The 71653-nt window shown below is 34.6% G+C and overlaps 7 protein-coding genes across 13 annotated transcripts in view; 4 read left to right on the forward strand and 3 right to left on the reverse strand.

The window, feature by feature from the left end:
* Nucleotides 1-5193: 5193 nt before the first annotated feature.
* Nucleotides 5194-10731, forward strand: LOC141721472 (uncharacterized). Its single transcript, XM_074524408.1, has 8 exons — nucleotides 5194-5705; nucleotides 6439-6534; nucleotides 7298-7408; nucleotides 7484-7793; nucleotides 8448-8538; nucleotides 8881-9211; nucleotides 9549-9697; nucleotides 10030-10731. Exons 1-8 carry the CDS (start codon nucleotides 5394-5396, stop codon nucleotides 10532-10534), a joined length of 1905 nt encoding a protein of 634 aa, XP_074380509.1. The 5' UTR covers nucleotides 5194-5393; the 3' UTR covers nucleotides 10535-10731.
* Nucleotides 10732-15019: 4288 nt separating this feature from the next.
* On the reverse strand, nucleotides 15020-17149 carry LOC141721473 (NADH dehydrogenase [ubiquinone] iron-sulfur protein 6, mitochondrial). Its single transcript, XM_074524409.1, has 3 exons — nucleotides 16893-17149; nucleotides 15580-15664; nucleotides 15020-15420 (listed from the first exon to the last, which is right to left on the reverse strand). Exons 1-3 carry the CDS (start codon nucleotides 17067-17069, stop codon nucleotides 15311-15313), a joined length of 372 nt encoding a protein of 123 aa, XP_074380510.1. The 5' UTR covers nucleotides 17070-17149; the 3' UTR covers nucleotides 15020-15310.
* Nucleotides 17150-26945: 9796 nt separating this feature from the next.
* Nucleotides 26946-34369, forward strand: LOC141721474 (uncharacterized). Its single transcript, XM_074524410.1, has 8 exons — nucleotides 26946-27333; nucleotides 29924-30032; nucleotides 30213-30328; nucleotides 30764-30883; nucleotides 31069-31158; nucleotides 32520-32674; nucleotides 33334-33598; nucleotides 34011-34369. Exons 1-8 carry the CDS (start codon nucleotides 27097-27099, stop codon nucleotides 34161-34163), a joined length of 1245 nt encoding a protein of 414 aa, XP_074380511.1. The 5' UTR covers nucleotides 26946-27096; the 3' UTR covers nucleotides 34164-34369.
* A 1602-nt stretch (nucleotides 34370-35971) lies between these two features.
* Nucleotides 35972-41216, forward strand: LOC141721475 (uncharacterized). Its single transcript, XM_074524411.1, has 7 exons — nucleotides 35972-36267; nucleotides 36962-37052; nucleotides 38053-38168; nucleotides 39645-39704; nucleotides 39785-39850; nucleotides 40627-40823; nucleotides 40915-41216. Exons 1-6 carry the CDS (start codon nucleotides 36211-36213, stop codon nucleotides 40813-40815), a joined length of 579 nt encoding a protein of 192 aa, XP_074380512.1. The 5' UTR covers nucleotides 35972-36210; the 3' UTR covers nucleotides 40816-40823; nucleotides 40915-41216.
* A 2546-nt stretch (nucleotides 41217-43762) lies between these two features.
* Nucleotides 43763-51811, reverse strand: LOC141721476 (uncharacterized). 5 transcript variants are annotated; one of them, XM_074524413.1, is made up of 24 exons: nucleotides 51647-51811; nucleotides 50963-51332; nucleotides 50633-50698; nucleotides 50447-50524; nucleotides 50241-50357; nucleotides 49975-50109; nucleotides 49758-49847; nucleotides 49566-49649; nucleotides 49390-49485; nucleotides 49145-49279; nucleotides 48255-48398; nucleotides 48024-48113; nucleotides 47830-47913; nucleotides 47618-47707; nucleotides 47451-47516; nucleotides 47234-47311; nucleotides 47022-47144; nucleotides 46766-46900; nucleotides 46584-46637; nucleotides 46438-46503; nucleotides 46218-46295; nucleotides 46006-46128; nucleotides 45039-45872; nucleotides 43763-44953 (listed from the first exon to the last, which is right to left on the reverse strand). In XM_074524413.1, exons 1-24 carry the CDS (start codon nucleotides 51758-51760, stop codon nucleotides 43983-43985), a joined length of 4221 nt encoding a protein of 1406 aa, XP_074380514.1. In that variant the 5' UTR covers nucleotides 51761-51811; the 3' UTR covers nucleotides 43763-43982. The 5 variants fall into 5 exon arrangements, with proteins under 5 accessions (XP_074380514.1, XP_074380517.1, XP_074380515.1 ...); XM_074524416.1 differs by having other exon boundaries at nucleotides 49566-49631; nucleotides 50241-50369; XM_074524414.1 differs by having other exon boundaries at nucleotides 48255-48383; nucleotides 50241-50369.
* A 16078-nt stretch (nucleotides 51812-67889) lies between these two features.
* On the forward strand, nucleotides 67890-68369 carry LOC141719989 (uncharacterized). The gene has a single exon (XM_074522350.1). It carries the CDS (start codon nucleotides 67890-67892, stop codon nucleotides 68367-68369), a length of 480 nt encoding a protein of 159 aa, XP_074378451.1.
* Nucleotides 68370-70884: 2515 nt separating this feature from the next.
* LOC141721478 (phospholipid scramblase family protein C343.06c) overlaps nucleotides 70885-71653 on the reverse strand; it is a 7935-nt gene continuing 7166 nt past the window's right edge. For all 3 annotated transcript variants that reach the window (XM_074524418.1, XM_074524417.1, XM_074524419.1), the window contains exon 12: nucleotides 70885-71310. In XM_074524418.1, the coding sequence (XP_074380519.1) occupies nucleotides 71280-71310 (31 nt within the window). In that variant the 3' untranslated portion in view covers nucleotides 70885-71279. The remainder of the gene's footprint in view (nucleotides 71311-71653) is intronic.

The following is a 71653-nucleotide window of genomic DNA, read 5'->3' on the forward strand; positions in this document are numbered from 1 at the left end:
GACATCTGATGTTGTGGTAGTTCAAACTAGAACTGGAGTTCAAACTCAAACACAAACTACACAGTCAACTCAAGTCTTAAGGGATGGATCTAAAACTTTGAATACAAAGACAGTTACTCACTGTCAAATCCCGATGGAAAAGCACCAGTCAGGATCTGCAATTCCTGTAAGAGGAGAGGTGATAATTGACAATCCTGAAGATGCACAGAGATTCTACAAGACATTCAGAACTCCATCTGGAGCAAGCATCACTCTGTATCATAAAGACAAGAGAGTGGAAAATATGTTTGAAAGAAGAGCTCTTACTCACCTGGCTGAAAAATTTCTTGTTTTGACACAAGATGAAATGCACAAACAGCAAAAGGAAATTCTTAGTCAACTACAAAATCAAAGTGCTTCTAGAGGAAGAGGCAAAGCAAGAGGTGGTAAGGGTGGAAGAAAAGGTACTAAAAGGAAAGATGTTCAAGCTATTCAAGTGGTTGTTCCTACTAAGAGGAGAACAAGGTCAAGTGGTGTTATAATTGAGGAATTACCTGAGACATCTCAGTCTTAAGGTCCAATAATGATTGTTGATTCTTCATTTCTTCATCCTGTACCAAGGCCTGTTTCTAGTCAAAATCTATTCACTCCTAAAAGTGAAGAAGAACCAAAAGCTCAGCTTGTTCGAAGATCAAGACAACTGCAATTAGAAGTTGCTCATGTTATTACAAGATCAACTCATGACAACAAAGATGCAAATCCTGATTCAGTTCCTGACAGGGTAAATCCTGACACTGTCAATCATGACAGTTCAGTTCCTGATATTGACAGAGTATTAATTATTCCTGATTCTGTTAAAAATGAAGAAGAAGAAATTCTATTTCGGGTAAATCTTCAGATTTTATATGCATATGTTGAAGCTTTTAATGCTAAAAACTTCAAGGAATAAGAAATGATTTTTGGCAGAGAAGAAAGGGCTCAGGTTGGCAAAATCAGGATTGCTGTTGACAGAGCAAATCAAGCATACAGAAACATGCTTAGGAGGTCAGAAAGAAATAGATGGAGGTGTAATGATATGAAGTTGTTACATGAAATATCAGAAAGGAGAGCTCAAAATTTTCACAAGATCAAGAACAAGTACAAGTGGAAGAAAGTTGTTGATCTCAATTACAATGATGAGATGAATTTTGTTCCTGGAGGTATAAGGGTGGATGGTTTACCTAGTTCTAGCAGTATGGGTGATAAAAAGTCTTGGTTGGTATAAGCCAAGAATCTCAAGTTGAACAAACCTTATAAAAGAGATGGGATATGACATCATAAAGCTCAACTGGTTAATCTAAAGCTATTGAACTTCACTCTTACTGATAGTCATGGTCAGGAAGTTTCTGCTGATCACTTAGACAGGCTTGAAGCTGTGAAGATTATGCTTGATAAACATGATGGTTCTGAACCCAAGCGGAAAATCTTACTCTTATTGCAAAATGATCAAGTCCAAGTTCTCTCACTTGATGAACTATTGATCATGTCAACAAAGGAACTGAAATACATTCATTATTTGCTATGAGTCGAAGATGAAATTTCTAAGGAATGGTCAAATATGATTCTTGCAACTATCAGGAAAATGATACTCGATAATGGTTCACAATACTTTGGATCATACATTTCTACTTACATAAATTTCAAGGGTGGATGGTTTACCTAGTTCTAGCAGTATGGGTGATAAAAAGTCTTGGTTGGTATAAGCCAAGAATCTTAAGTTGAATGAACCTTATAAAAGAGATGGGATTGGACATCATAAAGCTCAACTAGTTAATCTAAAGCTATTGAACTTCACTCTTACTGATAGTCATGGTCAGGAAGTTTCTGCTGATCACTTAGACAGGCTTGAAGCTGTGAAGATTATGCTTGATAAACATGATGGTTCTGAACCCAAGCGGAAAATCTTACTCTTATTATAAAATGATCAAGTCCAAGTTCTCTCACTTGATGAACTATTGATCATGTCAACAAAGGAACTGAAATACATTCATTATTTGCTAAGAGTTGAAGATGAAATTTCTAGGGAATGGTCAAATATGATTCTTGCAACTATCAGGAAAATGATACTCGATAATGGTTCACAATACTTTGGATCATACATTTCTACTTACATAAATTTCAAGGTTCAAGAAGTCAACATGAAGAAGGGAGAAACTGTAATTGAGAATGTTCTTACACAGAGGCATATAACCATGAATCATGATGGTCCTAAAGCTTGTTATGTGTCACTGGAGGAACTGATGATTGAAAGAACTCCTATCAGAAACTTAAGAGCTACAATATACCAGCTATCTAATGGAACTGAGTATGAGAAGAACTTGAAGATCATATTAGAGGAGATAATATTGAAGAAGATTGATGACAGGGTTAAAGACTTTGTTCAGAGATATTGCAGAGTTTATCAAGAAGTATAAGGATCAAATTCTGAAAGAAAGTATGCTTTACATTCTACATTTTGTCTCTCTGGTTTTTGGCACTAGACAACACATTAGAATTTATGCTTATTCTGCAAAGCATAAATTGGGGGAGATTGTTGGAAATTGTTTGTCAGGAATCATGATATGTCAAGAGTCATCAGGATGTGTAGCCAATCAGGATCTATCTAACAGTCATGATGTGTTAAGCCGTCAGGATGTGAAGACTGTCAGGATCTGATTAGAAAAGTCAAAGTTGCGGGATAAATTAAAATCTGCTGATTTATAGGATCGTAATTGTTGATTTAGATATTTATAAAAAGTAGATATAATATACTGTAACATATCTTGTGATTGATAGAGATTGATTGTAGTTGTGTGATATATAAACACAGATTAGGTTATCACTTTCTGGTGGGCACAACTCGAGTTTTCTATAACCCAGCAGCTCTTAAGAATATTATTTTTGACAGAGTTTTGTAACAGTTTATTAAAGTTCAATATAAACTGTTATTTGATTGAACTGTTTATTGTTATTTCTACTTTACTTCTTTGATCAATCGATTAGTTTGATAATTGTATCCAACCCCCTTAAACAATTATCATTACTGGACAACCTTGGGCTATTATATATAGAAGAGATAGTATTTTGACTTTTTCACTCCTATTTTAATTCTTTTTATCAAATATTTGAAAATATAATTTATTTATTTTATTCAAATAAAAATACAATTAAACTACAATTTGATGGTTTATAGTATAATATTTTTGCATATTAATAACTACAATATCACATTCAGCAATTTGATAACCAAATCAAATATATAAAGAATTTAAAGGCATTTCGTCAAATTTTATACAATTAAAGTAGCATCTATAAATATTTTAAAAATCAAGGTTAAATGTCTTTAAACAGTATTTCCAACAAAATGATGTACAGACGTGTATTCACTGTAGACCGCTTAAATTTTAAATAACCTAGATATGAATTTGAGACTCCATATGTAACATCCCGATATGTTTATAATTATTTTTAGTTAGATTAATTAATTAAAATTATTTATAAATTTGTTGTCTTTGGGGTTTGCTGAATAATCATGTATGTTACACATAGATTAGCTCTAGCAACTTATATTTCTATTCAATTTTTCCTTTGTCAATTTCATTTAAAGTCTTATTTCAATTAAAGAAAAGCCTCAATAGTATAGAAACTGATCTAGTGATTGATATAATAAAATTCAAGGCATAAGTCTGGTAACATTTGAACCCATGATAAATGGATATTCCAATATGAAGTCAAGTAAAATAAAAATGTCATTGTACCGAAATGGCTCGTTCTTAGTGAAACTGATCAATCATGTTACAGATATAACTTTCTCTCTCTGCATATTTGTAAGTTCTTCAAGATCCTATAAAATAAACATGTACCATGGTTAGTAAATTTTCTCTTATAATATGTCAAATATCAATGTAGATATGACCTCCAAACTCATTAAGATGTTAATTTTGTCATAATCAATATGAGAATGCTAAAATACATAGGGGCGACCACCATAAATCCTTTGGCGATCTCCGAGTTTGTAATGTTTCTCTCGTTCTATCTCGTCGAGGCGAGCTGCCATCATTCTCATGGTGTTCCCTATAGTAGAGATCTGGTTTAGAAGTTCCGTGTTGTTCATCATTACAGGTGCCTCCCCCGATCTGAGGGGGTGATGTCTCTCATTTTCTGAGTAAAGGTCTCCCTTGGTGTCATTCGGAGGCGACGGGGGCAGATTGATCACACGAGCATCAGGGCTTATTATTCTTTGGTCGTTATGGCCGTTATTAACAAATTGAGTATGATGCGACATCCTTCCTTCAAAGATGTTAGATCCCCTCCTAGCGCCAATTATTAACGGAGGAATTTGGTGAAAATAAATTCGGAGAGAGTTACTGGAATTGTGGTGCTGGTTGACGACGGCGAGCGGCGTAAGATGATTATGGTTAGGGTTTGGTATGTTTGGAGATGACTGAGATCGTATGGGTGTCGAATTACAATCAAGAGTATATTAAATTCTCTCTATTTCAAAAGGATTGTTTCGTTCCATACAATGTGCCTATATACCCCTATTTTTTGGGGATCAAGTCAAATATAGTTCTTTTCTCAATCATGATGAGGCCTATTCCTTTTCCGTGAATGTAGTCTTCATTGCTTGAATAAAAAAGGGCGAAGCTCAGTCGGAGAAGAGGGCGATGCCCAATCTTAATAAAAGGTGATGCCTTTTTTAGGCAAAACCGGTTTTTGCCATTAATGAAGATTTTTCAAAATCTAAATTAAATACCTCCATATTTTTAAAAATAATTACAATCCTCGAATAACACAAGAATTTAAAGAAATTTTTAGAATCCTAGCATGTTATTTTAAAAATTTTTTAAAAATCAAAATTCAAATTAAATACACCCCTTTAGGTGCTTATACTATATAGAAAAAAATATTCCTTTAAAATATTTTTTTCGTAAATTTTAGTATAAGTTATATATGTTTATTAATAAGAAATATATATTTTTTTAATTTTAACTATCCTGTCAAAACATGTGCAAGAAAAGGTAAAACATGTAATATATATTTTCGGAATTAAAAAAAAACACAAAATGGTTTGGTTCGTGAACTCTTGTACAAGCAACCCAGCCCAAACCCAAAAAATTCAAGAAACAAAAAATAAAAAAAGATATATTTAATTTATTATTTATTAAAAAATAAATCTCCCAAACCCTACAAAAACCCTGAACCCTTATTCTCAAGCTTCAATGGAACAAAAACTCAACATTTAACCCTTCAATCTATTTTCTTCTTTCCCAAGACTCTCTTTTTTCACATACCCATTTTCACAAATCAATTCTTACATACAAATTGCATATAAAAATCCAATCTTTTCTCTAAAATTAAAATTACCCAATTAGGGTTCTTGAAATTGATAAAGAATGGTGAAGGGTGTGGTTACAGCAGGGCTATTTTCTGCTATAACTTCTGCATTTGGTGGGACTGAGAGGGTTTATGCTGATGGCCCTTCTTTTAATTTTGCTCCTTTTTCGAGTTCTTCGACATCGAATTCTGAGGGTTCTGGAGGTGCTGGTGGAGTTGGGGAAAAGGGGAAGGGGGTGGAGAGTGAGGAGAAGGGTAATCGTGTTCGGAATGAGCATCCGAGGACCACGTCTGCTGGGTTTGATCCCGAAGCGTTGGAGAGAGGTGCTAAGGCTTTGAAAGAGATTAATAAATCTTCTCATGCTAAGCAGGTCTTTTTAATGTTGTTAGTGGATTAAATTATGATTTTTGGATTATGTGTCGTATTTATGTATGTTTATATTGAAATTGAGTTGGTTTCGTTGTTGATTTTGTAAAAGATGAAGACTTTATCACTAGCATTGTAGGTATATTTGTAGTTGTTGTTTACTCGGAAAAAAGAATAACTTTTAGGTTTTAGTAATGGAGTATTTGTTTGCATTGGTTCCTCTTGTTAGTTTCGAGATAGTTTTGATTTTTGTGTAAATATTGCCTAGTGCAAGCTTGATTTTGTTCTAATATGTTTTAATGTATTCATATTTTTTTATGGAATAATAAACTTTATTTCAAAATAAAAAATACAAATTTCTATATATAGAAATTAATGTATATAACACAAAGTAATTATTTGCAAGTTGGTTGTATAGGTACAGGTTTTAAATAGTTATACTTTGATATTATATACATCTGATATCGTTTGAATAACTAAAAGAAGGTGCCTTCACTGTCAGGTTGTATTTTCAGAAGCTTGGTTTGTATAGGTGAATCACTAGTTTGTATATGAGTAGAAAGACGTTAATACAGTATCCCGCATTATAGTTTTGTTAATTCTGTGTCATTTGGACTGTGAGGTAATGATGATGCGGTGATATTCAAGTTGTATAGTCTTGTTACAATTTTGTCTTTGGATGTTATACCGTGTAACTAATTTATTCTGTGTAACTCATTGTTATGTCATGTTTTTAGGTTTTTGAATCAATGAAGAAGCAAGAAGAAACAAGGCAGAAAGAATTAATTGCCAAACAAGCAGAATATAAGGCACTGCAAGCTCAGGCTGAAACTGTAAGCTCAAATTTGTATGCTACCACATCATCATTGGCTTTCTGTGATTGGTTGAAAGGTTTACACAGATATACTGCTTAATTTAATTTACTGACTGCATCTTTGGTTTTTGGGTTTGATAGTCTGTCTTCAAGTTTCTATATATTTTTTATTTAGTTGTAATATATTTTACCTTTTTCAGTGATTATTTACCTATCTGCACAAGGTTTATTACTATTAAATATTACTATTAAATTTAAAGTTTCAAATAAAAGAGAGATGTTTCCGGCTTATTGCAATTCCTGCCCATTTTAATATTTAGTTAGCTAGATGTTTCCAACTTAGGAACTTGCACAACAGGAACACAAGGATGCAATGAATTTGAGTTGCCGTGAAAAAGCAGACTTTTATCGAGTTTATTTAGATTGAAATAAGTCCAGGACTTTCTTATTCAAATATCTATAGTAATGAGTTAGAGACAGGTATAGCTGAATGCATTAGCAAAATTATGATTCGGAATAGGATAGTTAAAACTTTTTCATACTGCTCCTATTACAATAAACCTTCTAAATTGTGTGATATTGTTACAATTTATATGAATTGGTCAAGTAATTAAACCATGACCTGTATTGTTTTTCTCAATATGAGTGACCATTCTAGAAATATTTGTAGGTAGATGATTTGCGATTGTGACTATTTGTCCTACAACTGCATCTTTTAAGTACTACAATTTATTTAAAGCCGCATTATACTGTATTTTTAATGTAATTTTTTTATTTAACAGGAGAAACAAAAGGTATTATATGATGAACAAAAAAAGTTAGCTCAGCAGCAGGCTCAGATCAAGTCCCAGATGGCACGCTATGAGGATGAATTGGCAAGGAAGAGGATGCAGGCATGTTATTTTTCTTGTGTAAATTCCTTGATATTGCAGAGTAACAAATAACTAATTTTGCAATCACATATCCAGGCTGAAAATGAGCATCACAGAACAAGAAATCAAGAGCTTGTAAAAATGCAAGAAGAATCGTCTATCAGGCAAGAACAAGCTAGACGAGCTACAGAAGAACAAATTCAGGCGCAGCGTCGACAAACAGAGAGGGAAAAGGCTGAGATCGAGAGGGAAACAATTAGGGTAAGGTCCATGGCAGAAGCAGAAGGAAGAGCACATGAAGCAAAGCTTGCTGAAGATGTTAACAGGAGAATGCTCGTGGAACGTGCAAGTGCAGAGAGGGAGAAGTGGGTTGCAGCTATTAATACAACATTTGATCATATTGGAGGTACTTCCCTGCACCATGTTTGCAGAGGAATTTATTAATTAAACTGGTTAACATCGGATATACCTAATTAATGTAATTGTGTTTACTTCATACTTCATAGGCACTCTGCTTTACTTTTCCATGTCTTGTAATAGAGATCAGGGTGGCACTTCAATTTGAAGCTCTAAGAACTGGTTGTCTTGCTGTCTTGACTGTGTAAAATATGCTCTTTGTGTATTTGGTTACTGGTCTTTGGTGATAGTAAGAGACACAATTACGTAGTTTGAGTCCCAAATGCATTGATTTTTTGTTGTTTTAGGTGCATCCAGATTAGCACTTTGCAAATCCCCAAATTCCAAAATTTAAAAATGAAAAAATGAAGGACGAGTAGAAATGCAGCTGGACTGTATATACTAGGTTTTAAATGTAATGACATTTCTTCATCGTAATACACATATTAGGTTTTCTTGCTTTGCTTCATTCGCCTGATGTTGTCTATCACTTTTATTCATAATCCCATTATAACATTGACTTGATCAGTCCCTCTTGCTAGTTCCAATCAAGCACAGATACTCATACATTTCCCTTGTTTTTGTCTAAATCTATCAGAGTGTTTTTTTTTGCTAATTTAAATCTATCAGAGTTTTCTGACAATGATTGTCTATTTGCATTTAGGGGGTTTACGAGCAATATTGACTGATCAAAACAAGTTAGTTGTAGCTGTTGGGGGAGTGACAGCCCTTGCAGCAGGGATCTACACAACAAGGTATTAAGTTATGCATATTAAATAATCTTGTATATTTATTCTTTCTATAAATTTTAAGCTCCGACGTGTCTTTGCGGCCCCTTCTCCAACAAGAATCTTTTGCACCTTGTGATTTATTAGAGTGCTTTTATTGCCAGCTAGATTCTTTTCGTTTTGTATATGTATAACATGTTTGACGTCATAGCATTGCGTTTACCTCCAAGGGTGAGTCTGACCCAAAGTATCATAGGGTGTTTGTTTCTGGAAAAATATTTTTTGTAATTATGTTTTTTGAGGTCAATATTCGTACCAGTTATTTGTTTGACCTCAATGGAATTATGGAGTCTCCTCTTTCAATTGCAGAGAAGGGGCAAAGGTTATCTGGAGTTACGTGGATCGAATATTAGGACAGCCATCCCTGGTTAGAGAGTCTACCATTGGGAAGTTCCCTTGGTCAGGTTCCTCACGTCGCTTTAGCACCCTCTTAAGTGGAGGAAAAACTGGCTTTACTTCCAAAAACGGAGATGGCTTCGGGGATGTCATTTTACATCCTTCTCTTCAAAAACGAATTCATCAGTTGGCTAGGTGGACAGCCAATACAAAATCCCATGACGCACCATATCGTAACATGCTCTTCTTTGGTCCTCCAGGAACAGGAAAAACAATGGCTGCAAGAGAGCTAGCTCGCAAATCGGTATAAGATCCTAACCTGTGTATTTGAAATTTGAATTTTTGCGCACTTTACTATCCTTCTCGGAAGTCGTTTTTGATGTTCACAATTAAACTCTACGACCTTCAAATTTCTTTTTCTGTTACTATTCTTGCGTTGCACTGGAGTTCATTAAAAAATTGTACTTCGAGATTGTATGTTTGCTCTGTCCATGCAAACCATACCAGTTCTCTAGTTTTAAATTGTTGTTATAAGATGCAAGCTAAATTGACAAAAGAACGGTCCATTGCTTATGCAAGGGATAGGCATCTAATTTCTGTTCTTTTCTGTTATGTATCTGATGTACCCGGCTTTTCTTCAGGGGCTTGATTATGCATTAATGACAGGTGGAGACGTTGCTCCACTTGGTTCTCAAGCTGTTACCAAGATACACCAGTTGTTTGATTGGGCAAAGAAATCTAACCGAGGATTGTTACTGTTTATAGATGAAGCAGACGCATTTTTATGCGAGTAAGTTATCCACCGCTATTTATATAGAAATTCATTTGTCAAGCGATATGGTAATATTGTTGATGTCTTTAGCTTCCTTCAAAGTTGAAAACCAAGTAGTTTATTATTTTTCTCTTTGGTTGTGGAAGCTTCATTTAATATTTTTTGGAAATGGGCATTAAAGAGTTAAGACTTGCTCTTTACACGATTTTCTACATCAAATATATGAATCTTCAATATAATCTTGTTGTACACCAATGGATCTTTCATCAAGTGCTAATATCTGTGCCTACCATCTCCCGCATGTTATAAGAGAGTATTATATTTCTGAACTTGATTTTGGCTGCTTTCAGGCGGAACAAAACATACATGAGTGAAGCTCAAAGGAGTGCCCTCAATGCCCTCCTTTTCCGCACAGGTGACCAGTCCAGAGACATAGTCCTTGCATTGGCTACAAACCGTCCTGGTGATCTTGATTCAGCAGTAGCAGATCGTATTGACGAAGTCCTAGAATTTCCTTTGCCTGGGGAAGATGAAAGATACAAGCTCCTCAAGCTTTATTTGGACAAGTACATTGCACAAGCTGGGGCAAGAAAAGCCGGATTATTCTCCAATCTTTTCAAGAAAGAACAGCAGAAGATAGAAATTAAGGATTTGACTGACGAAATTTTGAAGGAAGCAGCAGCAAAAACAGATGGATTTTCGGGACGAGAGATAGCAAAACTGATGGCTGGCGTTCAGTCTGCCGTTTATGGAAGTGAGAACTGTGTGCTTGACCCAAATCTCTTCCGCGAAGTCATAGATTACAAAGTTGCAGAGCATCAGCAGAGAAGGATTATGGCATCTAAAAGTGCATGATAGATAATTGTTTCTTTCATTGCATTTTCTTGATTTTGCGCCCAACGATAGAGATTGAGCAGATGAATTCTTCATTTGTATCATAAAACATTGAGCGGCTGACCTATATTCAAGTGAATATGCATAATTATTGAGGTTTAGGTAAAATCCAGTTTTGGCCCAACTATTTATCAATAAATCAGAAGAATTGACAACCATGTTCCAAAAAGTTTATAATTGGAAGTGATGGTATTTGTTATAACTTGAAAGTGATAGTATTTGTTATTGGTGTCATCCAGAATGCAATAAATACACAGATTTGTAATCAAGATCAAATATTGTAAACAGGGGTTTGTTATGATCCTAGCTGCTAGTAAAGAAGACAGTTCACTACAATAACTGAACTAAATAACTTTCACAGGACATGAATATGCCTAACAAAACCTGAGACTTTACTTCCATAGCTTTACAAACCTATCATGGGTAGCTGAAGCAACCAAACCATTCACTGTTGACGCGGCCAAACTGGCAACCAGTCCGGTGTGGGCTGAGAGTGTCAACTTCTTGTTCTCAGACATATTCCAAAGCTCTAACAACTGATAACCAATGATCAGCACGGAAGGATATGTAGACATATTCTAAAAGGAAGTTTATATGCAGACGTTCCTCTGCCACAACATTTGCTGCATCTGCAATTGCTGATGTTGAGGTTGCTGCTCTCTTTCTTTAATGAGCCGAGTCTCAATGTAAGATACGGCTACTTCTGAGTGCTTCTCGTTAGTTCTAGCAACAAATGAATCCCAAAAAACTGACCACCACTCAAAGAGAAACCCCCCAGGAGCATCGATAGTAAGAGAATCAGATGATACATTTCCCTCGGCTTTAAAGGCCTGCGCAGAAGCCTTGAAATCCCTCTTCACTAAATGATCATAGATGTATATCTAGCATTTTATCAGCTTCCCAATTAGTTTGAGACATACTATTATCTAAACCAAAATCCAGCACAGAGCTTCGAAGCCTAAAATTTAGTATCGGGTCCTAAAACAAAAACCCCTTCTACTCATCTTAACACTTTCTTAAACGAAGAAATTTGAAAAAAATCTGCATTAATCTATCTAAACATATTCAAGGGGAGGATGCCTTCTTTATCTTGAAATCTATATCTGTATGTGAAATTTAGCAAGGTCATGATACAAAAACTACAAGTATTTACTATGATTTTAGAGCAAGCCTTGATAAGTAGCCAACTAATGAACATATACTTGAGAAGAAATTGATAAAACTTAAATTTGAACAATAAGATAACCTTAACTTAAATTGTCATAGAAGCTACCTCCTCCTCCATCAAAATAAAAGACCATGAACCATTTTGCTTCTCCTGTTCTTGTTGAAAAAGAAGGACTCACATGTCATCTGCATCTCAGAAAAACTAACCATGTAGCCTTTCTACAACTCCATTCACTTTCTATTATAAAGTGCCACTATGCATGATTATAGGTCAACATGGGAATATGTTCTTCTCTATTGTGGTTTTTTAAATGCATAAAGACTAATCTAGACTCTAGAGGGTGTGTTTAATTATATAAGATTCAGCAGGTTTCTTCATTTGATTTTTTAAGCACAATTTTTCTTTAGATTTTAAACTAAAGAAATCTTCCTTTTTAAGGCTATAAACTTTTTATCATAACTTGTTGGGATTTAATGAAAGTTCTATAACTTTATTAATAATGTTCACAAGAAGTTTAGGACCAGAAAATTAACAGTTTTTATTATATACTTTAAATTTAAAATATGAAAATTATGAAAGAATAGAGTGAAAAATCTGGTAGTATTATAAGCTAATCACTTTTAATGATAACACACATTTTTAGGTTTTGTTAAATTTTAATGATGTCCTGATCTCACTTCTACTTAATCATGTCTGCAATTCTGGCCTTACAAAATATACACAGTTCTACAAAGCATAACTGGCTGCATAATTAGAGCTTTAATACATCCCAGATTGCACCAAACAAATCTAGCATAAGAAAGTTAGAAACAACACAACAAAAGATACATACGCCTTTCAAGACAAATTTTAGCACTGAACTTTCGATGGATTTGCCATTACACGTACTAATTATGATGTCAATAGTGCTGCACTACAATATTAAGTTCAACCGTGGCATTACCCTTAGCAACATCAAAATAATATGCAGAAAACACTGCAACGCCGCTGGCCATCCGGAAAACACCTGTTCCACCCACCACAGCCATTTCGCGGTGCTTAAGACTTGGTGGATTGCTGCCAGAAATGCTTATTGTGCTACCACTGTACTTTATGTTAGTAAAAATCAATGTCAGATCACAAATAAAATTGAAATCTCTCGTTGACGCATAACTATATGAGCCTTGGAGTCTTCCTACTTGCTTCGATAAAAATTCAGGACCAACTGTGACCGGATCATCGCATACTTTAACCATACCAAATAAGGTTGGTGAAGTAGCAGTGTTTTTAGCATTAGCCACCACCTCAGAAGTAACTTTATCTATATCATGAAAATAAAAGTGAAATTTTGTCACCTTTTCTTTTTTTGTTCCCAGTTTTGTAAACCAGTTTTCAACTTCAACAGGCTCTCCTGTACTGATGCCAGAAGTTACTGGTGGCATCGCCATGACTGCCATGAAAACGAGCATAATAATCAACATTAACTTAACCATTTTTTCGCTCAATTAAGGCTAGTCTAAACCTCTTTTAATATTTGAGTGTGAGGCTAACAGACTGTGAACACTATGTATTTATAGCCTCGATCTGTAAGCAAATTAGACAAATAACACTAGTAAATAAATAATTTAGAAACTATTTTATAGTACTTTCAGTAAAGATGCTAAAATTGTCCCAAAACATGAGCAGAAGCGTCTGTTAGTTCCTCTCCCTTGTACTCAAAAATCGAATACATTCCAAGCATAGTTAGCGACTTAATTGGTAAATTTAAGGTCTAAATTTTACTATTATAAGTTCTTAACACAACTCTGATGCTCACATTGTATGCCTTCAATGTTATTATCAAGCATTCCACCTCCCATCGACAAGAGCTTAAAACACTACACCTTTTCTATCAAGAGCAAGAAGGGTGATAGACGAGAGTAGTAGGCTAACATTACATCATCTTGGTGACGAATGTGTGCGTCTGATTCATCAACTGTTAAGATTCCTGGCAACTCAACTTAGTTTAAGCGAGTTGGGGCGCCTCGTTTGCTGTTCTACACTATTTTAAACGTTACAGGTTGCGAGCTCTACCGACTAAGGTTTTGTCCTTAATACAACTACCAAACAATACAGATTTTAAGTTTGTTGCCAATGCTTAATTAATCATGGGGCTAATCTAAGAGTCGTAATGTATATATTTATATAATGCAACTGTTCTGCAGTATAACAAGCACGCCATTTCAATGTGAGACAATATTGTGCAACATGTATATATTTATGTATACATATGCACGTTGATTACAGAGACACAGAGATGTTATGTTACTCTGCTAAGATGTGTGAGGATGCCTGTACATATGAACAGACGGGACTAAATTTGAATCAGGTTTTCGATATTCATCCCTGTTAAGTCAGGTTTTCGATATTCATCCCTGTTAAGTCAGGCTTTCGATATTCATCCCTGTATTTCACGATCTTTTTCTAAGCTGATAGTCTGATTCTACTTCTAAGTACCTAGTGACCGGTAGTCTGGGAGGTGATGGAACACATGTCTCAACTTACATTATCATCACCATTTTCTCGATCATTCATACTTCTGTTAAGAATAACAGCTCCCGAAATGTGCATTGATAATAATTTAAATGTAGATGGCTAGATGCTACTGTGAATCTTTCAACATTTGAAACAGCTCCCGGAATGTGCATTGATAATAATTTAAACGTAGATGGCTAGATGCTACTGTGAATCTTTAAACATTTGAAACCATAAATGCAATCGCACATTTGAAACATTTGAAACCATAGATGCAATCGCACATTATTTTATAACAGTATAACAATACATACCGAGTCCAAATCAAAATTAACAACCAGCTTAATCTCCAGAATCTAAGATGTCCAAGAGATGAAATATCCAAGCTTCTCAGATCCTTATTTGGACATATACTGCACAAGCTAAGGAATGAAAGACAGAATTGCTCTCTAAAATTATCCAGAAAAAAAAACAGCAGAAGGCAGATACCAAGGGCTCGAAGACGATATATTGAAAGAAGCAGCAGCCAAATAGAAGGATCTTCTATTGAGTTGTAAAGCATCAACAGAGAGCGAACTTGGGCACAGATGGACTATACACAGTTATTATACAAGATTGAGAGAGGCTGGTCTAAAATTCAACTGAATATGCATAACTATTTTCTGGGTATAAGGTCATTCAAATTTTGTCTTTAACTAAAGACGATTTGTCACAAGTTAGATAGAAGGTATCCTTAAATAAAAAAGGATACCAGAGGCACATAAATGGTTATTAATTCATGAATAAGTAGATCAAAGACCAATTCCATCCAGTTGGCTCAATTAATAATGACTAATAATAAGGGTACAACAACTATTTCCAAGTAAAACTGGAGGAATGACAACCTTCCTTTGCAAGATAAATATATCTGAATTGCACATCATACAATTAGAGGATGGGACGATCAACTATGAGTCTATGACCATGCAAAATCAGTAACAAGAGTGTAGTTTTATTTGATGCTGGAAGTTACAAATGGCTTACATTTAACAAGTTTGCAATTACACACCCATGCAGCAACAATGTAAAGTGCCGAACTAGTGATGATGATCTTGGACATAGCGTAGACCACAATATTTGCAGATAGCTGGCTCATCCTTGTCAAGGCATATGAACTCTATTGGATGCCCGAGAGCAGGATTGGTGTCTGTAACACATTCACAGCACAGTAAAGGTCATAAAAATAATTGGAATGTTTCTTTTGGGTACATGAACTTGGAAAGGGCTTAAATTAAGAATTGGCTTCTGTATAAATTAGATTGGCTTTAGGAACATTTTAAGTTCAGATTTTAAGAGACAAACTAACCTCCTTCACAAACAGCAATCCTTCCATCAACCTTGATTGGTGGAACCTCGTTAATTAGCTCCATTGGTGATTTTTTGTCAGTAGCCTAGTAATCATATAGTGAATGATAAATGCTCACATGCCTAAATTTTAACAAGTAAAAACCAAGGAGCAGGGATAAAAACATTCAAGCATACATTCTGAATATTCAATTTACAATGATATACATGGCTAATTGGCTATGCAGAGCCTCCACAAAGGTTCTCAGAGGGTCTTATGACTGTTTATACACACAATTCTCATTTAAATCTTGAAAAAGCAGCAACAACCATCCTGCTGATACAAATGTTCTACTGAGGCACTATTAGCAAGACATTGACATTTGAAAAGGTGACTAGAAATGAGGACGATTATTGCAATATTATTCCCTCGCCAGTTTACTCCTTCCACACCAAATATATAGCCCAATTGACAAAAAATCCTTAAATTCAAATAATTAGAGGTTAAGATACTTTTTTCCCTCGAATATACAACGTTATCAGTATATCCACATGAAAGGAAAAGACAATCACAATTCATTGTCAACAAGGACATCCCGATGATGTTTAATCCCGATAGATCTAACCAATATAGAGATATTTTTCACTAATATTAGCACGAGGAGAGAATGATGTTTAGTCCCATTTCCCAATGTCATAAATGGGCTTGACCCTCTTGTTTTATATATTATTAAGTTATAAATAGATTCACCAAGGAGAATCACCACATGCAAGTATGCAACTGGTAATGGAGTAATAAGATGTATCTCTTTCAAATTACACAGATAATGCTACAATTGCCGAGCCCAAGAGACCACTAGCTCCATATAATTTTACATTAGCTACATTTGTCTCAATCTAGTGATTGATGTTAAACACGTACTAACAAGATATATAGAAACAAGATGCTCAATTATGGTAGCCAACCAAAATCCATATTGACCCCTTCTGATGCAAACCAATCTAATAATATACCTAAATAAAGATGTGTTTGATAACCTAACGAACCGTGATTTATTTAATTAAAAGGGCAATGCAATGCCTTACCATTAACCGAGTAATCCATTCATTACACAACCCGCGGGTTTACATTTCATTCCCATTCTCCTTAACAACCCAAACACCCCCTAATTAACACATTTCACAATTCGATTCACCCAAACCCTAAAAATTGGGGATTATACTACAAACAATATCAAAAAGCTGCAAAACAACAGAAATTCAACAATAATATACAGAAAACAGCTTCTAATATGATTAAAGCTATACAAACATGTATGTATTATGTATATATACCTGCATCCATTTGGCGGTGTGAGAAACGGTGACCTCGCTATTGACGACGCCGCCGATGAATCTGAGTTTGTGGAGAGATGATAAAGGAGATGAAACAGGGCGATTTGGAGATCTAATTAGGGTTTTTACCAGATTTGAAGCCATTGCGTAGCCTTGCTTTCTGGCAATCGCTGCCATTTTTTTAGAAGTATGAATACAACAAAGAAATAAATGTAGGATTAAGGAAACAAATTGGAGGTTTTAGTGGGTCTTTGCTCGACGTATTTTTTATTTTTAACAAAAATGAATAAATAATTGTTTGTTTTCTTTTAGTGAAGTGTTAAACCAGAGAGGCCCGGATTTACCCGGGCTTTAAAAATCTCGGTTTTTTAGAAAACGGATTGGACTGGGTTTTTTAAAAACGGGTCGAACTCGGTCGGGTTTCCTAAAAAATATAAGGTCTGTTTTAGGGTCGGAACGGATCTGGTCGAACTATGTTTTATCCGGGCTTTTTATTTATATATTAAAAAAATATTTTAATATTTTATAACATTGATTATGAGTAGTTTAAATACCGGAGAAAATAATATTTTGATATATCAGATAGAATAGTTTTGACACTAAAATAAATAATTATTTTTTTAATATAATATATAAATAATCATATATACCTTAATTGATTTTAATATTATAATATAATATTTTAAAAATCATAAAAAGTATTGTATATTTTCAAATTTTATATAAAAATTTGGTTTTTTAATCGGGCTTTTCAAAAAGCCCGGGATTTTATCTGGGTCGAACCGGATTTTTATTCGGGCTTTTTTAGATCCGGATTTTTATTCGGGCTTTTTTAGATCTGGGTTTTAATCCGATCTTTTCGGGATTCGGGCCGGGACGACTTTTCGAGAAAGAAGGAGGCCCATTTAAGGCCCCGGACCGGGTTTTTTCGGAAAGGGCTTTTCGGGTTTTTTCCGCATCGAATTTTGAATTTTTGAACATCTCTATGTTTAATTCACACCAATTTTCAAATGATAAATTTATAAATTTTTATCATTTTAATTGGTGTTTTTTTGTGTGCAGGGGTCTGTCGGTATTAAAAATAAGAAAATAATTAATATAACTTAAATTTATAAATTTTCGCTTTTACTGTGGCCACATGTTACAATATTCCTTTTTAAAATTTTGAGCAAAAAAATGTCAAAAGATTACATTGCCCTCACATTAATATTTATTAGTATTATTGATATCAAGTAAGGGTATTTTAGTTTTTTCCTTTGCTCTGGATTTTAAAAAAACGATTTTGCATTTAACATTTTCTTTCTTATAAATATTGTGAAGTTATATTAAAAAGATTAATAGAAAATTATATCATAGCAAAGTACATTTAGTGTATTTTAAAATATAATTTTCAAATTTTAAAAAAAAGTTATTGATAATTTTAATGCTGAGTCAAAAATTGTTCAATCCTACTCCTTAAAAAATAAAATGGATATATAATTAGAAACGAAGAAAGCAATATTTTCGGGTTAACGGATACGATATATAACTTATTTTAGGATTTTTTTTTAAAACAATAATAAGATAATAATAAAATAAAACATTAACACATTTATGATAAACTAGTCAAGTTCTTAATATTGTTCAGGGGACATATCTCCAAAATCGAATTAAATGCGACTATTTGTGATTTATTGATAATTTTTGAAAAAATAAATTTACATATTTTTGATTCGCTGATAGTTATTTATCAGGTAAATAATTTTACTTTTTGTAGCCATATGAATAATTGCATGATATGGTAGATGTGTTGTGTTTTGTTTTAGTTTTTTTGGACAGGTTTGTGGTAATTCAAAATATTTAGTTTGAAGAGTGATCTCCAAAGGAAAGATTGAGTTTCGGGTATCAAAAGGAGTGTAAAATGAGAAATAGAAGGGGCACCCAATGAACGAAGATTTTTACGGTATAGGTAAGTCCCATGCGAAGAAAAATTATGGGCAGAGATATTGTATCATTATTTATCATTGTCTGGCTTACTGTTACTTACTTTCATGTATTAGTATTTACCTAAAGCACACGCACACACAAGTCGGGAGTCCTTTGAGTAAACAATCGGGTTAAATATCACTTTGGTCACTGAAGTGAGGGTCCAGTATCAAAATTTTCATTATTTTTATCGGGGTCTCTAATGTACCACTCTAATAGCGGATAATGACAACGCCGCTACATTGACCAGTTGACCTAACAGAAAAATTAATGACGTCAAACTGGAGAGTATGTGGCAATATTGTGGCTAGAGCTGGCCAAATATGCGGGAACCGTAAAAAAATCGAACCGAACGGGGCCGGTTCAAACCCGCCCAGCTCGCTAAATTAGGTGAACCGAATACGAATACTAATTTCAGAATCCGGAACCGCACGAGCCCGCACGAACCGCACGGACCAGGCCACTCGCACAGCCCGCACAGCCCACCCGCGGGTGTGCCTCACGCGTCAACGTCTTCCTACTATGTTTTCTGCCATGTCTGTGAACTGTGATTCTGTGAATTACAACGTTAGCCTGCAAGTTAACGTTACTCTCCACCTCCAAGGCTCCAACGACACTCTGATTTCATTATAAATATATACATACAAACAACACTTTTATTCACAGTTTCTTTGACCTCAATTTCTGTTTCTCTCAATCTCAATTTCTCCGACGTCCAACTTCTTTCTCCGACTTCTTTCTCCTTTCTCCATCTACATTCTACATTCATACATACATCCATAATCATACATTAAAATTTACACTTCACAAACATAACCCCGTCGAATATAAAATTCGAATCCCTATTCGCAATTTTCAATTCAACAACAAAAATTCGAATATAAAATAAAGGTAACAGAAATAGACGAACATAAAAATGGAACAGGGAAGAGGGAGCATTTCTTCTCAAGGTTCAACCCCGTCGGCTTCGATGCTCCCGCCTCAACCCGGATCCACGTTTAATACCGAAGAAGGTGTGTTATTTTCCTGTCGATTTTAACAAAAAATTATGGGTTTCCGCTTCTGTAGTTCTGTGATGTTAGATTTTGTGTGTTTTTGATTGTATATATAAGGCGCCGCGGCGGCTTCTAGAGTTCTAGTTCTGGACTTCTGGCTTCTGTTTCTATTCTATAGATTAGGTTTCTGCTTCTGTTTTTTGGTCAACTGAATTCAACTACTTTTATAAGTTTTGTTCTTTATATATTACGAATTTAGGATAAATGTTATGTACTTGTTTATTCGTTTATTATAATATATTGTTTATTCGTTTTGTAAATTCATTTTTTAATTGATGATTGTAAATTCCTTTACTAATTTTATTCGTTTTTAAATTTCTGTAGGTGCTACGAGTTCGAGACAATCATCACACGTGTGGACATATTTTTCGAAAGAAGCTATGCCGGATAATCCGAATAGATTTAAAGTACATTGTTTGATTTGTGTACAAAATGGTAGACCACAACCACCATTTAGTTATGCTCGAGGGACCGGCACGGGAACACTAAGCCGACATTTGGAGAATATTCACTCTATTACGAAGGCGAGTCACGAAAGCGGAGAAGCACGAAGAGGTCCACAACAATCACAACTCAGTGGTCTTATGACATCAACCGGAGGTGGAGGTATGCCTTTTTCCTATAGTAGAGATAGAATGATAGAAAGTTTTGCTATTTTTGTCACACTAGACGAGTTGCCATTTTCTCACGGTGAGAGTGATAATTTAGAATATATGATGAAAACTACGATAAATCCGGCATTTAGAAAAATTCCTAGAAACACACTAAAACGGCACACAATAACACAATATCATTGCGCTAGAGCACAATTAATTGAATTATTTCAAGAATTTGATGGTATGGTTTCGTTAACTAGTGATTGTTGGAGTTCGAGTCAAGGTGAGCCTTATATATGTGTTACCGTTCATTGGATTGGTGTCGATTACATGTTACAAAAACGAATTATTGCATTTGATGTTATGGACGAATCATACACCGGTTATAATATTATGTCTAGAATTTTAGATACAATTAAAGAATTTAATTTGTTTAACAAGGTATTCACAATTTCCTTAGATAATGCTGCTAATAACAACAAATGTATTAATTATATTAGGACCGAAATTCCTTTAGTTTTAGATGGAGTATTTTTACACATTAGATGTTGTGCTCACATAGTTAACTTAACGGCTCAAGTAGGAATTCAACAAATAACTAATTTATTAGAACCTATTAGGAAGGTAATTAAGTATCTACGTTTGGCGGGTAAATATAGGTCTATGTGCAAGAAATTGTGTAAAGAAAATGGACTAAGGCCGAAAAATGGGGTATCGATTGTCCTACAAGATGGAGTTCGACATATAAATTACTTGTTAAAGCAATTAAATATAAACCCATTATTACCATCTTATATAATGACGATCCAATTCACCAATACGAAGGAGGAATTATTACCGAGGAAGATTGGGAATTAGCATCTACTGTACGTGACATACTTTATTGTTTTGCGCATGCTACTAAAGTTTTTTCTTATGTTTATGAACCAAATGTACACCATTGTATCATTGAATGTGTTAGTATTGTTACTACTTTAAAGGAATACGAAGAAAATGATATGAAAATTAAATAGATTGAATACTTTACCGAATTTCCGTATATTTATGGTATTGCATGTCTTCTTGATCCCGGTGTTGGGAAGGAAGGTTTGGAAAATATGTTATAACATTATTATGCAGTGTTAGGAGTTTCATATAATCATGTTTTATATGTAAATAATTGTTTAAATTTGTTGTTTCGTCTTATAGATATGTATGCTCTAAAAACTCAAAGTACTATACCACCGAAGAGTAGTAATACTTCTAGTAGGTTTAGTAGTACCATTTCATCTATACTAACCAAAAAACAAAAATGTAGAATTTCCGAGTCATCTACCGTACCTTCTTCTGCCACTGGTATGGTTCACCAATTTTTTTCATATAGTTATGAGTTAAATGATGATTTTGATATACTAACATGGTGGAAGAATTATGAGTTACAATTTCCGGTTTTAGCAAAAATTGCAAAGGATATTTTAGTTGTCCCGGCTTCTACAATTGCGTCCGAGTCCGCTTTTAGTGCAGGCAGAAGAGTGTTAGATGAGAAGCGATCCAGTCTTGTGCCAGACGTTGTAAAGATTTTAGTTTGCAAAAAAGATTGGGATCAAGCCGATAAAAGACAACAAGGAAGAAAAGAAGACTCCGACGATGACGACGAGCCATGGATGACAATGGATACTTCATCCGAATCGGGAACCTCAACTAGCGAACAATTTTAGAACAAATATTTAATGTATTTTTTTTAAAGTTTTAATATCATTTGATTTGTATTTTTTAATGTTTGATGCGGTTTATTCCGTTTTTTTAGAGAGGAGTCCTCTCACATCATTTGTAGTTTTTTTAAATTAATAAAATTTATAAGAGGTACCGTCCTCTTTTTAACCAAAAATTTAAAATAATAAAATTAATTGATTACAATTATAATATTTTGAATAAATTATGTGACATAATAGAAAATAATGTTATATTTTATTATTTATTTTTTAATAAACATTGATATACTAATTTCGAATTTTATCTAGTAAAAAATATTTATTATACTTATTCAATACACGAATTTTCTATTAAAAAAATACAAGTGATTAAACTCTATTTATATGCTTTGCTCGAGCAAGTTGTTTTGCTTTGCTGGAAGCCTGGAACACTGACAAGTGACAAGTGACAATCCAAATATATACATTAACAAAGCAAGTTGCAGCCTGTAACTTAATCAAACCCGCACAGGCCCGCACACACAGCCCGGTTCATTCGTTCGGTTCGCCCAGCTCGCAGCTCGCAATTTGTTCTGTTCGGTTACGAGTCTATTTTTAACGGTTCAAACCCGGCCCGAGCCCGGTTCGTTATTAAGCAGGCCGGTTCAGTGTTCATATCTCGAGTGCTGAACCCGTGTGCGGCCCGGCACGCACGGACCGCATAAGTGGCCAGGTCTAATCGTGGCAGATACTTGGCGTCTGACGTGTTCTAAATATATATTAAGAAAATTAAATAATAGTTATATGTATAATATATCCTACAAATTGAACGGTCGTCGATCTTTTAACATAACAGAGATAAAAAAATTGGGGATTAAAAATCCTAATTGCTCAATTGCTCTTGAAGAAAACTCAATTGGCCATCGATTCAACTGCAAATCTGCTTCGATCTTGCTCACAAATCTTCTTCAGTGAGAGAGGTACGTTTAATCGATCTTGAACAAACTCTACGAGCCTGTATATGTATGATGCATGTCCTTGTATATTTGTGTGCTATGTGTTGATAAATGATATATCAGGGTTGTAAACGAAATAATAGTTGTCGTTTTTGTGATTTATATATGTTTATTATTGAAATCGTATCTTTTTTGTTTTTGTTCTTGTGTTTAATTGACAGTATGGATTCGTCGGTTACTATTTACATACATCACCATGGGGATTTTGAACATAAACCTAAACCAAAATATGTAGGTGGTGATGTAGAAGTTATACTTGGCTTTGACTCTGACTTGTTTTCGTTTAGAGACTTGGATAATTTTGCTGTTAAATGTGGTTATACAAAATCTGACTTAGTGTATTTTAAAAATGATGGTCTGACTTTTGAAAGTGGTATGAGACTTCTGTGTGATGATAGTACTGTGAGAGCTATGGTAGACATTCATAAACCAATTGGTAAAATTAATTTGTATATTGATCACTATGATGTGGATGAGGTAATTGATAATTAGGGAGATGAAAATGATAATGAGGGAGGGGAATATGGTAATCAGGGAGGGGAAAATGAAAATCAAGGAGGGGAAAATGGTAACCAGGGAGGGGAAGATGGTAATGAGGGAAGTGAGGATGATAGTGATCCTGATGATCCAGAATATGATTATGAGGGAGATGATGTAGAGACTGAGAGTGATGAATCTGAAGATGAGAAAGACTATGATTCTTTCCGTGACAGTGATGAAGAGTTGAGAGAGTTTAGAGATAAAAAGATAAAATATAAGGATTCCTTAAAATAGAATCATGGTAATCCTCTTGAAGTTAGAGAGAAAGTGATGAGTTTAAGTGATGATTCTGAGTATGCTTCTGATGAGCTAAGGTCAGATTCATCTTCCAGTGAAGATGAAAATCACAAGATTGGCTATATTGGCCCTCCCAACCCCAAGATCTAGAAAAGAAAAAGAAATTGTGTGAAATATGGGCAAAAGAGTGACACAATAAAATGAGAGGTTGGAATGAAATTTGCAAGCATGACAGAGTTTAGAGATGTTGTTAGGCAATATGGAGTTATGGATAGAAGAGGAGTCCAGTTTATAACAAATGATGCACAGAGATGTCAAGTTAGTTGTGAAGCTGAATGCAAGTTCTACATTTGGTGCAATAAAGACAAAGATTCAGACAACTGCACTATCAAGACCTTATTTGATGAGCATAACTGCAATAAGCCATACTCAAATAAGCTTGCTAGTGTGAAATATCTGACAGAGTTGTATGGGGACATGATAAGGAAAAATCCAAAATGGAAAGTAAAGGAAATGACAGAGGCTATTAAGCAGAAGTTGAAGATAGAGGTTCCTAGGATTAAGATTTTAAGGGTGAGAAAAGCTTCACTAGAGGGTGTACATGAGGCATTGAAAGACCATTACTCAAGACTAAGGGACTTTGCACATGAGATTCTTACCAGCAACCCTAAAAATACAGTACAGATTAGGACCACAAGGCTGAATGAGGGTGATTCCAATAAGTTTAAAAGAATCTAACTTTGTTATCATGCTTTAAAGGAAGGCCGGAAGGCTGGATGCAGGCCTGTTATTGGTTTTGATGGATGTTTTTTGAAGACAATTTGTGATGGTCAGTTGCTATCAGATGTGAGGAGGGATGGTAATAGTCAAATGTACCCCATAGCTTATGCTGTTGTGGAAAGTGAGAATACAGAAAGTTGGAAATGGTTTACTGAGTTGCTAAGTGAAGATCCCAGTCTTGGTGATGGTTTTGGTTACACCATAATCTCAGATCAGCAGAAAGGCTTGGATAATGCACTGAAAGAGCTCCTTCCTAGAGTGGAACAACATAACATATGGGATGGTCAGAAGTCATTGAAGGTGCCTAAAAAGAAATTGCCTTTTGTTAATGAGGCAGGTGATGATGTGATGAAGAAAGGCAAAGATCCAACTCATTTCCAAGTGAACCTACTAGGTACAGTTGGGTATAAAACAGTGTTCATGCCTACACCAGGCTTTGTCTCATTCTTGCCCCCAAAAAGCACACCAGAAGCTTCTACACCTCCAGCACTTCACTTGTCTAGCCAACACAGTTCTACTACTAGAGTAACTCCATCCAATCTAGCTCAAATCTCCGATCCAGCTGACATGGGGGCTGAAGAAGAAGTTGGACTTGCAACCATGGAGGCATAAGAAGAAGATGAACTTGCAGACATGGAGGCAGCAGAAGAAGATGAACTTGCAGACATGGAGGCAGAAGATCCACTTCAACCAAGCATGAGGTCAGTAAGACTTCTTGAGAAGAGAGCATTCAAGCGGACTGACATACCAGATGTTCCAGTTAAGCTGGATGATTAGACCTTTGTTATGCATACTTTTGCTTTGCTTCATTAAGTAGATTTAAGACTATGGCCAAACTTTTGAGATGTGATTTGTAGTGCTTTTGTTATGCTTTGGACCGGGAGTATGCTTTTGTTTTAAGACTATTCTGCTTGCTTTTTGTATGGCTACTATAATATTTGGACCTGGCCTTATCCTAGTGGAATGGAATCTTGTGGTTTTATTTTATTCAAGTGTCATCTTTTCTGTAAATATTCATTACTTTGCACATGTTTTACCTTATTTGCGGACAATGACAACTATAAGCACACTCACATACAGAAACTTATAATACACAATGACAATTTTAATTAAAGAAATCATATCAACCAACTGCAATTTCATTAAAAAAAACCAACTACATCAACCAACTACATCTTGTACATACAACCAATTGCATCAATATTACATCTACCTAACAAATAATATTATTAGGGCTGCTGCAACAGCAACAAACACACAGTTTCAAATTACTTCTAAGCCTTTCTATTTCAGCTTATAGGTCCTTGTTTGCCTCTTCTACTTGCATCTTCTCACCCTTCACCATTCTTCTTTTTTCAACAGCTTCCTCCAGATTTTCTTCAACAAATTTCAGTTTTTCCTCCAAATACACCCTTCTGTGATTCAAATGAGTGACTACATCATAAGCCCTCCCATTAAATCCTTCATCAATCCACTCAAAGAAGTGACAACCTTGAACCTCCTGATTTCATAGCAAAAAAATCAAACACAGTGCATATTATCAAAATTTATTTTATAAAACCTTACATAAACGATAATATATACCTTAGGTTTTTGACATGTATAGAACCTTCTCCCTGGATTTTTCAGTGTCCAAGAAGTACTAACCCTTGCTAATCTCCCACAAAAACATTGTTGATAATCAGACTTTTTCATTGATTCAATTGAGGTGCTGCCACACGTTTTTGTGTCAGGGCTTTCACTCCTCATCAACGACAACTGCTTAATCTTCAATGACTTACACTAATTTATCCTTGAACTCCCACTATTAGATTTTTGGTGTAAGAACCCTAATAATGATGTATAGAGGGGATTGTGGTTTCTATCTATTTATTTATAATCATGTGTATATAGCCGTTACAATACACGTTACAATACACGTAACAAGTTGTTTACACTGTGTCCAACAAAACACTGTCACGTAGATTCGTCCGTTACGTCAAATAAATAATTTAACGACATTGTCATTATCCGCTACTAGAGTGGTACATTAGAGACCCCGATAAAAATAATGAAAATTTTGATACTAGGCTCTCACTTCAGTGATCAAAGTGATATTTAACCCGTAAATGATCTCTTTATTTTTTGAAAAGAGGGTAAAACACCCTACTCTAGACTCTCCCCGGACACTGCAATCGATGATCGATTGATTCATGTATCCGGTATTACGTTAAAATTATTTACTTATCTGTTTAACCAAAAAAATTTGCGTTGGTCGAAAGTTAATTACTCCTGGTCTTGAAAAAACTGAAATCAGAGCTTAGAACAGGCGCCGAAAAGGGGCAAAGCTCAAACCGTCAAACGAAATGGCAGGAAGCAGTGGAGTCGCTTCATCTTCTTCAAATACGGCGCCGTCTCTTGCTCCCAAAATACTACTAGCAAAGCCAGCTCTTGTCACTTCTTCCGCCTCTAAATTCAACCGCTCCGGCGCCGACGATGATTCTACTTCTTCACTTTCTCTTCGCTCTCGCAATCCCCCCGTTGGTTCTCTCAATCTCATCTCCGATTCTTCTTGGGATTTTCACTCCGATCGATTTCTCCCTGTATGCTCTCTCTCTCTCTCCCTCCCTCTCCCTTCTCTATACTCTCTCTCTCTCCGTCTCTCTCTCGCTCCCTCTCTCAATATATGTATCTCTCTCCCTCCCTCCCCGTCTTCTCTCTACTCTCTCTCTCTGTACTATATATGCTCTCTCTCTTACTCTCTCCCTATCTCTCCCTCCTCCTCTCTCTCCTCTATCTTTCCCTCTCTCTCTCTCCCCCTCCCTCTCCCTCTTCTCTCTACTCTCTCTCTCTCTCTACTATATACTCAATGCTTATTAAGCTATGCGTGGACACATATTTTCTATTCACTTTAAACTAGTTTGTTGTTAATTTAGAGTGGTCGGGAACGTGTAAAACTTGAAGCCTATAATGGAACTATAATTCATAGTTGATATTGTACATCTTCTGGTAGAAGTACGGAAATTTTTATGACAAGATCAGTAGTGTGTGATGTGTTCCTATTCTCTACAAGTTCATGGAAATATAAAGACACCTATGCTTAGGTGTTACTAAGGCCTATTGACTTACCTTTACTTGCTTAGGAAGAACTAAGGACTAAGTAGCAAGATTTTTACCCACATCTCTAATAACAAACCCTATATCGAAGTGGTGATTGACCCGAAGATCAAAAGTGGAGTCACAAAAGACTGTTACTTATGAGCTATGCCAATATTTAAATTATAAAAGATCACAAAATTTGACCCAAATGTCACGACTCATGAATAGTGTCTTAAAAGAGCACAATTATTACCATGGAAGGACATTCCTTGTAAAACACCAAGAGAAAGAACCAACAACCACTAGCCAAGTTAGAGTAAAATATGACGAAACACGAAGACAAGTGCTTTGTTTACATTATTAGCTTAGTCCACCCCCTATGAATCTTATAGCACAACTCCTTCATAGTTTTGTAGGTATCTAAGAAGTGATTCTCTCCCAAAATATTATGGCTGGCCTCCCATTATGCGCATTAGTTATTGCTTTGTTCTTAAGAAGTTTACTCCAACTATAGCTGAAAGTTTCGTTGATGTCTTCATCTTACAAGTGCAGAAATTTGGTAGAAAGATCTATGATTCCACTTGCATGAGAACATCTTCAACAATTAACCTGTTGTATCAAAATTATTTTACCCAATTGTATCATAATTGTTTCTTTGAACAATTTAATAATTGAGACAAATTTACTGATTGTATTACAATTTGGGTTTTCTTAAAAAGGCGGACCTTAAGATTAAATGTGCGGAATGCCATAACATTAATTGAAGCCCTTATATCAAACCTAGCTCTTTTACGTTACGTTTTAAGAATCACATGATATCTATAGAACTTTTTCGGATCCTTGCATTTGGTGGGTATAGTATGTTGATGATGGAAGAAACAATTTTAATGGCCACAACCTTGTCATCCAATTGTAGTTGTCTTTTGATAGTGTACAATTTCTTGAGAAACATTGCACGTTTAAGAACTCAAAAAAATGAATATCAAGAAAGACTGACCCTCGCTTCAAAGTGTTCCTCGTTAATTAGAAAGACTATGGAAATTAATAAGAAACTCTTTAAAACTTTATGAAGTTTTAGGTCAAAAATTCCTTAACGAAGTCACTCATCTAGTTTGTAAAGCAAGATTTGTTAGGTGTGCACTGATGACTAGCAACTTGAATTGAGAAACAAGGTTGTGGTATGTAAAACTGTTTGTTATCATTTAACACAACTGAGTGCAAGGATCTGGGAATGTTTTGTATGATTGGTGGAATAAAAATAAACTATGCTTGATCTTGGGCTACGATTAATGTTCCATTTATTTAAAGTTTTGATGGTTTGACTTTTTCAAGAAAACTCAATGTAATACAATTACTATACTTGGCTTGTATCGACCAGGTGGTTGAAGATGTCCTTGTGCAAGTGGTACATCTGATATCTCTGATAAGTATTTTCTTTTGTTGTGGCATCTAGGAACCCGCCCTTTTATGAATTAAAATCCGTTTATTTAAAAATTGTCGAAGCAATGATTGATGTGCATAATTAGAAGTCTATAATTTAATGTGTTGAGTATGACATTTCATCGGAGTCAGGGATAAGACATTATTGGTTAAGAGGAAAAATGTTGGGCTAGTGGCATAAAAAAAAACCCGACTGTTGGGAAGTAACTAATTTATACTTCGTGACAGTGTTTTGTTTTCATAGTTGTGCTACTTTCGGTCACCTTTTGTGATATTTGAGTCAAAATTAAGGTTTTCTAGTGGTGAGAGTGAGTGTGTGACAAATTGCGGGGAGAGTGTTGATTCCTGATGCAACATACCGATAGTGTTTCCAGTTTACTGGTGTCAGTATTTTCTAAGATTATGAAGAAGTGATGAAAGAAAATGTAACTTGCTTGAGTGACTTAGAAGTGAAACATTACAACTTTGCGAGGTTTAGTTTAAACGGTGTGCATGTTTTAACTCTTCTCATTACCTTTTTACACTTATCTTGCATATTTTTAATTCATAAAGACAAACATAAGTATATTTTGGTTGATATTTACTATTTTAGTAAACATTTTTTTATCTCATCTGAGGTGTATGCTAACTTGAGAGTGGACTTCTCTTTTGCAGTTTTTGACTGATAATACTGATTTCACGGTGATTGGGGTAATTGGTCCACCTGGGGTAGGCAAGTCTACAATTTTGAATGAGCTGTATGGATTTGACGGAACCTCCCCAGGTATATCTCATATTCATTTTAGTAAACTACCTATGTTACTAGTCAACAACGTCACATCTTATATATCCAAAACCCCGGGATCCATGCTCAGGGTTTTGCTTGTTTCTTATAATAAACAGAATGCGAAGCTAGGATACTCATATGAAGATGTGTTTGGCACTTAAATTTAATTATTTGCAGGAATGCTGCCTCCTTTTGCAATAGAATCTGAAGAAACAAGAGCATCTGCAAGGCATTGTACTGTTGGTATAGAACCCAGAATTTCTAATGAAAGGATCATACTTCTTGATACTCAGGTCAGTTGATATTTATTCTTTAGTATGGTCATTTCCTCTGTAGAGCTATTTGCTATTTACACGATGAGATAATTAATGAATAAGGACAAGCTCAAATAACTTAAAAGTACATATTTTCATGAATATAAAGAATTTTTTTACGGAGTAAAAGAGTAGACAGGTGGTCTGGATAATTTATGGCAGAAATGAGTTTCAGTACACGGAATACAGTATCTCTTATATTTTGCTGAAACTAAAGATATTCTCATAATTCTGTGGGTTTAGACTTAGGGCACAAGGTCATTCTTTTGTCTCGTGTTTCGGTTTCTTTATCGAGGCCTACATATAAAAATACAGAGAGAAACCATCAATTTATTTGTTCAAGTATAACAAATATTATTTTTTTCACCTCCCTTCAATTTTATTATACAATAATACATAATCATTTTTTTGCAGCCTGTATTTTGTCCTTCCGTGCTAGCTGAAATGATTAGACCTGATGGTTCGTCCACAATATCCATATTAGGTGGTGAATCTTTATCTGCCGAATTAGCTCATGAATTGATGGGTATACAGGTGATTCCACACCCACTGCATTATATAAGGTTAACTAGGCTACCCCATATATAACAGTGTATTTTGTAAAGTAGGACAGTTTCGTGAACTTTCTTCTTTGGATAGTAGAGCAATTTTACATTTGTGAAAGCTAGAATGCTTACTCAGTTCATATTTCTCCTGGATGCTGCAAGGAATCCTTTTAGCTTGGCGTATTCCTCACATCCATTTGTCACATAGTAGTGGTGGTTTCAGATGGACTTCATGATATGAACATGTGGAATTTGATGTCAACGGTATATTTTTATCCTCATCATTCATGTACTTTGTCCTTTTTGTATGCCTGATTTGCATTCCTTAAAAGATTTGTATGAAGAATAACCTTCCGCCCGAAGGGTAGCGGCTGCGGGTTACCTACGATAAAAAAAAAAAAAAAAGAATAACCTTCCGTTGTTTTATTGATTGACTTGTCGACCTACTCATATATGACTATATGCTGCTCAGCTATTTGCCTATTCGTGTTTCAATATTGAAAACTTCATCAAATCTTCTGCCAGCGGTTATCTTAATTCTTTCACCACCCATCCTCGTTAGATTTCAAGGTTAAATATTGACGATAACAAGGAAACAGTAGACAACTTATAAGATGCTATAGAGCACATCCCTAATTGACTGTATAAGGCATCAATTTTCATAATATATTCATGCCTTGAGTAAAAGAACTTAACCATGACTTAACCATGACAGGTATTACTAACAGCACTTTAGAGTAAGCTTTAACTACATGTAAATGGTTCATCTTTAGATTTCTGTTATTCTGTACACCTGTCACTTAAGCAGCCATCTGTTCTGGGCCATTCTCTCTGTTCTCTGGCTGATATGATAAAGTGCTCCTCTTGTTCTATTTTTTTTTTAATGACCATAGTTTATTTTTAGTGTAGAGATTAACCCCTAATATCAGCTCAGGGAAAATTAACTATAGAGACAAATTTACACAGAATTTCGTTATGCTCAGATTTTTGAATAAATAGAAATATGTTTTGTTATTTTTAGTGTTATTTTCTGATTATTCTAATATATTTTCTTATATATTTATGAATTCACATTTACTATAAATATAAATAATACTTTAAACACATATATATTTACATATTTGTGATTAATAATATTATTTATATACTTCATTGCATAAATAATGTAAGAAGATATAGTAAATACACTATATATGTTTGGATAACAATGATAAAACATATTATTCTATTAACATGTTTATTTTTTTCCGAACTTAAATGTTTTCAACGAAGTAATGTTTTCATAAAATATTTCATGTAAACTAATACATTTTTACGATGATCTAGTTGCTAACATATGCTGTCTTCAGAATCTCTAATAAAACTCGATCCGATTTAAATTAGAAAAAAGCCCGGCCGGCCCGATCCGGCCCGAAAAAAGCCCGGTTAGGCCCGCCTCGAGGGCCCAAACGGGCTCTGACATTTTTGGAAAGCCCGGCCCGACCCGATCAAAGTCAAAGCCCGAAAAGCCCGGCCCGGTCAAAGCCCGGCCCGATGGGCCTTTTGTGCATCTCTAATTTGCATTAATGTCTACGTCTTACATTGATATCGTAGTTTGTGGCATTGTGGCATGTTTTCCTGAGCAGGTGGACTTGTTAAAGCATGGCATTCCTGACCCCTCTTCCCTAACACTTTCATACCCACAAAGCTCAAATTCGGGGTCTTCAGAAAAGGAGAGCAAAGATAAAACTCAGGAGGGTGGAGAAGAGTACATGGCTACTCCAGTTTTTGTACAGGCAAAGTAAGTATTGCAAATTAATGTTGTCGTGGCTCCTTTTTTCTCCACTACAGATAAATATGGAAGAAATAAAGAGTGCAACTACATTAATGCTCAGTGGTTGCTTTCCCCAATCTGTGCATGTATTATTTTTCTAAATACATGTTTTGGCCGACACTAGTGGAATGCATACAAGATTACAAGTACAACATCAACCATGTTCTTACTGAGTGGAGTCTAAGAACTATTACTTATTAGTACCTAATTTGTATTATCTAAGAGTTATAATTTCAAACATTGTTATGTTCGTTTGCGATGATTATAATTGCTAGGCTGTCTAGAATCTTTTTTCCATATGTCTGATCCTTTGTAATAATCCCATGGTATATTTTCTTATCACTCTCTAATTTATACGGGGAGAGAAGTATCAGTTCCTCCATTTTTGTAATCAATGTTTAGGCAATAGGATACAGTAAAACAGTAAAGCAAATGGTTCAATATTACAGGCATCATTAATTTCAAGAAACAAGGATAGCTTTGGAGTTTGCTTTAATGTGTTGCTTGACATGTGACTGTATCTTATGTTCCATTTTTGATAACCTTATTGTTATACTTTTTTTTACCAGTAATAGTGGGTGAGTTAAATGACATGTTCTAATCTTTATCGCCTATCCGTCTCATAGGTTGCAAGATCAAGATCTTGCTCCTCATAACCTGGTGCACCTAAAGAAAGGGCTTACTCGATATTTTATCTCATCTTCCTTTGTAAGATCAAAAAACCGACATGCCGTGAAGCACCACAACAATAATTCTGGAAATCCTATTAGCCAGATACATGATTCAGATACAGAACTTAATTTATTTCTCCTCCCATATCAAAGGAAAGATGGTTCGACGAAGGCGCAATATAATAGTTATGCTACAATGCTGTGGAAAATACGAGATCAGGTCTCTCTCTCTCTCTCTCTCCCCACATATATATATGTATATATATGTATGTATAAGCAAGTGTCGTATGCATATGTTTATAGTTAGAGCCTTAGTTAGAGGGGTGAAACAGAACTTCAATGGAATTCCTCGATAAGTTATTATGCTGCAGCATACATTATATATAACTGCTTTAGAGTATCCTTTCTTCTGTATCAAAAATAAAAAAAGATGGCTCATCACCAGTACAAATCACAAAGACAACGGGGGTCATCTAATTGGGTGGGAGAAATATTTATTTATATTTCTGGTTTCATATTCATCTTTGGGAATTTGTCATGTTTGTACTCTGTATGATTCTGTAACCATTGCTGGTATACATTTCACCTGAATAATGAAATTTCTTGACAATGGAGTTACTTTTGCGCTCCAGATTTTATCAATGGATACCCCATCTTTTTCAAGGACCCTTTCTGAACGGGACTGGCTTAAGAACTCTGCCAAGGTATGGGATTTAGTAAAGAATTCTCCAATTATTGCAGAGTACAGCAAAACACTTCAAAGTTCAGGAATGTTTAGGAGGTAGCTTGAGATTTTACCCTTATCTAAGCACATTGTTAGCTTCGCGATTTACCATTTATATCAAAAGAAGACGTTTGCTAGTTTAGTTGGATTATTATTATTATTATTTTGTGCATTTGGTGAATATAGAACTTTGAAGTGAGAGTATTCATTCACTTGTTTTCCCAAAGCTTAATGTCAAATCAGTGTCAATTCAGATGTTTTACAGGATGATACGATTTTTGCTTTTACTGATAAACCGGCACGCAACGAGCCGAGTCAAGCGATTATCAGACGAGCCGGTTCACGAACGGTCCGACTCAAACCGGCCGTCTGGCCACCTCTAATCCTAAGCAATTGTGTTTCTTATGTGAATGCCATCCCCCAATTAGAATGGGCAGCTTCGTAACTGAATTATGTTTCGCTTAAACACGGGTTATCAAGGTTCCAGTTTTACAATTTAGGGCGCGTTTGACATTGTTGTTGGAGACGGCAGTTTTTTATTGAAAAACAGTTAAAAAACTGTTTAGTAAAATCTAAAAACTGTTTTTGTGAAAAGTGTTTTTGACGTAAAAGCTCTCGTTAGAGAAAGTAAGGCTCCTCATGTTTTTCGGAAGAACTGTTTTTCAGCTTTTGCGGGAAGTATATGTTAATTTCACTATCAAAATCATTATTTTTTATATTTTTTTACATCAATATATATATATATATATATTAAAAATTTTATCAAATAGTCATCTGATTTTTTTAAAATTACTTTTTTCATTAACACTTTTTGTAATAGTATAACAATTTTTAAAAATAATCTCAAATAGAGTCTCAATCTTTTTTCTAACAATACAAAGTTTACAGAGTCTTAATCTTTTTGCTAAATATTGTTCGTTTATCAATTCGCTAGGAAAAATGAAAAAAGGTAAAGCTTTACTACAAAATCTTTGCTTCAGAAGTTCTACCAGTAATTTACATTACTCTTTAAAATAAGGAATGAACGGAAAGATCGTAAAAAAGTACAAATTATATTTTAAAAATACGAGGGTCGACCCTCAAGCCTCCATATTAACATTTGGTATGAATGTACATATTCATTTTGTTTGGTTCTGCTTCTTCTATGGTTTTGGAAAATATCGTTTCCAAAATTTCTTAATTTTAAAAAAAAACTTAATTACTAAAATAAATTTATACAGCCCGAATTATTTATTAAAAATATCTTAATGAATATATCTATAATTACTTTAACTTAAACATCTATCTAGAATTTAGAGTAAAGTTTTATGTAGACCGAAATTTTCGATAAAATTTCGGAGATAACATATATTCGGCAATCAAAATATTATTTGATAAAATATATTTTACGAATATCACTAATTCATTAAAATTGTTGAAAATTCTTTATATTTAATAAGTAGAATGTGAATGTTCATGTTCTACAAACTAACATGTTTCGTAAAATAAAATATTTTGTAATGTTCTACATGCAACAAACATGTTTGGTAAAATAAAATATTTTATAATTTTCTCCAAGTTCTCCGACAAAAAGGTTATATCCATAAAATTTTACTCATGCAATTTATTTATTTTGCATTATCCATTAACCAGTTTAATTAATTTCAAATTTTTAAAATTAAAAATAAAGATGAATAATAATTGCAAATAATTTAAATAGAATAAAAAAAATTATTAAACCGATAAAATTAGTAACAGTGATTTTAAAATTAAAATCGTAGTTCTAATATATATTCCAGGTTATCTCGAATTTCACGTGTTTTAATGATTTTCGAGGAATATTCTTCACGAGTAACTGAAAAATAAAAAGAATAAAAATATAAAACAAGCTAAACCAAACGCAACCTTGTTCTTGTTTCTCTCTCTTCAACAAACATTCAACACTCTTGCAAACCTTGTTTCTCTCTCTACAATTCCACAGATCATCAATTCAATCATCCTCCTCAACTTTGATCCGAAAATTATCGCGAAATTACTCAAATTAACCTCTTAATTATACTAATTCGTGCGTTTACACAGCTTTAATCGATCAAATTAAACAATTAGGGTTTTAATCTAAGCTATCTGTGATGGGACAGGTCTTTCGCAAGCTTTTCGATACGTTCTTCGGCAACAGTGAGATGCGTGTATGTATATGTTCTCCGTATTTTTTGAGCTTATTTGTGTTTGTGTGTATCGTTTTTAATTGAGTGTTTGATTGTGATAAAAATGCTGATTATGCTTGCGGAATAGTTTGTTTATTTTTGTCGTAATGTTGTTTCCGAAAAGAAACTGCTTATACATTTAGCTAGGTTTCGGAAATTGTTTTTGGAAATATATTTCAGCTGGATACTAGAATTTATGTAGTACTCGATCTCGTGTTCGTGTTGGTAATAAAGAGATAGATTGAGAAAGTACATGATACTGCGGCATTGATTGGAAGTAATTGATGATCAATATTTACGAGCTTACCTTTAAAATCATATTAAGTGTTATTGATTTGATGTGAGCTGAGTATCTGTATAATGTAGGCATCAAATAATTATTATGTTACAACTATTGTAGTTATTACATTCAATGACTGTGTAGTAATGATGTTGTGAAACTTTTGTAGCAAACATTTCCTATTATGTTGTTTGCTATTATGTTTAACATATTAAAATTTTATATTGTGTGTTTTTATTGAAACGATTGTGGATGTGGAAAGTGTTTACGTTGATTTTGAAAATGTCAACAACGATGATCTCTTTAAGGTGTAATAGGATTTCATTAATTGCATCAGTCATATGTTCATGTGAACTGTGCTTACCTTGTTTTTTTATAAATTATTCGGATCGCTAGGTTGTAATGCTTGGGCTTGATGCAGCTGGAAAAACAACTATACTATACAAACTGCACATCGGAGAAGTTCTTTCAACTGTTCCCACAATAGGTAAACTATTAATTGGGAAATTTGTATAGACTCGCGCCTGCTCACGCACTCTCGCACGCATATGCAGACGCTTGCACGTGCATTAGATTATTGTAAGTTTAGTGGTAAAAGCTGTATATGAGGTTTCGCATTGCATACCCTGTGAGGCATAAGTAATAATATTTCCCGAAATACTATTCTTAATTATATATCTATAAAGGACGTATGCTACGGTCTAGGTTCCTTTTTTGTTCTATAGAATTTACTGTACATTGTTTGTTAAATGCATAATGATAAATCCTTACTAGTTTTTGACCAGTAGCAGTTCATTGGTTTTACCATGATCAATCTTTAAATTACCCTTCCAATTTAAAAATAACTGGAGCTAGATCACTTTTTTATCTGTTGAAAACCTAGGGATTATGAAATGTTTGTGGGGTGTCATTCCAGTAAAGCATGAGAGGTATGATTACTAGAAATATGATAAAATGTTTGGCTTACAGTTACCGTAGTCTCCAATTGGAGCCAAAATTATATTGGTATATGTTTCACAAGTCATTATTAAAATTATTTACCCAGCTTATTGGTTATTAAGTGAACTTTTTTTGGTCAGATTTTGTGATTTGCCCTTTTTCTTAGTTTGGCTACAACATATTTAAATGTTCTCAAATAATGTTTTTGAATTATATTACATGCTCACGTGCTGGACCCTCTTTGGGTAGCCTATTTTCTTGCAATATTTTTCTGAGCCAACTAACTTTCAGCCTAAACTTTTCTTCTTCTTTTGTCTGAAATGATCACTTTTTTGGTTGAAGCCATACAGTCGTCATGTATGCCAAACTTTGATGTGGTTTTTTGTGCAATTGTAATTTTTGTTGTTCATGTGCACGATATGTATGCTTTGTGCATTGCAGAATCCATCATTGTTTTATGCCACTGGACTATGTTGCCTTGGGCTTCGCAATGTTGAGGCTGAGTGGAAACTTATGTCATTAATTATTCGTTTCTTGCCCTCGTCTAGGTTTTAATGTGGAGAAAGTTCAGTATAAGAATGTGATGTTCACTGTGTGGGATGTTGGTGGGCAAGAGAAATTAAGGCCATTGTGGAGGCATTACTTCAATAATACAGATGGACTGGTAACGATGCCTTAAAATTTGTATCTGGATATTTCTGTGTTTGAACTAAACCAAGTCATATATGTCTCTATTCATTGTTTTTTTGTGCTCTCATCCTCAATAAACGTTTATTTTGACATTTGGAGGTCAATGTGCCTCGTTTTTATAATAAATAATTTGGAGGTCAACGTGCCTCATTTTTATAATAAATTGACACACAACAAATTTCAAGCACTGTTTATAAGCTACCTTCATGTGCAAGCACTTCTGTTGAAATATCTGTTTTAGAGAGATATAAAACAGTACATAGAGAATAAAAGATCATTTGGTCTAGTGCATATAGTTCAGGGTGGCTTGAGTGGGAGGTCATTTATTTTTTCTGCATTGCCCTTTAAAATGAATGTTGATTCTCGCAATATTTACTATGTGAAACTAATATATTGGTCACGAAAGTCTTTCTAGTTTTTTTGTAAAGTTCATTTGGTCTAGTACATGTAGAGAAGGGTGCTCGAGTGATTATTTATTTATTTCTTGTGTGCTGCCATTTAAAATGCATGTAGATTCTCACAGTATTTACCATAGATGAATTTATAAAAATTCGTCAAACAAACGAGATCTTGGTTTTTGTGTTCAATGGCCCCTTTAATTATTACTAATATGAATTTTATTTAGTAAAATGGTTTATTGTCTCCTATATCTATTAATCAATGGTTTTCCCTAATGACATATTCACTTCATAGGTGTCTATATTTTTGCAAAATGACTAAGTTGTCCATGTAAACATTATGTATGCGTACTCAAGCCTCCCACCTAAGAGAAAGGATACGGTTGTGTGGTACAAGTATATAGGGCTTTAATTATTTAAAATTCTGATGATATGGTGATTCGGTGCAGAAGATATGACGTCATATAAATAGCAAAAATATTTATTTGCCAGATGTATTCAGTTTCATGAATCTGGCATGGTTCAGTACCGATCTATTGTAATGCCGAAACTTTTTTCATCAGCATTTCTTAATATCCACCTACGTTGTGTCCATTTTACGAAGGTTAATTGCCACTAATTTTATTAAGGATCAGACCTTTTTTATCTTCTTGCAGTCAGTTTAAGCATATGTAAGGGAAGTAAAATTATCTTCATTTTCAATTAAAAAATGGGTTGAAATGCAAGTTAAGTACTAAAATAAACTTCTAATTTTTTTTTAATTGCAAATATAACACTTTGTTCTTAATTGATCTTTTCATTTCCATCATATCCCTTCAACTTCCTTATCAAAAAATTGAATTCGTAAGCAGGCTAGTCTCTTTCTTTACTGGGGCTGGACCATCTTTTAATTTAGGTTCAAAAAGTGATGATAAAATTGTTATGTTTTTGGTATAAATACCTTTCTGTTGTACGTTAGAAAATAGTTGAATAAGTTCACTCTACCTGGCCAATAGATTTTGTTCTGGGAAAGCTTGAATAAATTTTGGATTTTAACATCTTTATGTTTGCAGATCTATGTTGTTGATTCTTTGGATCGTGAAAGGATTGATAAAGCTAAGGCAGAGTTCCAGGTTATAGTTCAAGTCATTTGTAGATAAATACTCTAGTTAGGGGAAATCTATCTGTCTTGACCCATCTATTTTTCTTTCAGGCAATTATTAAAGATCCGTTTATGCTTAATAGCATTATCTTGGTATTTGCGAACAAACAGGACATGGTATGCTCTTACTATCAAGGCATCGTATTTATACTAGTGTTGTAAATACGTAAACTATAGAAGTTATATGTGCATTGGGTACTGGGTAGGCAGATCACTCTGAAATACATGAAATATAATCGTTAACTCCTATGCTCAAGTTTATGGATCTTGTAGTTTAAAGTTTGCTTATGAACAGATGTTAAGTCATGTACCCCCTGAATAATATGTTAGGTGATATTAATAATCACCATAAATGAGCCTCTGATGGTAATCAGCCGTTGAATTTTGAAGTTTTCACTTTTGCAAAATCATTATAGGTTATCTAATCTCTTTATTCCTTAATCTGTGTGGAATTGGGCATCTTAAACTTTAATGGCCTCCCTAGGTCTGATCAGGACAATAGAACACGACTGGTGCAGTGGACAGTGGTGCTAGAATCCTGTACATACCCATGTTTCCATGCTTCATGTTTAAAGTGTTATACTTGAATTTAGCGCAACAAAAAGAGGGCATGCAAGCTATTTTTATTGTTTCTTGAGCTTTTTTTGGTGATAATCTTGTTAAAATATTCATGTTAAAAGATCTCACATGCAAAGAAAACTGAAATTGTAAACTATGGTGAAGATTATCTCAATATCTTAAAATCTTTTACAATTGGCCATGTTATTGAATTATCCAGAATCACTTACCCAACGCCCACTGAGCAGATATGTAGAATTGGAATGGCTGCTGCATATGCAGTGTTGCCGCAAAAGTAGGCATTGCACTTATATCTTATATTTTTCCTCATGTAGAAAGGAGCAATGTCACCTATGGAGGTATGTGAAGGCCTGGGTCTTCGTGATCTTAAAAATAGGAAATGGCATATACAAGGGACTTGCGCTCTAAAGGGAGATGGTCTTTATGAAGGGTTGGACTGGTTGGCGAGCACTCTCAAGGAGTTGAAGGCTACTGGTTATTCCTCTATAGGCACCTCCTCCTGATTAAGAAGGTTGGTAAACATGCTTCCTTTGTCCTACTTTCTATTTACGTATGGCCATGGAATTTTTTTCCTTACAATTTCTTTTCATCTTTTTCCACAGGTTCACTCAAACATAAACTTTTTGACCATGCTTAAGGTGCATTATTCAGCACATTATGTGCCGAAACTATGATTACCCTTCAGATGAATTAGAGCAAATGAAATTATATCATAGTTGGTACTTGATATAGCACGAACTCCACTGTATATTGTTATAAGCCCTTGGGTTGGACAAGTGCCTTGCCTTCTCACGTTTTACAATTTGAATGTCAATAGAATTTGGGCAAGGTGATTTACCATTAGTTGGCACCACTCGCGCAAAATATTGGGTTGATGTGATTGGTCTACTATTCTTTCTTTTCACTTGTTTATTGGGTTAAATATCAGTATCATTTTGATCACTAAAGTCATATAAATATCAAATAAATATCTCCAAAAATTCGACGAAAAAGTAATTTTTTTAAGGTATACACATTTTCTTTAATATTACTATAACCAAATGAAAATTTATGAATTCTAGCATCTTAGATAAAATATCTAGATGTTAAAACTTTCATATATTATTTATTTTTAATTAAATAAGATTAAATAACTGTAAAACTTAAAATAAATTGTAACCATTTTTTTAATATCTAGATATCTATACTATTATATTAAACATGAAACATTAAAAGTTTGGTTGTTGTTTCTTGGTAATTTTATTATATTTAAAATAAGACATTTATATTATATTCCTATATTATATTTAAAATAAGAAACCTATATATTATTCCTATATTAAATTTAAAACATGACACATGTAAAAAAAATATTTAGAAGAGAAAATAAATAATTTTCGGACACAAATCAAATAAACAATCATCTATTAATATTATTATATTAAAAACGAAACATTGAAAACGAAACATTGAAAAATTGGTTGTTGATCATTTATCTATCTATCTATACTATTATATTAAATACGAAATATTAAAAATTTGGATGTTGGTCATATGGTCACTCAATCTAGAGCTATCAGATCAAATTGATTAGCACTTTAGGTATATGTTCGAATCCTAACAACATATTAAAATTATAGATTTACAATATATAGTAATGAAAACAATTGTTTATCGTAGTATTATCTAAAATATTAAAATTTATAACATTTTATTGGGTTGTAATTGCGTTGATAGACAAATGTACAGAACTCAACAAAAAATTATATTTTTTTTCTAATCACATATTTTGTGTTATCTATTTGATATTTATATGATTTTAATGATAAAAATGATATTCCGTCATCTCTTCCAGAGACCACAGTACTACAGAACATTCACCTGCCTTATCTGGTGGATGAAGCAGCTATAATTCTGTCACAAGAATATAAAAAAAAATATTAACCTAATATTAACAATTAAAAAAGTAATAATTGACCACTAAATTCAAAATGACAAGATCAGTTATGAAAAAATGATTGAAAGATATCAACATTATTTGTAAGAACTCCCAAGTTTTTGTTATTCGAGTTTGGTGAAATTTCAGTAGGGTTGAGAATACTATGACAGCAGAGCAACAAAAAACTCAAAAGGGAGTTGAATATTTGCATTTGAATGTAATTTTACTACAATTAAATGATTTGCTCCAACGAATTCAGGTTTTTCCATTTTAAAATTCTATACACGGTTGTAAGTGTAACAAAGATTCCAAAAGAGACATAGGAAACGAGGATGTAATTTATTTAATTTTAGAATTTAATTTGTTTAGTGAAATTCAAGAATCTAAGAATTTAGCAATATTCTAATACCATAAGAAAAGGGTTTTATTTTCAAAGGTGCGAATTTCAGAAAACATGACATAATAATTTTTACTTTATTTTTCCGTAGATTATAAAAAACACAGATAAACATTTCATTTTAGCTCCACGGGGAGAACTAAACTGGGGTATTGTAGCCGGTACAAGAATTGAACACAACGCAACAGAGCTCTACAGTTAAATCTCTATATATTAATATACTTTGGACCCGAAAAATTTATTCATTTAATGAGATTATTTTTTTATTAAAATTAAAAATATATTATCTATTAAAAATACATTAACGATATTATTTATTTATTAAAATTAAAAATACATTTATTGAAATTAAAAATACATATTGAGACAATAAAAAATTATTCATTTGACCGAGGTTATTCGAGGCCAGAGATATCAAGGGACACAGTTTGCATGTTTAAAAAACTACTCCCTCTTTGATTGTCACATTTATGTTAGATACCGGTGACTCAATTGGTGAAATAGTATCTTTTCCCAAAAATCATGTTTTTTTTACCGAGGCACAAAGAATTTTTTTTGTTGTGAATGAACAAGATATTGAGGAATTGTCCATACGTAAAATCATAATTATTGATACGGGTCTTTTCCACGTAAAAAAGGAACCTTTTATAACAATAGAAGCATCTAAAAATTTGACCGAAATTTATTAATATTTTATAATTGAATACTCCCTCTGTTTTTTTTATTTGTCGTTTTGACTTTTACACGTATTTCAATGTAGTTTGACCGGCTAGTTAGAAATATGATTTTAAAAATTTTCTTTTTGTGAATTTAAATATAAGTTGTCTACTTTTATTTACAAAAAAAAAAATTTATAAATGATAATTTTAACTAGCCGGTCAAAGAACATTAAAATGTGTGCAAAAGTTAAAACGACAAATAAAAAAAATAGAGGGCGAAAAAAATAAAAATTATATTACCGGAAAGTAGATTTAATCTACTTTAATATTTAATTTTTAGTTTTTTTAAATAATATAAGAGTAATGTTTAATCTTTCTAAAAAAATTGGTCAATTTGACTTTATAAGAGAAAATATGACAAGTAAAAGTAAAATGGGATGGAGGGTAATAGTTAGGCACATTTGATGATTTGAAAGACAATTTTTTTGGAAGCCTTTGAAACCAAGATTTTTTTTGTCAGAACCTTTGAAAACAAGATCATGTCATCCAAACTTGACAACGTAATAGTAATGACTAATGAGCATTCATAAATGGTAGACAAAACAGAACAAAAGACGAGCAATAGATTCTAAAGCAAGCCCAAGTTTTAGTTCCGCACTTGACAATCCTAGGCACGATCAGACTACCTTGGACTTCTCAGCGCCTCCAGTCCTTGCAGACAGGACTTTCATTCTCTTTGTGTGGCTTCTCTTCAATCACCTCCACTTTGTTTTCATTATGCTCCATATTTTCCTTGCCATCTGACACACTGCTGTTTAGCTTAAAAGTAGGTTCCAAAGCTCGTACACCACTTGACATATATTTTTGAGTAAATGGATGATCTGCCACAATCAAGGTTGGCTCACCGCAAGCAATCTTGGCTTTCCGGGGCAGAAGAACTCGAGGCGCCGAGGATGGCCACATCAGGCCACTTTGCTTGAAACAAGATGGAGACTTCGCTTCAGAAGCTTGTCCACTCTCATCAAATCTCAAAGTCTTGATTCCCGAGCAACAATAAGAAACATCACTCTCAACGCGTAATCTGGATTCCTTGGTGACAGAATTACCAGAAACAAGTTGATGGTATCTTGTTACCTTACTAGAGAATCCAACAGATGAATCAAATGAAACCGAGGTATCTGACTGATCAGCAGGTCTCTTATTAGAACTGCCACAAAGAATTTGGGAAGCTATAGATTCTGAGCTTCTTTCTGGATCATCAGCAAGTCTATCTTTATCACCCAATTCATCAACAAATGTCAATCCCCTAAGAAAGTCATTTGAGCCCTCCAATGAGTCAGCCAGTTCTAATCGATCAGCAAATTCAACGACACCGCTGCTGCTGAGAATTTCAGAACCAGGTTCTCTCTTTCTGTCCGACTGCTTGGAATAAACATTATCTTGAAAGAAATCTGTATCAGCAGAATTGTCATCACCAGGACTGTTGAAAGACTTTTTAGTTATTTTGTAACTTTCAGAGCAGATATTCGAATCAGAGGCAATAGCTTTGACACTGTCATCCTCTTGAGATGCAAGTCCTTTATCATTATTATAATCACCACCTGATTCTGTATTGCAGATCATAGACCTTTCTGAGAAGGAAGTTTGAACCCCAACTTCTTCAGACCCTGGAAAATTGTAATTTAAAAAAAGGTTGCAAATACATAAATGAATAGAAAAATAAATGATCAGAATAGGTACAAGGAAGCCTACCCTTATTTTGCGGGGTAAAAACCTGCTCGACAACCGTGGTTTCCTGGATTGGCATCTCTACTCCTGCCTTCTCAGTATCAACTGATAACATACCCTTGAATGGAGACTTCACTTCAGAAGCTTGTTCCCTCTCATCAAATCTTAAATTATTGATTCCCGAGAAACAAAAAGAAACATCACTTTCAACACGTGGTCTGGATTCCTTGGTCAGAGAATTACCAGAAACAAATTGATGGTATCTTGTTACTTTACTAGAGAAGCCAACAGATGAATCAAAGGAATCTGAGGTATCTGACTGATCAGCAGGTTCGTTGGTAGAACTGGCACAGAGAATTTGGGAAGCTAGAGATTCTCTCTTTTTGTCCTTAGTTGCTTCTGAGCTGATTTCAGGAATAACTGGATCATCCACAAGTGTATTTTTATAACCCAATTCATCAACAGATGTTACTTCACCAGAAAAGTCATCAGAGACCTCGACTGAGCCTGGCATTTCTAATTGATCAACAAATTCGCAGGCATCAATGCAGCTGAGAATTTCGGAAACAAGTTTTCTCTTGATGTCCGACTGCTTGTAACTAGCATTATGTTGAAACAAATTTGTTTCAGAAGAATTACAATCACCAATATCAATGTGTTTTAAGCTTTCAGTTCTTCCATAACTTTCTGAGCATTTTTTCAGACCCGAGGCAACAACTTTGCCACTGACCTCGTCTTGAGAGGTCAGTTCTTTCCCATTATCATAGACACAGGCTAATTCTTTATTGCAGCTAATATTTTGTTGATTCATTTTTCCACTGCTCTCCAATTTCAACTGTTCATTTAGAGACTCAGTTTCTACATTAAAATTATCAATAACAAAACATCAGACTTTATAAAACATATTAAATATTAATGTGAAAAGAAAGTTGATTAGCCATGATCTTTAAAAGAAAATGCATGACCAATACAAGAGAAACACTTAACATACCCTTGCCACCTGAAGGAGTAACAGCAGCATCCACATTGTCATCATTTTCCAAGAAGGAAAATTGATTTCCAACATTATCAGAGCCTTCGAAGAAAGTAAAATGAACTCCAATATTGTCAGACCCTGGAAAGTAGTCTATCATAATTACAGAAAGGTTGCAAAGACCTAAATAAATAGACAATTTGTATGATCGGTTGGTAAAGAAAGCTTACCATTCTTTTGCGGGGAGAAAACTTCTTCAACAGCCTTTCTTTCGCAGACTGGCATCTGTACCACAGCCTTCTCAGTATCTATTGTTATCAATTCAACCGAGAAAACACGAGATCTTGTAAGTTATTAATTATCATCACAAATGATTAAATAAAGGACATGATGAACAACGAAATACATGAGCTTGGGATATAGAGTTTGAAGAAAACATATTCAACCTACCCTCTTGGGCTACTACTTCAGGTGTCATGTCTATTTCAGAGAGTGACAAATTAACGACAACATCATCTGACAATACAAGGAAGTCTATCAGTATCAGGTTAGGTCACAGAAATCATAAGCTGCAAATGTGTAAGAGAAATATGTACTTTTTTCTTCACTTGGCATCTCCGAAACAGCTTCTATATTATTCACTTGCAATCCTTCAGATATTAACACACAAGACGGTGTAAGCTACTAAAATCTTATGTGAACATGCATCTTTATATAAAAAATGTTAATAAATGAACAATGACCACATCAAAACACAAATTCAAAAGTCGAAGCCTACCATTGACCTCTTCCTGACAAGCAAGACCTTTCCCATTATCATAGACACAACCTGATTCTTTATTGCAGCTAATATCTTGTTGATTCATTTTTCCACTGCTCTCCGATTTTAACTGTTCTTTTAGAGACTCAGTTTCTACATTGAAATTATCAATAAAAAACATCAGACTTATAAGACATATTAGTGTGAAAAGAAAGTTAGGGCATCATTTTAAAAAGCAAACGCATGACCAATACAAGAGAAACCCTTAACAAACCCTTGCTCCCTGTAGGAGTAACAGCAGCATCCACATTATTATCATTTTCCAAGAAGGAAAATTGATTTCCAACATTATCAGAGCCTTCGAAGAAAGTAAAATGAACTCCAACATTGTCAGACCCTGGAAAGTAGTAAATCATAATTTTAGAAAGGTTGCAAAGACCTAAATAAATAGACAATTTGTATGATCAGTTGGTAAAGAAAGCTTACCATTCTTTTGCGGGGAGAAAACTTCTTCAACAGCCTTTGTTTCGCAGATTGGCATCTGTACCCCAGCCTTCTCAGTATCTATTGTTATCAATTCAACAGAGAAAACACGAGACCTTGTAAGTTATTATCATCACAAATGATTAGAAACCAGGAAATGATGAACAACAAAATACATGAGCTTGGGATATAGAGTTTGAAGAAGACATATTCAACCTACCCTCTTGGGCTACTACTTCAGGTGTCATGTCTATTTCAGAGAGTGAAAAATCAACGACAACATCATCTGACAATACAAGGCAGTCAATTAGTATCGGATTAGGTCACAGAAATCCTAAGCAGCTAATGTGTAAGAGAAATAAATTAATTAAAGAGAAAAAGACAAACCCTCCTTTTCACGATGGAGCATGTCTACTACCGCCTTACTGTCATCACTTTGAGTCTCTGCTTTCGGCTTTAGGGGGGCCACTTGAAAGCCTTCAAGTATGAATACAGAGGATCATATAAAAACTCATTAACATATATGAAGAAGAACAAGGATATGGCACAAATTAAGAATAACAAATATTTAGTTAGAAGAAGAAAAATGTTCAACATACCCTCATTTGCTAGCACTTTAGTTAAAATATCTGTATTGGAGAGATATAAATAGACTCCAGTATCATCTAACCATGCAAGGCAGTCTATCAAATACAGATACAAATACAGCAACTTGAAGCTGCTAATGTGTGTAAGCGAGAAATAGACAAAAAATAATATTCTGCAATGACAATGAAGTATGAAAAAAAATTACCATTCTTATTATCAAGTGTCAGGTCAACCCCCGCCATGTTGTCGTTGCTTTGCATCTCCAAAACAGCCTCTACAGTATCCACTTGAAACCCTTAAATGTTAACAGATAAGACTGTGTTAGGGACAAGCAACATATGTGAACACCGTAGAAAACATAAAAAATGTTAATAAACAACCAATGACCACATCAAAACACAGATTAAAGAGACGGAAGAGAAACATTTCAACTTACCAATGTTTTCTAGAACTTTGGATTTCATGTATGATGTAGTTGGATCCCCCGAATTCAGATCTTTATCAGCATTTTTCCTGTTCAAAGACTCACTTTGTTCTTCAATTTTAGAGACAGACGAATCAACTCCTACATTATAAGAACCTGTAAGACATAACAGTATAGATTTTTAAGTCATCACAAAAATAGAAAAGCTAATCATTGCATTAAGAGCAAGCGATGTGTGACTGTCCAAGATAAGTTTGACGGAAATCTATTTGAAATCAGGATTTACAACTTAAGATTGATTAGTACATTATTAGCCCCCGTAAGATATAGCATTACATATTCAGGTCAAAATTAATATAATTCAGCCAGCAACATATGATTGAATACTACAACAGACAACTGACAACATGAAAGATAGAGAGTGGCATTGAAGTATAAAAAAGTCATATCTAAATATCGATACCCTGCTTTTGTGGACTGCCATCTTTATTAAAGTCCAATCAAAGTTTCCATTCATCAGAAGTTCAAAATTAATTGTAATAACTTGCACATCTTTTATTTATTTTTATCCTACATCATCCAAGAAGAACTAACTTCTGCAGATGCATGAGCAATTTCACTCTAATATACATAAACGTGTGTGAGTGTGTGTGTCATTTTAAAGATTTACTATTACTTATATTAATTGGCCATTTGGCCCCTGATTATCAGGATCAAAACCTGGTAGTCACTAAATATGTATGCATCAGTGTCAACTACAGACATTAACAAAAACATACCAAGAAAACTTTAATAAGAGTTTGTAAGACATGATCATTTATGCGAAAAAAGTTTAGGACATAATCATCAAAATGTGCACCATCTGTACAAAGAAATAGATTGGGTGAAACAATTTAACCTACCCTTGCCATCCAAGACTAGCACTTTCGAATCTGTCAAATCAGTAACCTGAGCATCCAAACTATCGCCATATACCCTCTTTGAAGACTCACTTTGAAATTCATTTTCCAGAAAGGAAAATCCGACATCAATAGACCCTGCAAAGGATTCAATCACAATTCAAAGTAGTTGCAAAAAAATTAAGGGATAAACAATACGAATGATCAGAAATGGTACAAGTAGAAGGAAGTCACTATTTAAAAATTACCTTCTTCTTGCAGGGATATACTTGGGATAGCATCTATCATTTCACTGTTTGGCGTCTCTACTACAGTGTTATCAGTATTCATTTGGAACACTTTAACTGCATAAATACAGTGCCATTTATAACTGCATAAGATTAGGAGATATATAATAGCTTGAGAAGAAACATGTTTGACCTACCCCCATGTGCAAGCACTTCAGTTGAAACATCTGTTTTGGAGACACATAAATCGACACCAACATCATCTGACCATTTAAGGAAGCCTATCAGATTTGGATAAAGTCAAAGCAACTTAAAGATGCTAATATGTACAAGAGACGTAGAAAGTATTGAATATTTGGTGATGCCACTGAAGCACGACTAAAAATTACCGGTATTATCATGTGATGGTTTTTCTATTTCCGCCATTTTGTCTTCACTTGGAATCTCCGAAACAGCTTCTATTTCATCCACTTGCAATCCTTCAAATGTTAACACACAAGACTGTGTAAGCTACTAGCAACTTATGTGAACATGCATCTCTATATAAAAAATGTTAATAAAACAAACAATGACAACATCAAAACACAATCAATAGTCAAAGCCTACCATTGACCTCTTCCTGAGAGGCAAGTCCTTTCCCATTATCATAGACACAGCCTGATTCTTTATTGCAGCTAATCTCTTGTTGATTCATTTTTCCACTGCTCTCCAATTTTAACTGTTCTATTAGACTCTCAGTTTCTACATTGAAATTATCAGTAAAAAACATCAGATTTTATAAGACATATTAGTGTGAAAAGAAAGTTGGGGCATAATCTTAAAAAGCAAATGCATGACCAATACAATAGAAACACTTAACAAACCCTTAATACCTGTAGAAGGAGTCACAGCAGCATCCACATTATCATCATCTTCCAAGAAGAAAAATTGATTTCCAACATTATCAGAGCCTTCGAAGAAAGTAAAATGAACTCCACCATTGTCAGACCCTGGAAAGTAATCTATCATAATTTTAGAAAGGTTGCAAAGACCTAAATAAATAGACAATTTGTACAATCAGTTAGTAAAGAAAGCTTACCATTCTTTTTCTGGGAGAAAACTTCTTCAACAGCCTTTCTTTCGCGGATTGGCATCGGTACCTCAGCCTTTCGAGTATCTATTATTATCATCACAAATGATTAAAACCCAGGAAATGATGAACAACGGAATACATGAGCTTTTGGGATATAGAGTTTGAAGAAGACATATAACATATTCAACCTACCCTCTTGGGCTACTATTTCAGGTGTCATGTCTATTTCAGATAGTGACAAATCAACGACAACATCATCTGACAATACAAGGCAGTCTATTAGTATCGGGTTAGGTCACATAAATCCTAAGCTGCTAATGTGTAAGAGAAATAAATTAATTAAAGAGAAAAAGATCTCTCCTATCGGCTTTAGAGGGACCACTTGAAACCCTTCAACTATGAATACAAAGGATCATATAAAAACTCATTAACATATGTGAAGAAGAATAAGGATATGACACAAATTAAGAAACACAGACTAGCAACTTCCTAACAAACACAGACTAGTGAAAGTAAACATACCAGTACTATTTTTTCCCTCAAAAACTTCACCAAAATCATTATCAGAAACTACATCACAATACGAACTAATTTTAAGCGCCTCAATGCACTCTTTCTTTTCGGACTCCTCCACTTCCTTCTTCAACAATCTAGTTGAAAGCCTCGTATTATAAACTGTCTGTACATTATTTGCAGAAGCAACAGGAACTTTACTTCTTCGACGAGTAAATGGAGTAACTGTCTGCACAACTCCATATCCTTCTCTCACTTGTCTTCGCCTTCCAGTACGAGTAGTCTTCGGTGATGTCACGACATTCTTCTCCGGTGATTCCACTGATGATTCCGCTACTGATAACTCGCTTGATTTGCAGAACTTTTCAATTCCTTTCACCTGATCATCGCAAACACAACAAATTTTACTCCAATCAAGTCAAATTATAGTACACACATACTCTTAAATATCATCAAAATCATTCACACAAAATTAATAATACACATTAATGATACAAAAAACATCAATGACAAATCAAATCATTTCATATTTCATAATTCAAAATCACCATACAGATTACATCATATATGTTTACATTATCATGATGAAACAACAAATAAAAATGAAATTACAAAAAAAATATCAAAATCGTTCAAAAAATTACAAAAAAGAATATCGAAAACTCGAAAAACTCGAATAGTAATTAAACTAACGGTTTTAAGAGAACTGAGAGCTTCCGCCATGGCGACATTACTTCGATTAGCCGGAATTTTGTTCAATTTACAAAGAAATTGAAGATCTTTTCGTACGAAGCTATGAAAATCCATATTTATAGAGAGTGCGTGTGTGCGTATATAAATGTGGATGATTGTATAAATGAAAAATGGTGAATGAGAATGAGAAGTTTGAGCGGGTATTTATAGGGCTGTGTTCCAGAAATTTTTTTTGAGAGAAAAGAAAAAAAATGTAAAAAATATATTTTTTAACTTGTTCCCGAACAACTTTTATGAAAGAAAGGAAAAGAAAGCTATAGATTTCGGAAGAAGTTTTCTTTATTTTTGTCTCCAAAATCTTCTTCCCACTTTTGGAAAGATTAGAAGAGAAAGAAAAATCAGTTATTTTCTATTCTTTTCTTTTCTACTCTAGATTCGGGAACACAGCCTTAGTGTGATGTATATTTTCAACGGAACTGAAAAGAAAAGCGCGGAAGATTTTAAATTTAAATTGATTGATTTGTTTTATTGGGAAGTTGCGGTTTTAATTATTTCCAACTTTTGTTTTGAGTGTTTTTGTTAACAAATCTTTGGAATTTGAAGTCATAACGTTGTGATTTGTGAGTTTTATATTTACTGGTGGTTCAATTTATTTTGACTTTTGATGCTTAACTTTACAATTTTTACTAAAATTTACGGTACCATTTCATCGGAAAATAATAATAAAGAAATGCTAGAAAGTAGAATCCCCGAAACCGTACCAAAACCGGTCCCGAATATTTTCATGTTGTCAATATATTATTGATTATTCACTCATTTATAATATGGATCCCTCGTGTATATATATGACTTCACAAATTAAAATATATAATATGTTATTTGGGAACTTTTTTGAGATTTTCGGTATTGCTCAAATTAATAATATATTATTGAAAGGTATATTTAATCTATTTTAAAATATAATTTTTAAATTTTTCAAAAATGATAATCAATATTTTTTAATATTAAATCAAAAATTAATTAATCTGACTTCTGAAAAATTAAGATGAATATTTAATTAAGGATTAGGGCTGAGCAAAACCGAACCGGAAATCGAAAAATCGAACCGAACCGAACCATGCTAATTCGGTTCGGTTCAGTCCTAATTTTTTCATAAATTCGGTCTATTCGGTCCGGACCGAATAGACCGAAATAAAATTCCTTTCAACAAATATTTCGGTCCGGACCGCATAGACAGAATAAACCAAATCATAATACTATAATTTTGTATTACATAAATTTTACATATATCTTAAAATTAGTAATTATAATTTGTAATTGTATTTATAAACTAATGGAATTCTACATATCATATTATTGTAATTATATTTTAAATTTTATAATTTGTGATTTAATTTTTAAGGCAATTTTTTTTAAAAAAAATTTGGTCGATTCGGTCCAAAATCGGACCAAACCAAAATAATTCGGTTCTGTTCGATCCGATCCATAATGTAATTTCGTTATGATTCGATTCAAGAAAAAAAACTACTCAATTTTTCAATTTATTTGATTCGGTCCGATTTTGAACCGAACCAATCGAATGCTCAGTAATAAACAAGGTGGGAATAGTTATTTTTTCAAGGCTTACTAAATGGTTGTTCAATTTATTGTTGCTACTAGTACCGGCCACTTGATCCGTTTCAAAATAACAATTCGTGATATATTGATTATATTTTTTTACAATTTGCAAATATATAAAATATATTTGAGAAAAATATCATTATATTATTTTGCAAGAAATTATTTATAATTGAAAAAATTTCATTGCAGTTATTTTATATATTTTAAATATTGAACTTATCTCTACATAAATTTGTCATTTGTTTTTTCACACGAGCTTTTAAATTTTTTGACGACAAAATTAAAATCACTAATTTTAAAAAGCTTCAATAAATAACTATGTTAAATAATTTTATTTGATAAAACTTGTTAAACCAAATTTAAAATTTTTAACCATTGAAAAAATTTATGTGATTCATTTAAATAATATAAATAAATTATAATTTCTATATATGTTTTAAGATTTTTTTTTGAAACCACGAATTTTTAAGTTATTTTTGCAAAAATATGTTTTTACTTTTTATTTAAAAGTATACAATCTTTGATAACTTTTCACAAATATACGGGTTTACAAATCGATGCAAACATATGCAATTTCAAATGAAATTAAAAAAAATTAATTATTTCATAAAACGTAAAAAAAATGCACATCATAATGCTTTTGCTGGCACAACATATTTCTACGAATATTTTGAAAATAAAAATAAAATTACAAACAAATTTTAAAAAAAGATATTTTTGATAATTTCTATAAAGTTTAACACAGTCGCAAATATTTCTATAACCACACGTCAAATTATAGTACTTTAAATGTAAACAATTAAAATTGAAAACTTTTGGAAGAAAGTTAGAGCGAGTAAAATTGAATCGAAAAAATTGAAGTGATTCGTTTTAATTTGATTCGATTCGGTCCTAAACTTTTAAAAATTAGGTTTATTTGATTTGGACCGACATACCGATATAAAATCTTGTTGGGTTTTTCAAAAAAAATATTTTCGTCCGGACCAAAATATTATATACCTTTTAGATAAATCATAAAAATTATAATCACAATTTTAATTTATATTTATACACTCTTGCAACATTTTATAGGTGCCCTTACACAGCGAGAGGTGGTTCTAACAACCACATGCCCCATTGAAAGATTGCGACAGCCCCTACAGCATTGTTTCATTGCACCTAGTGCAATGAAACATTGCTGGAGGACACTGTTATGAAACATTGCTGGAGAACGCTGTTATGAAACATTGTTGGGGTACACTGTTTGCCCACTTTACTTTTTTTAATTTATTTTTTTGTTTAAAATAAATTTTTAAATATTTTTTAGAACTTATATTTTGATATTTTTTAATTAATATTTTAAACTAAAATATTTAAATTTTAATATTGAAATTAAAATTTTTAAATGAAAATCTATTTTTTAATTATTTGTTCGAAATAGTATTTTCGAATTTTTATTATAAGGGAATATTCTGAGTTTTATGTTTTTTTTAATATTGTGAGTTTTATGTTTTTTTTTGTTTTTCTTGTACTTATCCAATTTGATTTATCAATTTTTAATTTATAGTAAACGAATATAATGCTAAAAATTAAAAATGTGGAAAACTAAAAAAATGAAATTTTATCGATTTTTCGTTAGCTATAAAAAAAATATAAAACAACTCAGCCCCCGGAATGCTAAATATTTTTTTGTAACAAATAAAAAAAATACCCTCTACCACCTACAGCATTGTTTCATTGCGGCTAGTGCAATGAAACATTGCTGGAGGACGTTGTTTTAAATGTAATGGTTCTTCCTCGCTTTATTTTCCTAATTTATTTTTTGTTAAAAATAAATTTTTAAATATTTTTTCGAACTTATATTTTGATATTTTTGAATTAATATTTTAAACTAAAATATTTAAATTTAATATTGAATTTAAAATTTTTGAGTGGAAAAGTATTTTTTTAATTATTTGTTCGAAATAGTATTTTTGAATTTTTATTATAACGGAATATTGTGAGTTTTATGTTTTTTTTAATGTTGTGAGTTTTATGTTTTTTTATTTTTCTTGTACTTGTCCAATTTAGTTTATCAATTTTGAATTTATAGTAAACGAATATAATGCTAAAAATTGAAAATGTGGAAAACTAAAAAAATGGAATTTTATCTATTTTTCGTTAGCTATAAAAAAAATATAAAACAACCCAGCCCCCGGAATGCTAAATATTTTTTCGTAACAAATAAAAAAAAATACCCTATGTCATCTACATCATTATTTCATTGCGGCTAGTGCAATGAAACATTGCTGGAGGACGTTGTTTTAAATGTAACGGTTTTTGCTCGCTTTATTTTTTTAATTTATTTTTTTTGTTAAAAATAAATTTTTAAATATTTTTTCGAACTTATATATTGTATTTTTTAATTAATATTTTAAACTAAAATATTTAAATTTAATATTAAATTTAAAATTTTTGAGTGGAAAAGTATTTTTTAATTATTTCTTCGAAATAGTATTTTCGAATTTTTATTATAACGGAATATTGTGAGTTTTATGTTTTTTTAATATTGTGAGTTTTATGTTTTTTTTTATTTTTCTTGTACTTGTCCGATTTAGTTTATCAATTTTTAATTTATAGTAAACGTATATAATGCTAAAAATTGAAAATGGGGAAAACTAAAAAAAATGGAATATTATTTATTTTTCGTTAGCTATAAAAAAATATAAAACAACTCAGCCCCCTAGCCCCCGGAATGCTAAATATTTTTCGTAACAAAATGCAATTAAACATTGTTGTAGGTGGCTCTTTAACCACCGGAAAATTTTATATATGTTTGGGGTGGACTGAACACATCACGCAATGAGTCATTGCGGGAGGGTTTTTATTATTATTTTGTTCTCATTTGTTTTTTTTAAATTAAAAATTATTTATAAAAAATATTTAATTCATCATAACTTCATTAAGGAGTACAAATGTGTTATTATACATAATTTTGACATATTTAAAATTTAAATTAAAATAGTTTGATTATAATTTACTCAAAATTTTTTTATGGTAGACGACATTTTTCGATTAATAAACAATCATACTTGCAATACTCCATTCATACATTTCAGTTACTATCTTAGTTTTTTACTTTTTTTCATTAAAACTAATATTTTAATTATTTTTCCGATTATATATCTAATTTATTTTTAAATTTTTAACTCATTATACAATTGATAATAAATGGGAAGTAGTAATAAAATTAGAAAATATAGAACAAATGGTTGTTAAAATTAATTATATATTTTCTAACTCCGTTATTATCGAAAAAAAATTAATTCATTAAAATATAATTTTTTGTTATTTTAGAAATTAAATAAAAACAGTAATCCTACCGCATTATTTCATTGTGATAGGTATCTCCCGCAATGTCTCAATAAAACAATATGGGCCACCCACCATGTGATTACTACAACCACCTGAGTTTGTGGACCAAAACCCCATTTTTTATCACATTAATTGAATGATATTTTAGATTTTATAATTTTTGCCTTAGCTTTTAATACTATGAGTGATCATGACCCCGGTTGAAATGCAAAATTAATCCGATTTTAATCTTATCTAAACCATTGAATAAATCAAGTTGCTGGTTTGGTTCTGGTTTGCCAATCCATTGTTAAATCAAACCGCATTTATACATAAATATATATTAGATTATTAATTATTTACTACTTTGATATTCCAATAATATTATATTATTAGACTATAATTTTAGGAGATTGCTTCTTTGCTATAATTTGCCAACCCCTTCAAATGAGGTTGTTGTCTTGTATTTATACTGAGTCCCAAATGGGCTTTTTCCTTATAAAGTGGGCCTTCTTGGGCTTTACATTATGTTTTATAACTATTCTAACTATGATTGCTTTGGGCCGCCTTGTCTTGGTCCAACATTTGTCCCCCTCCTTGTTTTGCGCAATATCTTTAGATTTGCGTTTTTTTTTTGCTTTTTCACTCTTGCGTTCTGAATTTCGAGATTTTTATTTTGATATCTGAATAAAGTTAGTGATCGGATAGGATAATAAAATGAAGGGGAATAATAATAAAAAATGAACAAACAAAACAAAAGAGAAATAAGAAATAATTGTAAATTCGAGATAGGAGTCGAATGTGTGATCCTGAAAAAAGAAAAGAAATGAACGCAATGTTTTCTTGTCTTGTTGATGTTCCCTTTCTCTCTCTCTCTCTCTTTTTTGGAGATATATATCCGTTCATGTATGTTTTTGAATTTATTTTCTCAGGTTTCTTTGCAGATTGGCGGGCTAGACTCTTCAGCTTCCTCCCAGGCTATCTAAAAAGCGTTGTTGCACGTCCTTGGTTCAAACTGTAAGTTACCCTCTTTCCCCCTTCTTTTTCCTTTCTTATATGCGGGTCGATCGTGTCTGTCTATAGTTTACGAATTTAGAATGGCCGACTTTCTCTCGTCGTCGTCATCGCATAGTGCTTCCAATCGAGACCCCGGGAAGCGACCCTTAGAGGAGGGTGATGAAGAGTCTATTTTGAATTTAGATAACCTTGAAATCCCGGATTTAGGTCAGTGTGGACCTTTTGATTTCTTAGGGAGCGATGAGTTTTTGAAGGGGATGCCTACTGGACCTTTGCCCTCTCCTCCCCTAAGCCCTCGTACCCTAGAGCTCAGAAACAGAGTAGTCGAGGAAAGTCTTCGGTTAGGTAGGATCGAATTTGAGAGTAAACCTAGTCTAAATTATCTTAGTTACTACATCACCGTCGACCCTCCTGTGAGTAAGTTGGAGAGTTACATCGACTTGTCTAACGGTTACCGGTATCGAGTGTCGACAGCAGATGAGAGGGTTTGGATGATGCCCGAGTTCGGGATGCATGGGGTTGTGATAATTATGTTTCAGTTTGGTCTTCGTTTGCTGATGCATCCCTTCTTCCTGACGATGTATGAGGCTATCGGTTGTGGCCTAGGGCAGTTGACACCGAATTCCATTGCTCAGTTAAGTGGTTTTGTGGCGTTGTGCTGTGATAAGGGTCGATCCCCGACTCTGAAATTGTTTTTCTCTATTTATGGTGTGCGTTACTATGGCGGTCAAGTATATTTTGACTCACGACATAGGAGGATGAAGATTGTTAGCGTTAGATCATCGAACTCCGGTTACCACTCCCAATGGCTGTTCGTTGGGGGTCCTGATTTGGAATTTGTAAAGACTTGTGGGAAATTTAGTCAGGGCACGATTGATTATTTAAATAACTTGGAGAAGCACGATACTGCTTATCTCGATGAGTTTCATGGGTCGAGGACGTGGTATACGCATTTAGACTTGAAGGATTCTGGTTTTTTAGAGATGCACGATTGTAAGGGGGATATTTTATTTGTTATTGCCCTTATTTTGTTCATGTACCCAGTTTTTGTAGTTGTTATCGTCGATTCTTGTCTATTTATTTTCGTATGTGCCTATAGATAGAGTTACTGACTTGCTTTTTTTTTTGTGTTTTAGTGGGAGGCGCTTCCTTGAAAAAGGTTTTAGACGGAGAGATTCGAGGAGAGATGGATAAGGCGATGATGCTCCTGTTGCAACGTGCCTCGATGAAGCCATCTGATGCGGCGAGGCCTGGACCGTCGGGGGTCCCCCATTCGGTTTTAATTGAGCTGCTCGATGATCAGGGGAATAAGGTGACTGAAGACAATGAGAGGGTTATGTCGGACCTCGTCCGTGTGGAAGGTAACCCTCAAAAGCGTCTTCGAAGGGAAGATGATGAGGCATTTGTTGGTGGACGGGAGGCTGTTGCCGAGGGAGTGAACAAGACTGTGACCGTTGCTGGGAACAGGGTTTATATGGGGAATACTGTCGACCCTCGTTCTAAGAAAGAGGTGGTGAGGGTCGAGATTCAGCCGACGGAATGATGGACGGGTGGATCCACCGTCCCCTTGAGGGCACTTAATCTCTTCAATCTACCTCAGGATTTAGTTGCTTATGATGGTCGGAGGCGTGAGGATCTTGTTGACCGATGTAAAAGCCGGGCTGGGTGAGTATGCGCATTTCCTTCTCTCTCTTTTCTATGTGCATATACTTTTGCCTTCATGTTCATTCATCGTCATTCATTCATCATTTTTTTTGTGAAGTTTCTTTCCGATTTTATGCACATTATGGAGGATTACAAGGCTGATGTCGATGGTGAGGCTTGTTCTAAGCTCAAAGCTGAGGTTGCTGCTCTAAAGGGGGAAAAGAAGAAAATCGCGGCTGATTTTGCAGAACTCGAGCATAGAGTGGTGATTTGGTTAAGGCAAATTCTGTGTTTTCAAGGAAGATTGTTGAGATGGAAGTTGCTGAGAAGGCGTCGGGTGACAGGGTGCGGGAACTCGAGGGTCGACTTCTCGAGGTCGAGAAAGAGCTTGATGAGGAGAAGAACAAGCGCCAAGGCTTGGATCGACATGTCGAGGGGATGGATAGCTCTTACAAGTTGATAGCGAAGGAGAATGAAAATTTGAAACGAGAAGTAGAGAAAGATGTTGAAGATATCGCTGATGCTTTGGGCGATGGTTACGGACGATGTTACCGATGGATGGAAGAGGCTGGTTTTGTCGTCGAGGGTCATGCCTTCGAGGATTATCTTCGGGATCTTGCATCGAAGGGTGATAATGCGTGAAGACGGGGTATGCCCCGTGAATCTTTGTACCAGGATTTAAGCGTTTTTATGTACTTAAGAATTTTATTGATAACACCGGATGATGGATTCGTAGCAAGTTTTAGACACGTGATTCATGATTAAGTTTATTTCCATATTTTAAGGAGTTGCATGTTGATTGGTTTTATCATCTACTTGTCTTGAGTCTGAAATATTAAGCCGTTTATCAAGTTTGGGATCATCCAAGTCGCAGATCATAACTGTTTGTGGTCGAGTGTTTATATTATGAGAGAGATTTTATAGCCCAACCTATTGATGTGGTGAGGCTGTATAAATATTTGCCTAGAATTGAATGGTTTTGTATCTCTGATTGTTTGCTTGGGTATTTTCAGATTAATCTGTGAGCCAAAGCTTATTTTAATACCTTTTTTTGAAATGTTTATGTCGGTGAAGGTTTTCGAAGGTTGTCCTTTTGTTTTTGTTGCTTTTGTAAGGAATAAAGAAAGCAGAAGTTTATGTTCCTTGGACTAAATTAAAGAAATTCGTTCATCATAACTTAATCACCCCTCGATGGGGGTCTCATAACGACCCTCATTGCATCGAGGGTTTGTCTTTGATATGGCATTAGCTGCCTCAAGGTAACAGGTTACAACTGAAATCGAATTACTGGTAGAACTTTTTGAGATGAATCCCATTCCAGGCATTTTTGATGGGCTTCCCGTCGAGGTGTGCAAGCTCATAGGTCCCCGCACTTACCAGTCTCGAGATCTGATAAGGTCCTTCCCATGCTGGTTTGAATTTTCCTGAAATAGTGGGTTACGATGCCGCGGAATCCCTTAAGACGAGGTCGTTGACCTTGAAGTTTTTGGGTTTAACCTTTTTGTTGAAGTACCTTGCAGTTTTTTCTTGCTGGGCGATCATCCGCATTCGGGCATCTTCCATTGTTTCTTCTAACAAATCATTGTGAAGGCGAAGACCCTCGAGAGATAGAGCAGGATCGAATACATCAACCCGTGATGAGGTGAGACTTATCTCAACAGGTATGACAGCGTCAACTCCGTATGCCAGACGGAAAGGAGTTTCACCCGTCGCGCTTCGGGGAGTCGTCCTATACGACCACAACACATTCGGGAGTTTATCGACCCAACATCGGGGTATTTCTTCAATTCTTTTCTTCAAGCCTTGTAGGATGGTTCTATTTGTTACTTCTGCTAGTCCATTAGCTTGGGGGTATGCTACAGATGCTTTGATATGCTGGACTTTTAATTCATGCAGGGTTTCCTCAAACCGTTTCCCTACAAACTGAGTGCCGTTATCAGAAACTAAGATTCTGGGGATCCCAAAGCGAAAGACAATGTATTCCATAAAGAATTCTATCATCTCTTTTTCTCGAATTTTAGCAAGGGGTTTTGCTTAGACCCATTTGGTTGCGTAATCCACGGCGACTACGATGTATTGGCACTGATTTTTGGATTTTGGAAAGGGACCCATAATATCTATTCCCCATTGGAAAAAGGGGCACGGGCTGAGAATCGAATTTAGCTCACTCGTGGATCGACGGTTTACATTTCCATGAAGCTGACATGCTTGACATTTTTTGACGTAATCTTCACAATCCTTTCGAATTGTGGGCCAGAATAGACCTTGTCGGATAATTTTAAGGGCTAAGGTCTTCCCTTCTAGATGCTCACCACAGATTCCCGTATGTATTTCTACAATCGCTTGGAGGGCCTCTTTTGGAGACAAGCAACGGAGTAGAGGCTCAGAGAGAGCACATCGATATAACACCGAACCCAAAACACAGTAGTTCCTGGCTTTGAACATAATTGTGCGGGCTTCGGTCTTATGCTCAGGCAACTTTTTGTCGATAATGTATTCAAGGAAAGGTTGGCGCCAATCGAGCCTAGCCTGGATTTGATTAACTGACACTTCGTCGATGGAGGGGGTCTCCAAAACGTCGACGTATGTTGGGCTGAGATTAGTAGGGAGATTGGAAGAGGCCAGTTTGGCCAGAGAGTCGGCCCACTGGTTCTCCTCCCTGTCGACGTTTGACATTTTCCATGAAGAAAATTTATTAAGAAGCTCTTGTGTTCTTGTTAAATATCGGGCCATCCTTTCATTATGCGTCTTAAATTCACCACTTATCTGTTTGGAAACCAACTGAGAATCCCTAAATATGTCAATGACCTCTGCCTCGAGATCGGATGCGAGCTTTAGTCCGGCGATGAGTGCCTCGTACTCGGCCACGTTGTTTGTGGCGGAGAACCCGAACTTGAGAGCCTGTTGGATTTTGAATCCTTCTGGACGGATTAGTATGACCCCTGCTCCTCCGGAGTTGGATGTCGAGGAGCCATCAACAAACAAAAGCCACGGGCGAGATTGGTCGTCTTCAGGTTTATGTGTCTTGGAATTGAACTGACATTCAGCGACGAAATCCGAGAGAACTTGGGCCTTGATCGCCGTTCGAGGTTTGTACTCGATGTAGAACTGGCTTAATTATATGGTCCAGGCTGCAAGCCTGCCTGTTATGTCGGGCTTGTGCAGGATTCTTTTCAGAGGTAGATTGGTGAGAACATGGATTTCTCTCGCTTGAAAATAATGACGAAGCTTATGGCTCGCGACAACAAGAGCGTATACGAGTTTCTCGACTTGTGGGTATCTTAATTCTGCGTCTCGGAGTGAGTGGTTGATGTAATATACATGGATATCTTTTCCCTCATCGACACGGACCAATACTGCCATGACAGTTTCATCGGAAGCTGAGAGATATACTCATAGAGGTTCGCCTGTTAAGGGCCGAGTTAAAACTGGAGGATTTGTCAAAAATATCTTTAATTCTGTAAAATTCTTTTTACAATCTTCGTTCCATTCAAACTGTGATGATTTAGAAGCTTTCTTCATTGCAGAGAAAAATGGGAGGCACCTCTTTGAGGATTGAGGGATGAACCTTCGAAGCGCGGCTATACACCCTGTGAGCTTTTGTAAGTCTTTAATGGATCTTGGTTTGCTCATTTCCAGAATAGCTTTTGTCTGAGCTGGGTCGGCCTCGATGCCTTTCTAGGTGACCAAGAACCCCAAGAATTTACCTGCTGTAAGGCCGAATGAACACTTTGCAGGGTTTAGTCGCATGTTGTTTGCCCTTGCGTTGGTGAACGTTTCTCGAAGATCTGTCACATGATCAGAGGCAACTTTTGACTTTGTAATCATGTCATCGACGTATATCAGCATGTTTCTTCCTATCTGCGAGGAGAATATTTTATCCATCGTCTGCTGAAAAGTAGCGCCCGCATTGATGAAAGACTCCCCTGTGTGTGATGAAAGCGGTTTGTTGCCAGTCGTGGGAATCCATTTTAATTTGATTATACCCTGAAAAGGCGTCCATAAAGGACAGGAGTTCATTTCCCGCTGTGGCATCGATGAGTTGGTCGATATTGGGCAAATGGTAAAAATCTTTGGGCCACGCCCTATTAATATCTGAATAATCAATGCACATTCTCCACTTCCCATTGCTTTTCTTAACTAGGACCACATTCGATATCCATGTGAGGAATTGCACAGGCTCGATGAAGCCGGCATCGAGGAGTCTTTCGACCTCTTGATCGATGGCTGCTCTTTTCTCGGCCGAGAATATGCGTTGTTTTTGTCGCACATGCCTGGTGTCCTTATTAATGTGCAGCGAGTGTCGAGCAATGGCCTCTGGAATACCGGGCATGTCCTTGGGACCCAAGCAAAAATGTCGGAGAATTCCCGGATGAGATTCATGATTTCTTTTTTGAGATCTGAGGAGAGATTCTTGCCAATTCTTGTTGTTTTATCGGGGTTTCCTTCAAATACTTCTATATCTTCTGTTTCCTCGAGAGAGGAGCATGAATTGCTTGTGGATGTGTCGATCAATTCTCTTGGGTCGATGTCAAGTACTTGATTGACCTCTAACTCTTCATCTGTCCTTTTCCTTGGAGAAACAGTGGTTAGGTAACACTGCCTAGCCGTCGCTTGATCACCAACCATTTCTCCTACACCAAAGTCTGTGGGGAACTTCATTTTCAAATGGGAGATGGAAGTAATGGCCCGAAGGGTGGTGATCGTTGTTCGTCCCAATATGGCGTTGAAACTCGAGGATGCACTGATCACATGAAACTTGACCATCTTCCAAATCTGACATGGGGGAGAACCAAAAAGCACCGGCATATCGACTGTCCCAACTACATGTACCTCATTCCATGTAAAACCATATAGAGGCGTTCGGGCATTCTCTAGGCGTCGATCCCCGAGGTCCATTCGGGAGAAGGCATGATGGTATAGAACGTCGACGGAGCTGTCGTTGTCGACCAGCATCTTTTTTACCGTGTTGTTTCCCACCCGGGTCGTGATGACAAGGGCGTCCTGATGGCCTTCGATGAGACCAGAACGGTAATCATCGTCTGAGAAGGAAATGACAGGGGACGGATTTGTCCGGGTGCGTTCGGATGTCAGTGGGTTGACATTAAAAACCTCACGGGCATAGCTTTTTCGGGAATTATAAGAGAGTCCTCCGACTGCCACACCACCAAAGATAACGTCAATTACCCGATCTTCTTCAACTCGTCTATGGCGTCGAGGAGAATCTTCTCGCTGTACATAATGCACTAGCTGTCCTTGGCGAATTTTTCCCTCGATGAGGTTGCTTAGTTGAAAGCATTGTTCAGTTGTGTGGCCTGTATCCTCATGGTAATCGCAGTATCTAGAGCTTGGAGGACGACCCGGTTTCATGGGTCTTGGAGGACGATAGTCCGGATCTGTCTTTAGGACCGCTAAGATGGTCGTTTTCTCAGTGTTAAGCTTGGTAAATTCTTTTTCTGGTCGACTGCGGGGTTGTCAGTCTCTCTCTCTTCTGTCCCTTGGTTGATGCTCGACAGTATGACTAGGCGGTGAACGACGACGTTCTTGACGTCTGTCACGCGCGGGAGATCGCGGACTGTAGCTGCGTCGTCGTTCATACCTGAAGGAGCGCTTGGGGGACTGTATGCAGCTTACTGCCTCTTGGAGCATCATGCGATGTTCTATAATTTGAAATGCTGCTTGTAAGGTTTTCGGTCTTTTCTCAAAGATCTCCTCTAAGAGCAAACCATGGCGAGATTTATCAATGCCTGCTGTCAGAAAATTGACTGCCATTTGCTCGATTAGATCTGGAATCTCTGCTATTTCTTCTCTGAATCGTGTTAGAAAACTTCGGAGACTTTCTCCTGAGCGTTGGTGCATTGTCATTAGGGAAGTTGTGACCTTTATTCCTTTGTAGTTACTGGAAAAACGAGCTTGAAACTTGCTTTTTAGGGCCGCCCATGAGTCGATCGACCGGGGGGGGCAAGTTGTTGTACCATCGAAGGGCGGTACCCTGGAGGCAAGTAGAGAAGAATTGACATCGAGCGACCTCTGAGTGGTCGAAGAAGGCCATACGTCCATCGAAGGTATTGAGGAATGCTAACGGGTCCGAGGATCCGTCGAAATGATCAAGGGCTGGAGTTTTCAATGTCCTGTCGATGCGTGCCTTCTCAAGCACCAATGATAGGGGGCTCTCGGAGACGGTTTCAAACCCTGCCTGATTTCTCTCATCAAGGTACGCATCTGGGCGATTTCTTCCTGCATTTTAGCGAACTCTTCGTGAGAGATAAATTCTGTGGATTCTGTCTGACGCGAGACATCGGCAGATGACACTGTCCTCTGTCGACGTTCGCGCGGTTGTGAATAGGTCGACTCTGCCGACGGTTCATATTCGTACTCAGCATCGTCCCCGTCATAAAATTCATCGTCTTGTTCTTCATTTTGAACTATAGTTTGTTGGAGCTCTCGACGGAGACGGTGAATCTCGCGTTTTCGCTCAAGTTTAGCCTGCAATCTCCGAGTTTCGTGTTCTAGAAACTCGAGCTCTTCATCTGAATCAAGTGGGTCTTCTGGATTTTCTTGATTTTGGGCTTTTAGCCTTTCTTTCCTTTCCAAATGTAGTCGTATGTCGCTCGAGAGAACTTTCTTTCCTTTAGATGTCTGTACTCGAAACGCTGATCTGAAACATTTTTTCTTTTTCTGTCCCTTTGAAGTGTGCCCTTCAAGCCCAGCGATTGATCTTCAGGAGGCGCCTCAGGTGGAGGAAACAAACACTTCGGCTTCAAGGCCGGTTGTTTAGGAAGCTCACGATCGCCGTGGGTCGAGGGGTCGGCGGCAACTTCTGCCGTCAACTCCTTTACCTGAGTCGGTCCGGCGGTTGCCGGATCAAACTCTTCTACAATAATCTTCTGGTTGCATTTTTTTAAAGTAAAGCTCCTTCTAGCGTCAAATGATGTTCCAATAATATTATATTATTAGACTATAATTTTAGGAGATTGTCTCTTTGCTATAATTTGTCAACCCCTTCAAATGGGGTTGTTGCCTTGTATTTATACTGAGTCCCAAATGGGCTTTTTCCTTACAAAGTGGGCCTTCTTGGGCTTTACATTATGTTTTATAATTATTCTAACTATGATTCCTTTGGGCCGCTTTGTCTTGATCCAATATACTTCATTTTCGAACACCACCTAAATTGTCATTATTTAGAAAGATGTTTAGTCAATAGATGGTATAAAGTTTACTGCCGTTGTATTGTTTATCCCTCTAAAATCAGTATTTATATATCACTCCCATTTTAAACTTATTTGAAATTGTCACTATTAAGAAAGACTTAGTTCAATACACGATATAAGTTTATTGCCAATTCATTGTTTATTCTTCAGAAATATTTTTGACATATGTACTACTAATTATTTTTTTGTATTTGTTATTCAAGTATTGCAACTTTTTGGGAGGAACTACTGTTTGTCATTATTTAATTAGTACATCGTAATTTGCATGCTACTAATACATTCAGGTGAAAAGATTTTATATTACATTCTTAACATTTAAGTAGTTTATGATAATCATCATATCATTAGTCAGAAATCGATTAATCAGTTAAACCAAACCATTTAAAACTGCATCGAATGACTCGGGTTAAATGGGTTAAAAAATTTAAAAGTCGTAACATGTGGTTTGGTTTAGGTTTGACTTCTAACCAGAATCAAAACGAACCGCGATTACCCAAATTTAATACATTTTTTTAAAAAAAAAGGTTCGATACCATACCGAATAATTTTGTTTCGGTTCGATCCGGTGCGGTCCGTAATACAATTTTGATATGGTTCGGTCCGAGGAAAAAATGATATTCCAATTTTTATTTTATTCCTTTTGATCCAGTTTTGGACCGAACCGAACGAATGATCAATGCTTACAAAGCTATCAATCCTTCTTTAATTGTGACTAATTATATAATGCATTTTTTAGTTTAACTAATTATTCATTTTAATTAGTGTATATTTATCACCGAAGATAAAAAAAAATGCATTTACATTAACAATTAATTAAATGAATAATATTGCCTGCTCAATTTTCGATTCAAAATACAGCAGAATAATATCAACAGTAAACATCTTCGAAAACAAAAACAAAGATAGATAAAATTATATTCCCACCTTCCAATCAAGGTTATCCTATTTAATTAGCAAAAGAGTAATGACTCTTCAAGTGAACCTAAAGAGTAAATAAAAATATTTTAACTAAAAATAAAGGAAAAATATGAAATAAATTTATTTGAGAGGGATGCTCATAGGATACAATTAATTCAGTCAAAGAATTTGAGCAAGCTGCACTTAATTTTCTTCGATATCTCAACTTGCTGCACAAACTAAACTTAAAAAAAAAAAAACTACAGTTAAACCTCTTTAAAGTAATACCCTTGGGACCGGGAAAAAATATTATTTTACCGAATTTATTACTTTATCGATATAATAATATTTTATTACTTTATCGATAAAGTAATATTTTATTACTTTACCGAATTTTTATGTTTACGTGGTACAGTATAATATATAATGTACGTATAAAAACTAGAATTAATCACATGCAATGTATTTGATCTAAAATTACTTTTATTATGATTACTTATATCCAAAAAGTTAATATCTTGAATGCTATTAGTTTTGCTAACATGGCTTGGAATATTGATGTGAAAACAACCACAATTGCAAATTGTTTTCGGCATTGCAAGATTCGTTCAGAAGAAAATGATGAACAAGAACTTGGAGAAATAAATGAAGGTGTCGAAGGATTAAATGAAGTTATCTCTAATTTACGATATAGGAATGTGATGGATGTCGAGCATCTCTTAAACTATCCAAACGAGAATGATGCGGTTATGGAATCACCTACGGATGAAGAAATCATTGAGTCGGTAATGAGCACTGATGAAGGGACTGATCCTGAACCCGACGATAGCAATGTCATCCCAAGCGTGTCATCAAAGGAAGCATTTCAAGCACTCACCAATTTGAACAATTACTTGTTACAACACGAGCAAAACATACCAGGAGTTATTTTTGCTTTACATAAAGTCAAGGACGAGATTAATTTTGGCTTTGGTGGAAAGAAGAAACAAGCTACAATAGATTCATATTTTAATAAGAATTAAATTTTGTAATCATATACATTATACAGTATATATATATATATATATAATTATGGAATTATTACTTTACATATTACTTGGGCCCTTAATGACTTTCGAATTTTTTATTATCTTATGCTTTTAGCGAGAATATTACTTTACAACATTGGCCCAAGTTGGGACCGATGAAAATTATTACTTAAGCGAGGTTATTACTTAATCGAGGTTTAACTGTAATATCATATCCTCATAAATCACGCCAAATATGTTGCAGAACAAATGTATCGACCGGGTCACAGTGATAACATGATTAGCTTTTCCTAACCATGTAATTAGACTCGGCCACTTGTGCGGGAACCATGTAATTAGACCCGACCACTTGTGCGGTCCGTGCGTGCCGGGCCGGGCCGCACACGGGTTGAGCACTGAAGATATAAACACTGAATCGGTCTGCTTAATAACGAACCGGGCTCGGACCGGGTTTGAACCGTTAAAACAAGACTCGTAACCGAACCGAACGAATTGCGCGAGCTGAACGAGCCGTGCGTGCGGGCCTGCTGTGCGCGAGCTGGGCGAGCCGGGTTGAATTGTGTGTGCGGGCATGTGCGAGTTGAATTGTGTGTTCCAGCTTCCAGGCTTCCTGATCGAGCAATAATTACTTGTATTTTTTAATAGAAAATTCGAAATTAGTATATCAATGTTTATTAAAAAATAAATAATAAAATGTAACATTATTTTTTATTATGTCACATAATTTATTCGAAATATTATAGTTGTAATCAATTAATTTTATTATTTTAAATTTTTGGTTAAAAAGAGGACGGTACCTCTTATAAATTTTATTAATTTAAAAACATTACAAATGATGTGAGAGGACTCCTCTCTCTCTAAAAAACGGAACAAAGCGCATCAAAAATTAAAAAATTACAAATCAAATGATATTAAAACTTTAAAAAAAAATACATTAAATATTTGTTCTAAAGTTGTTCGCTAGTTGAGGTTCCCGATTCGGATGAAGTATCCATTGTCATCCTTGGCTCGTCGTCATCGTCGGAGTCTTCTTTTTTTCCTTGTTGTCTTTTATCGGTTTGATCCCAATCTTTTTTGCAAACTAAAATCTTTACAACGTCTGGCGCAAGACTGGATCTCTTCTCATCTAACGCTCTTCTGCCTGCACTAAAAGCGGACTCGGACGCAATTGTAGAAGCTGGGACAACTAAAATATCCTTTGCAATTTTTGCTAAAACCGGAAATTGTAACTAATGATTATTCCACCATGTTAATATATCAAAATCACCATTTAACTCATTACTATATGAAAAAAATTCGTGAACCATACTAGTGGCAGAAGAAGGTACGGTAGATGACTTGAAAATTCTACATTTTTGTTTTTTGGTTAGTATAGATGAAATGGTACTACTAAACCTACTAGAAGTATTAATACTCTTTGGTGGTATAATACTTTGAGTTTTTGGAGCATACATATCTATAAGACGAAACAACAAATTTAAACAATTAGTTACATATAAAACATGATTATATGAAACTCCTAACACAGCATAATAATGTTCTAACATATTTTCTCAACCTTTCTTCCTAACACCGGGATCAAGAAGACATGATGTAATGCACCGGGACATGCATTATACATGTTTCTATCGACAAAAAAAATATCAAAGATTATTCAGAATAAAGTTGAGTGGATCCAAATTTAATTGTTTCGAAATATGTTCGTAACTTAAATTTACCTCTAGGTATCCAAACATAAACCTAACCAGGTCCAGTTGGAAGGCTCCAAACGCTACTTCACCAGCTCTTCTTTTATGCAAGGCCTGTGCTAGCCCAGTGGAGGTCTTTGGCAAAATATAAATACGAGGTCTTGATTTTTTTTTAAAATATTAATTTAATTCAATTGATATTTGATTTTTTGATATGTATTTTAAGGTGATAAAAAATCAATTATACTTCATATTTTTTGTTATTTTTTTTATATTAAATTAAAGTTTAAATAGGTTTTGAAAATGATATGTTTAAGTACTGTTTTTTAACACCTCAGTATAGGTGTTAAAAGGTCAATTTACTTAATATTTTGTAATAAAATATTTGGGCAAGCCTTTTGTAATTTTTTTATATTATTAATAAAAAAATCTATTATTTTTTTAAATTCTTTAGAGTTTATATATATCTATATATATATACACAAGTAAGCAATTTGAGTTTAAATAATATAATGATATCATAATTTTAAACTCAAACAAATATTTCTAAAGAATACTAAATATTATTTAAAAGTACTTGTTAATTGGAAGTGCAACATTAAAATATAATAACTTCAAATCAACTTAAAAACGAATGTTAGATTATTCATATTTATAATATATATATATATGGGAGCTCTTCCCCAGCCATCGTTGAATGAGATACAGTCGTCGCAATGCTTCATTGCGGTAGTACTCACCTACTGCAATAAGACATTGCAAAAGCCTGCAATGAAACATTACGGATGGTGTATCCCAACCAACTTGGTTGGGGATAAATGTAATATGAATTTAGATCAATTATGCCATTAACTTTAAACAATGCAAGTTTACAACCAAATCTTCTACCTAAAGAAAGCACTCTATGAAATGAGGAGAACGCGCAGGCAGGTAAAGGCAAATGAGAAACATACAAACATCTGCCGCGGCCAAACGTAATCAGTGAAAAAATAATGCCAAGTCTATAGAGATCCTCTGATAAAACAGATATTTCATCAATATCAGCTAAGTTTGGATTACCCTGCTAGGGCTAGACTCCTATCATAACATTCAGGTATGTATGGTTTAGCAGATACAAGCAGAAGTTTCAGACAAGGGATATCTGTTGGCTGAGAACATAAAAAGAGGTGGCGGTAGGAAGAGATTAATCTGGAAGGCATTTGACAACTGCTGTCGGTCATTCATCTATTCCAATAAAAGGAAGTCCCCTGGAAACAGAATTTAGATAACGTTAGGCACACCTTCACATTTAACTCTAAATTAAATGTTGGTGAAACCTTACTATATTTAAATGCATATAAGTAACCTAGAGTGAAGTTAAGTTCACAAAAGAATAACACACCATGAAAATCTGTGCAATGATATTAAAATATAATAGTAACAAACTTAAATTCACATGTAGAATTGAGTCAACTAGGTATTTCAGATCTATTGAAAAACAAAATAAAAAACAACCAAAATAGTAATAACAAATTATGCAAAAAAAAGCACTTGAAGTAGGACTGGCATCCATTTTAGGAAGGAAAAATGGTCACGAGCTAGAAGGAAGAA

Source organism: Apium graveolens, chromosome 4, assembly GCF_009905375.1.
Source record: "Apium graveolens cultivar Ventura chromosome 4, ASM990537v1, whole genome shotgun sequence".
NCBI lineage: Eukaryota > Viridiplantae > Streptophyta > Magnoliopsida > Apiales > Apiaceae > Apium > Apium graveolens.

Bases quoted from the DNA above. Each gene is read 5' to 3' on its own strand.
- LOC141721474 (XM_074524410.1), top strand. From the start codon at position 27,097: ATGGCAGGAAGCAGTGGAGTCGCTTCATCTTCTTCAAATACGGCGCCG. The intron at 30,033-30,212 runs GTATATCTCATA...AATTATTTGCAG, and splicing joins ATTTGACGGAACCTCCCCAG to GAATGCTGCCTCCTTTTGCA. The intron at 33,599-34,010 runs GTCTCTCTCTCT...TTTGCGCTCCAG, and splicing joins TGTGGAAAATACGAGATCAG to ATTTTATCAATGGATACCCC.
- LOC141721473 (XM_074524409.1), bottom strand. From the start codon at position 17,069: ATGGCAGCGATTGCCAGAAAGCAAGGCTACGCAATGGCTTCAAATCTG. The intron at 15,665-16,892 runs GTATATATACAT...TATGATTACTAG, and splicing joins ACACCGCCAAATGGATGCAG to GCTACTGACAAAAAATCACC. The intron at 15,421-15,579 runs GTTAGTTTGTCT...AATGTGTTACAG, and splicing joins GATTGCTGTTTGTGAAGGAG to ACACCAATCCTGCTCTCGGG.
- LOC141719989 (XM_074522350.1), top strand. From the start codon at position 67,890: ATGGCTTGGAATATTGATGTGAAAACAACCACAATTGCAAATTGTTTT.
- LOC141721475 (XM_074524411.1), top strand. From the start codon at position 36,211: ATGGGACAGGTCTTTCGCAAGCTTTTCGATACGTTCTTCGGCAACAGT. The intron at 37,053-38,052 runs GTAAACTATTAA...GCCCTCGTCTAG, and splicing joins TTCAACTGTTCCCACAATAG to GTTTTAATGTGGAGAAAGTT. The intron at 39,851-40,626 runs GTATGCTCTTAC...TTCCTCATGTAG, and splicing joins TTGCGAACAAACAGGACATG to AAAGGAGCAATGTCACCTAT.
- LOC141721476 (XM_074524412.1), bottom strand. From the start codon at position 51,760: ATGGATTTTCATAGCTTCGTACGAAAAGATCTTCAATTTCTTTGTAAA. The intron at 46,504-46,583 runs GTACATATTTCT...TTGTATTGTCAG, and splicing joins GATGCCAAGTGAAGAAAAAA to ATGATGTTGTCGTTAATTTG. The intron at 45,873-46,005 runs GTATGTTAAGTG...ATTTTAATGTAG, and splicing joins TACTCCTTCAGGTGGCAAGG to AAACTGAGTCTCTAAATGAA.
- LOC141721472 (XM_074524408.1), top strand. From the start codon at position 5,394: ATGGTGAAGGGTGTGGTTACAGCAGGGCTATTTTCTGCTATAACTTCT. The intron at 9,212-9,548 runs GTATAAGATCCT...GCTTTTCTTCAG, and splicing joins GAGAGCTAGCTCGCAAATCG to GGGCTTGATTATGCATTAAT. The intron at 9,698-10,029 runs GTAAGTTATCCA...GGCTGCTTTCAG, and splicing joins GCAGACGCATTTTTATGCGA to GCGGAACAAAACATACATGA.